Here is a 67,839-nt window from a genome sequence, read left to right as displayed (position 1 = left end):
GGTTTATATCAAATTATTTAAGATTTGATCTCTGATTCTATTGTTAATCAGGTAAGAATTTGATCCTTATTCATGTAAATTAATAGAAAAATTTTTAGATGCAACCTGGGTCATCCGAAGAGAAATAATTTCCCTCCCCTTCAACTGGTATCAGAGTAGGTCTGAAATACATGCATGCATAACTGAATTTTTTGAGATTAATTATATAAGATGTAATTGAAATTTTTTGTAAAACATTAAATCTGATTTAAATATGTTTATACAAAATTTTTGATCTGATTTTGATTAGACTAGATGAGCCTAATCAATAGTTGATTGAGATTGTTATAAGTTTGTTATAACAGAATTCTATTATTACTAAATTTTTGATGGAATAACAACATGAATTAAAATCTATTTTAAATTTATTTTAATAAAATTTTAATATTGTTATTTTTCTTATGAAGTGGAGTTTATTTTAGATCTGAATTGGATCTATTTCGATGGATATTTAGATATGAATCCTATTAAAATTTAGTACTACGAGAAAATAGATTTTACCAAAAATTTATTCTTTATGCATTTATATTTGTATTTAATTAATTTTCTATATGATATCAAATCTAAAATTGATATTTTATAATTAGTATAAGATGTGTTCAGATCTGATATGATGTACATGATGCATCAAATCTAATTAGATTAGATGAAGAATATAATTGATAAGATCAAGAATATATTCATGACATAAAATTATTTTGTCAATAATTGCATATTGATGTAATTATATATGAAATTAGATTTCAGATCTTAGTAGTCTAGTACTCAGATTGATGAGATCATCAGACCATCCGGTCATAGGAGATTGAAGAGATTAATCTCTCTTTTACCTATTTGATAGGTTCTCTTATGACGTGTAGAAGTGTCATTGTGATTCGATTTCGTGAAGAAGAAAAGCGAAGAGATTTTCATGAATTATTTTGATCATAAATATGTTTAGATTAGATCTAAAATAATTTATGATTCATTATAATAAGATAAAATTTAAATATAAAATTATTTTAAATTTGAATTGCATGTTACATAAGATATAATTGGTATTGATCTAAAAGTTGTCATGATGCATGAGATGTATGTATGAAGTTTAGATCATACCTATATATGTTTAATTGTTAAACATATTATAAAAATTTATTTTCATGGATTGAAACATATGGTATGCTTCATCTAAAATCCTTGTAGAATAGTTCTACAGACTGAAATACATGTTTCACACACTTAATTTTTAATTAAGCTTTGAATAATCTAAATTTGAGAATTGAAGATCATTAAGACACCATATAAATTGACGGACAAAGGGTTAGCTTGAATCAGGTCTTTCTAATGGGTTAGATCTAGGGTTAGAAACATATATGGACTAAGTAGAGAAATTGATTAAATCTAATCAAGTGTTGAATTAGATTAGGTCAGTATTTCTCTAAATCAATCTCAATAGTTAAAGTTTGATCAAGTCCATGTGTTTGACCCTAATAAATGGATCATGATCATGGTTTCATGGTTGAGCCTGAATCTTCTTGTGGATTAAATCAAAACTAATTAATCAGTTGGTGTCTAAGATAAGTTTGACAGATTTGATCAAGTGATTTTTAATTGGGAGCTATTCACCTAAATATGTCTACGATGAGTTAAGGGTACATTCCTTCCACTGATCTCACTTACTTGGCCAACATGATAGATTATATTTTGATTAGATCACTAGTCGATTTGTGCAGCCCTATACCATTAAGGTGAATCAGTATGACTGATTTAGGTGTCTTTAGACTAGCTTGTGTCTAATTCTTTATATGACTTGATGAAGTCAGTGGGAAGATTTGCAGCTTGCAGGTCGACTTCTTCTCTTATTCTCAGATCAATGAAATCAAATTCTCTAAATTATTAAATTCATAAAGTGATAAAGTTATGAGATAACTTGATCATTGCCTCCCATTATGGTGCGTGATAATAAGTCCAATATTCCAAATAGACATTGGAGGTGCCACACGCCTGGTGTCTATTACGTATTGGAATTGTCATTCATCATATGATCATCATGATGTACCTTCAGATCAATGCTCAGGTTAGTCGAGCTATATTCGGGCTTGGATATCCATTTGTTGGATATACTTGGTGTGTCATGTTCATGGTTGACCTAACCAAGATTTTTAGTGGAGGTACCACACGCCTGCTGAAGGGATGTCTAGGGCAAAACTTATTGCTAAAAATTGTTTGAAGAAATAATTGATTATGAATCTACTCATGGATGCACTAGAATTGGCCGAGCCATACTCGGATCCGAATACAGTCCGTGTAAATTTTAGTACCCACTAAGGAATTAGCGTAATTCTTCGAGTTGGAGGTAGAGGATACCAATTCATACAAATAATGAGAGGACCTTTAGACTAAAGTTCATATCTTCAGGATTAAAAATAATTCATATACTAATAGGCTAATATTTTTTTTTTAGTTATGGCCAACACACTATCCCTCCGTTCGTTGTTGGATAGCGACAAGCTCACCGGATCTAACTTCGATAGCTGGTATCCAAAGTTGAAGATCGTCTTGGAGTATAAGAAGATTTTATATGTCCTTATAGATGAGGCACCTAAAAAATCTGCAGTCAATACTCCTCGTGCTGCAAGAGATACTTATATGAAGTGGCTCAATAATCGCACGACTGTGCGTTGCATGATTAGGGCAGCTATGAACGATGAACTTAAGCGTAAGTTCGAAGATGTGCAGTCAAAGGAGATCATTCAAATATTGAATAAGTCCTTCGGCACTCCTGAGGATGCGGAGAGACACAAAATCTCCTGCATAGTATTCAATGCCCGTATGCGAGAGGAAACTTCAGTCATCAATCATGTATTATATATGATTGAACAAATTGAACATCTTAGCAAACTTGACTTTCTATTGCATGAACAGTTAGACAAGAATGCTATCTTCAATTCGCTACCAAAATTCTACCTATCCTTTCTTAGTCATTATAGAATGAGGAAGTCTGCGGTGAACTACCATAGTTTGCTAGAATTACTACAAACTTTTGAGAAGGATCACCAACTCCAGAAGGAGCCAGTGAATTTAGTGGGAGGTTCATCTGCAGAGCGTCGATCTTCTAAGAGAGAAAAGAAGAAAAAAATTCAGAAATCTCATACCGCCGACCTTAAGTAGAGCAAACCGTCAAAAATTGATAAGAGCCAGGTAGAGTGCTTCTTCTACAAGAAGCTGGATCATTGGAAAAGAAATTGTCCTGCTTATATAGCCACCCTTGACCCAAACAGGCCTAAAAATAAGAGAAAAAAGCAAGCAGTTATTTCTCAAGGTACTTATATGATAACATCTTGTAACTTCTCTGTTTGTGATACTACTATCTGGGTATTGGATACTGGAAGTCTTATTAATATATGTAATTCGTTGCAGGGACTATGGGTAAGTAGGAAGTTTCAAAAGGACGAGTGGTTCCTTAACGTTGGAGATGAAAGTCTTGTTCCAGTTCTGATTTTGAAAACTTTGTAGCTAGTCTTCGAGTGCAGTAGTATCATGTTAGATGATTGTCATTATTGTCCCTCCTTTATGATGAATGTCATCTCTGTAGGCCTTTTGACCAAACTTGATTACAAGTTTATAATAAAAGATGATTTTGTGATATCATTATGAATGATACTATAATTATGTGTAGATAATTAAAATATGGCATATACATAATATCACGGCCTGTTAGTGTAATGTACATAGCTAGCAAACGTCTTAAATTAGATAATGTTAGTGAATCCTATCTTTGACATTGTAAGCTTGGTCATGTGAACAAGAGTAGGATTGACAGATTGATCAAAAAATGTATCTTTAAGATAGATGATTGTGAATCATTGCCTATCTGCGAATCCTATCTACTTGATAAGATGACTAAGTTATCTTTTAAAGAAAAAGGTGAAAGAGCCAGTGATGTCCTAGGTCCAATACATACTGATGTATGCGGACCTATGAATATAAGTGCTAGAGGATGATACTTCTCCTTCATTACATCTACAGACGATCTATCGAGGTATGGGTATATCTATCTTATGAAGCATAAGTCAGAATCATTTGAAATATTCAAACGATTCCATGCTGAAGTAGAGAAATAAATTGAAAAGGGTATAAGACTCTTCGATCAGACCGACGATGTGAATATCTCACCAGTGAGTTCTTGACATATCTGGAAGAGAATATGATTTTCTCTCAGTAGACCCCTCCTAAAATACCACAATAATGAGGTATCAGAGAGGAGGAATCGAACCTTGATAGATATGATCCGATCCATGATGGACTTTGCGAGTCTATCAATCTCCTTTTGAGGATATGCTCTAGAAACTATCTGCTATATTTTGAATAAGGTGCCGAGCAAGTTTGTCGATAAAACTCCACATGAGATATGAACTGGACGTAAACCGGTGCTCTCACACCTTAGGGTCTAGGGGTGTCCAGCTTATGTTAAGCGTTTAAAGATAGATAAGCTTGAACCGAAGTTCGAAAGATACTTGTTCGTAGGGTACCCAAAAGAAACTGAAGGATACTATTTCTACTTCACTACAGAATAAAAGGTGTTTGTCAGTAGCCGGACAATCTTTTTGAAAAAGAAGTTCCTTAGTGAAGGAGCTAATGCTTGTAAAATTAAATTTGATAAAGTTCATGAGGTGGAAAGACTGACACAGATAGAATTAGATTTGATTGGTGAATCAAATTTGAAGCTAGTAGAGGTGCCATTGAGGAGATTCGATAGAGTACCATGTCAGTCAGATAGATACTATGATTTTCTGATCCGGAACGGTGATCCCATCGAACTTGATAAGAACGATGAGGATCCGATCATCTATATGGAGGCCATGAAAAGGCCCGACTCCCAAAAATGGCTTGAGGTCATGAAATTCGAGATAAAGTCCATGGAGATCAATAGTGTATGGACACTAGTTGATCCATCCGAAGAGATAAAATCCATAGAGTGTAAATGAATTTCAAGAGGAAAAGAAGAGCAGACAGAAAGATAGAGACCTATAAAGCCCGTCTAGTTGTCAAGGATTACCATCAGCGTTATGGTATTGACTATAACGAGACGTTCTCTCCTGTGGCAATACTCAAGTCCATCCAAATTATACTTGCTATCGCTGCACACATAGATTATGAGATCTGGCAGATGGATGTCAAAACCACTTTTCTTAATGGGAAGCTGAAAAAAGAGGTGTATATGATATAACCTGAAGGGTTCACATCCACAGATAAGTCGAAAGTGTGCAAGCTGAAAAGGTCTATTTATGGACTTAAGCAGGCGTCTAGGAGTTAAAACATATGTTTTAATAAGATGATCAAAATATATGGCTTCGTTAGAAATGGAGAAGAGGCTTGCATTTATAAGTGGGCTTCTGATTCTGTAGTCATCTTTCTTGTGCTGTATGTGGATGACATACTGTTACTAGAAAATGATATTCTGATTTTGTAGAGTGTGAAGCTATGGTTATCATCATAATTCTCCATGAAGGACTTGGGAGAAGCATTCTACATCTTTGGGATGAAGATCTATAAGGATAGATCTAGAAGGTTGCTTGGATTGTCCCAATCTTCGTACGTCGATATCTTGTTGAAGCGGTTCAACATGGATAAATCTAAAAAAAGCTATCTTCCGATAAGCCATGAAATTACTCTTTTCAAGAAAGATTATCCGACAACTCCTGAGGAGAGAGAGCGTATGAGTAGAATACCATATGCTTCGACAATGAAATCTATCATATATGCTATGACATGTACGAGACCAGATGTGGTCTATTTACAAAGAGTAGTGAGTAGGTACCAGTTAGATCCAGATGAGAAGCATTGGAAGATTGCGAAAGCAATTCTTAAGTATTTGAGAAATACTAAAAATTAATGACTTATCTATGGAGACATTGATCTGAAACTTATGGGATATATTGATTTCAATTTTCAATCAGATTGTGATAACAGCAGAAGCGTGTTGGGCTATGTATTTATCTTGAATGGAGGAGCTATTTGCTGGAAGAGTTCTAAGCAACATACTGTGGCCGATTCTGTATGCAAAGTAGAATATATTGCTGCATCGGATGCTGCAACATATTCTACGCCGCTATCACCTGATGCAAGAAATTGTGAACCGAGATGATGTCGAGCTTCAGAAGATCGACGGAAAGGAGAACTTAGCCGACCTCTTCACTAAAGCTCTCGGGATCAAAGAGTTCGATGACTTCAAATGGAAGATGGGTATAAGATACTGTCCCAATTGGCTTTAGTCCAAATGAAAGTTATTGAGAATTGTATCCTAAAATCAATCATATGATGATTGAGTTTTTCTTTATATATGAATTATTGATTAATGAATAAAAATTATTCTGACATTTTTCATTACAAAGTGACATCTTCTTTGAACTTTTGTACTGTGATGAAGTCCTTAGAACTATGCTAGGTACAATAAAGAGAAGATTTATCATATAGTTCTTAAACATATTTATGACCAAATGAGATGTCATTATAGGACGATGACATTTATGGATTGGTTGTCCTTTTAACCAAGAAGTATGGTGATGCTGGTATGGTATACAGGTGAGATGTAGAGATACATCATCATGGAACAAGTAGCTCACCTGCTGAGCATTTTGCTGTCAAGAGCTGCTCGTGAAACACATGAGTATAAGTATCCTTTAGACTTGAGATCATCATGGTGACTTGCAAGTAACTCACTGTGCTTTGGTGTCGAACTATCTGAATTTCTAATATAGTGACGGAAGGCTATTGGGTATAATCAAGTACCTACAAAGTCTGTGTGTGGATCAAGATGGGATTGATCTCTCCGAATTATTGAAGTTGATGTATCGTTATATTTTAATTTAGCAAAGCCTTGATCAGGATAATCCATGAGATAGATTTGAAAGGTTGAAATACAATATGGATGAAGCAATCTCGGTTGACAGTTAATCTGAGACCATCCTAGAATATTCAGGGTCAAAAAGATGAATTATGCAGTAATCATATATATAGGTTCTGAAATATTTTTTTACAATAATTCAACCTATCTGGATATCAAAAATCATTGCTAGATCGTATCTCGATTATTGCAGAAATTGATTCCTGTACTATCGGCTTAGTATTTGAACCTCTGGAGTTACGTACACAAGTCAGACAAAGTAGGAAGGAATTGGCCTATGTTTATATATCTAATTTGAAAGTACTTAACTTAATTGAACATATAAGCTAACTTGATTGAGAATTAAATTATGGGTCAAATAAAATTGAAGAGTTGACTATGTCTAGCTAGTACTACATATGAGGTTCAGATTCGATCCCGAAGATGAACAGTTTCTGATCTATAATCTATGGAGCATATAAAAGATTAAATTTAAATGTTAATTAATTTTAAATTAGATCTAAATTAATTGGACTTAAATGGGTCTAAAATTTAAATTAGACTTGGTACAAGAGTCTTAAAGAGTTTAAGATTGACAGTCTTTCAAAATTATTTTGAACCAGCTTCGAATTGGATTCGAATCAGATCTGTTTTGGATGAGATATAAGAATTCCTACTTGCACTGAAATTCTCCTCTCATGTGGGTCGACCAACACCTAGAATGGTGCTGGTTTGGGGCATCTCATGTGGGTGAGGGAGTAGGTGCAAATTGGTTGTCATAAGTGATGGTAATTCTATCTCATGTAGGAATCCTTCTCTCATGAATATTGGACTGATTTAAATCAGATTTGAGTTATGACTCCTATACTTATTGGGTTATGAAAATCATCTATAAATAAAAAAGATATCTACCTATGGATATATAGCAAACAAATCAGATTGAGAGAAGAGAGAAAGAGAGAGAGAGAGGCGTGAGAAGAAAGAAACCCTTCTTCTTCTCCTTAGCCTCTCCCCTTTGGTGCCGCCCCTTCTCCTTTGGGCGTGGATCCTCTTTGGGCATCTCACCTGCTGGTGTGATATCTCCTCTCTCGTTTGATAGGGTTGTGAATATCGGAGTTCATCCTGCTTTTCTGCGGCGTCTGGCGTACATGCGAAGTAGAGGGTCTGCACATCCAGGCCTCTGTGAAGATTTATATCAGATTATTTGAGATTTAATCTTTGATTCTGCTGCTAGTCAGGTAAAAATTTGATCCTTATTCATGTAGATTAATAAAAAAAATTTTAGATACAACTTGGGTCATCCAAAGAGAAACAGTTTCTCTTTCCTTCAACAGACTAGAGAAGGGCTTCCTGCTCTTCCATTTTAAGGAGGCTGGGGAAAGAGATCTAATCCTCCATCGATTATGGATTGTCGCCAAGCAGGCATTGGCGGTGGAGCCATAGAAGTTGGGATTTTTCTCGATGGAGGGAGCTATCCGATTAATCCTGCTTTAAGCCTGACTGTTACGGCTCCCGATAGAGTTCTGGAGAGAGGCCACGATCTAGAAAGTGCTCTGCCTAGTCAAGGAGTTATTCTCGATGGATGAGTACATGGTAGAGCAGAGTTGGTTGGGTTTCATCCGAGCATGCGTGAAGATTGATCTCTCCAAACCATTAAGGTCGGGGGTCGCTAATCAAGGGTTTGAATGGCCCCTTCTAGTAGAGGTTCATCTTTGAGAACCTTGATGGCCTCTGCCTTCGGTGTGGTCGCTTCTATTGGATGGATGAGGCACGCCCGATCGAAAAGGGAGATGGAGACTCAGTGACTGGCTGGGGCTTAGATAATGGCATCCAGGCTGAAGGGGAGGACATGAGAGTGGCTACAGAGGGGTTGCACTTGGAACCATGGCTAGTGGCCATCTGGCAGTGGCAGCCTAAGCCAGAAGAATTTGGTGGGGTTAAGGAAGAAGGGGGCCGAGTCAACTTAGCCCTCTGAGTTGGAGCTGAAGGCGAGTCGGCTCGAATCGGGGATAACTTATTTGGGCTTAAATTGGGCTGACTCAATGGTTGGATCTGACGGCTATATCAAACTAGCCAAGATCGCAGGGCGGTGATCTCCCATCAAACCTAGGCCCGAATCAACAATAGGATCTAATGTTGGGGATGTGAGATTGGCATGGATTGCATCGCAGGCTTGAGCCTAGGTGCAGACCGGCTTGCCAATTGGTTCAGGCTGCTGGCTGAGCCTAGGCGCAAGCTGGTGCTGCGCCAGGATGCATGCCCTTTGGAGGGCGGGTTGGAAGCTTCACTGGGGCTGAGCTCAGCCAACCCAACTGCACCCGAACCCCTGACTTTGACATGGGCAGGCACATGTGAGGCCCAATGGAAGTGATTTGGGGCTTGAGGGGCCCAAAAAAGGGTTCGCGAGGAAGAACAGGGCCAAAGGCAAAGCACTGGCCTATCTAAAGGATTGTGTGGAGTCAGCAACTAGCACTAAAAGCCTTGGGGTCTTCATTTTCGTAGCCAGGACCCTAGGTGAGGGGATAAGGCATCGATGCAGTCGAGGGAGGGGGCAGGTGATCTGGGAGGCCTAGCTGAGGAGGAAAGTTCTGAGTAGAGGATGGAGTATAGAATGGAGAGTGACCCTGTGGCTTTCAAGAGAGAGGACCCAATGCACATGAATGCATCGATGGAGAGCCTGGATATAGCCCATGAAGATGCTGTTACTTGTTTGAGACAAGCCATCCAAAAGGAGGAGAGTCCGTCGGTGATGGACTTAACGACAGCTAGAACTGAGGTAGGGTTCTAGGGTAAGGGGGCATTTGTGTGGGTCCCATTCCCCATAAGCCATCTCAATGAGGCTACTAATTTGAAATAACTGAGGGAAAAGGAAGCCCGCATTTCGATCAACTTTTGGCAGATTGGTCCAACAACATGGCCTTGACGTTTATATCTTGCTCGAGATCCGACTCTCGGGAGCGAGTCTTGCCCGAGCCAGATGACAGATTCTGATGGCATGGAGCACCTATGTAGTGGAGTCTAGTGGCCTATCGGGGGTGGAGATCCTGGTGATGTAGCATCACTGCTCAGTTAGGATGGATGCCTTTTATAGATGCGAGCAGCAGGTGGCTTTAATCATCTCTGAGCAAATTGGAAGATCGTGGCTTCTGTCTAGAGTGTATGCAAGCATTAAGTATAGAGAGTGGAAGGTACTTTGATTTGAGATCTCCAAGATGGTATCGTAGTGCTTGTCGTCACTCGTCATCAGGGATTTCAATTGTATCATGGGGTCCTATAAGAAGAGAAGGGGCAGGCAGCATGTGGACAACATTGACTCTAAAAAATTTAGAGAGTTCATTAACAATGTGGCTCTGATTGATCTTTGTTACTCTGGTCTCAGATTCATTTGGTGCAACAACCAGTAGGCTAAGGTTTGAAAGAAGATTGATCAGATGCTTGCTATCGCTAAGTGGCTCTAGCAGTTTCCAATGCATCAGATTCAGCACCTTCTGAGGATTGCATCAGATCACTATTCGATTCTCATCATAGCTGACAGTCCGTGCATGCCCAGGGCTCTGTTTTGATTTAAGAAGTTCTGAACCTTCTATCCGAAGATCGTGAGATCTAATTTAGGAGTGGAGGATGCCGGTCCATAGGGTACGAGGTATCGAGTGACCCGAAGGTTGGAGTTTGCCAGATGCAGACTCCTTCAGTGGAATCATCTTGAGAATGGTGATATCTTCAGATGGATCAAGAGTTTAGAGACAGACATTGCGGAACTATAGTTGAGGGAGGATCAGGGGGGACCTCTAAGAGCCTGACTTGAGGGAGCTTCACCATAAGCACTCGATGCACCATTCCTTGCTGAGACACCAGGAGACACTGTGAAGGCAAAAATCAAGGAATCAATGGATCAGGGAGGACGATCGAAATATATATTCCTTCACCAATCTACTATGATCCGAAGGTCTGCCAATCGCATCAGGCAGCTAAGGAAGAGCGATAGCAGAGTAGTGGATAACAATGAGGAGATCAGAGGATAGATCTTCCAGTTCTTCAGATCTCATTGGATGGCACCTTTGGGTGGAGACATCCTCTTACAAGGGGCCTAGTCCATGATCGATGTCTCTGATCAGGAGATTAAGGTCCTGACTCATCCGGTGTCTGCTGAGAAGGTGCATGGAACCCTCTAGCTTCTCAAGAAAGATAAAGCCCTAGTGTCGGATGGTTTTCTCCCACTCTTCTTCTAGCGGTATTGGCCTACTGTCAGAGAGAGGGTGGTAGAGATGGTGCAGATGGTTTTTGAGTCCAAGAACCCTTCAGAGGAGTAGAAGATGTTAATCATCCTCATCCTGAAGTGACCTGATGCATCTAACCCAGGATACTTCAGACCGATCAGTCTCTATACTACTCTCTACAAGATGTGTGCCAGAGTCTTGGTTAGATGGTTGAAGCTGATTATGCCTCATCCAATCAATCCAGAGTCGGATGCTTTTGTCAGTGGCCGTTGTGTCATCGATAATTTCTTGCTTGCTCAAGAGTTAATGCATGAACTACAGTTAGCACCTGCTAGTCAAAGCCTTAAGGCAGTCCAGCTGGATATAGAGCGAAGGTATGATCGAATGAGCTAACATTTTCTATGGTGGATACTAAAAGAGTTCAACTTCCAGGAGAGGTGGATTGATTGGATCATAGGCTATGTGGAGATCCCAAGCTTTACCATTCTGATTAATGATGCCCCGATGGAGTTCTTTCACAATGGTTGGGATTCACCAAGATTGCCCTCTCTCTCCATACTTGTTCATTTTGTATGCTAATGCCCTATCTTGGGCATTGAAGGCAGCGATTCAGGGGTCAGAGCTGAAGCCCTACTGATCTGCTAGGGCTCGGCCACTTTTGCACTTTTCTTTGCAAATGACTGCCTTCTTATTGACCAAACCTCGATCTGAAATGCAAGATGCTTTGCATCCATTATTGAGACCTACTATCGGACCTCTGGCTAGCTTGTGAATCTGTAGAAATTCATGGTCATCTGTAGCCCTAAGATGAAGATCCAGATGAAGTAAGCAATTCAGGATAGGCTGGGGATCCAAGAGCAAACTTGGATCCTGGCCTATCTGGGTGTTTTTATCAGGGGGAGGCGACTTCAAAGGGCCAACTATAGGCACATAGAGCAGCAGGTTTAGGATCGTCTAAAGGGATGGCAAGCCAACATCCTCTCAATAATAGGTAGGATGACTCTTGTAAGATCAATACCTAGCTCCATTCTGATGTATTTTTTGGCGAATACGATTGTGACGAGCTCCTATCTCGAAAGATTGGAGCAGCAGTTCTGAAACTTCCTATGGGGCTCTGGACATGATGGTCATGAGATTGACCTTCTATCTTAGGAGGTGGTCTACCAATCTGTAAGAGACGACATCCTTGAAATTCAATCTCTGTTGGCCAAAAGGGAGATTGTGATCGTCAGTCATGCTGTTAGATTCCTTATCTAGCCTAATTACTTATGGAGTAGAATGATGAGGGCTGAGTATGGGTCGTAGAGTTAAGGTTCCCAGATTTGGGCTCTCCATAGTTGCTTTTTCATCTGGAAGGAGATTTGGTCTAGGTCAGATGGTTGATTGAAGATGAAATTTTGGTTAATGTGAGCCAAGATACCTAAATTGCCAGCCTGTCTTTTTCTATAGGCAAACCTATGTCAACAGCGAGGTGGATGATCATTTACATGTATGCGACTTGTTCATTGCTAATGGCAAGGGCTGAAGGGCTCAAGATATCATCCAATTCTTTGGTGGTCAGCTCGCTGATCAGATCCTTGTTATATTGATTTCTATCCATCGCAGTCAGGATTTGAGGGTATGGGGCCGCTCTTGTTATCCTAAAACTCCCATGAGGGATCTATCCGAGATGTACAGGTGGGTGACGGATAAAAGGATCAAGAATGCTTAGATTTGGAGAGTAGTCGTCCATCCTAGGATGAGGCTCTTTCTCTGAAAAATTGCTTGGGATAGGATTTCGATGCGCACGCTTCTCAAGAATAGGGGCATGAAGCTTCTAACTTCTTGCTCGATCTATAGGCTAGAGGATAAGTCAACGGAGCACACCATTCTACAATGTCCAAGGGCAAAACTGGTTTGGAGGAGAGCGGGTGGCCAGCCTTGGGAGGTGAGCAATGGCTTTTGGTGGAGTTCTTCCTGGATGCGATCCGTCAGAGTATGGCTAAGAGGATGGCCAGTACTTGGGAAGAGGTTAGCTTATGTCATCTATTAGATCTAACTTTCCAAAAATAGTTTGGTCTTCGAAAGCGAGATGGTGCCTGGAGGGTTATGTTCATATCCTGGGAGTCCCTTCTCTCAGAGTTTGTCAAGATGAATTTTGATGATAGTGTGAGGGATGGTTGGGGCGGTGCGGCTCTTGTCATCTGGGACCCAGATGCCAGATAACTAATGGTGGGGGGCTCTTATCTTTTTGAGCCTTCTATCTTGGAAGCTAAGTTTCATATCGCTTGGGCAGATATTATCTTTGCCAAACATGAGCTGCGGATGAAGAAAATTTTTATAGAAAGATTCTGCCACCGGTATCAGATGGATCAAGGACAACACAAAGTAGCTGAAGGCCCATCCTCTTTTCCGTAACATGTGAACTACTTTTCATCTTTCAGTCACGGTACATATCTGATATATTTTTGAGAGACAAAAAGTGCAGCAAATTGGGTCGCATCTTATGTCATGGAGCACTTTAGAGATTAAACTTGGAGACAGAATGAAACATGCCCACTGACTTGTGGGATCTTTTGTATTCTAACCTTATGGGCTGTGTCACATCAGAGTGGTGTGACCGTCCACTTATACCAGAAAAAGTGGGGGGAGGACCCACTCACCTAGCCAACTTAGTAAGGCCTCTTTGCTTGCTGGCCAAGTTGGTACTACCTTTTTTCTTAATTAGAGAGACTTAGGTCCGATCTTACTCTAGGTTGAACAAGCCTCCACCCAATCTAGAATATGGTGTCATCCGCATGCAACTGCATAATTCAATGGTTGAAAATTGATTTTTCTTCGCCTTTGAAAAAGAAGGAGAACCTGTATTTTTGGATGGTTTACTTTTTTTTAAAAAAATTGCATTTTTCCTTCCCCTTTTTTTAATAAATTTCACCTTGACTAAGGTCTTGATTTGTACGAGTTTCAGGCACTGCCCATTATGATATGTAGAAAACTTTGACCTATAATATCTTGGCTGACTTAAACTTCTCAAATCCAAGAGACCAGCTGATATTTTCAACACATTTATACTTCCTTGAATTATTTTTTTAACTCATTAATTTCAAAAATCAATGTTTAATATAATTACTAATTTTGTTATTTATCATATCAGTTGATTTTTTAACATCTACATCCTAAAATATTTGTCGAGTTTTTAGAAAATCTCAGCATATTCCAAGTTTCCTCATCAACTGAGATAAGCAAATAATGATTCATGTACATCCTGACTGCTTACTGAAATGAGAGATTTTAGCTCCTAACAACCTTAAACACATGAGGATGGCAGCTGGCTCGGCTCGTAAGGTCACCAGGTCTTAACACCAGTGACTCCATTCAAATCTTACCCTCATTTGACTTTGGTCAGGCTTCCTCTTGTCCTGTTTATTTTTCTGGAAGAAAGAAACCCACATATTCCCAAACAGCCACATACATACACGCGAGCCGCATGAGCTAAGAAATAAAAAGATATGATTATTAATAGAAAACTATCATCATAGTTGACACGCATGCTTGCAATTCTACCTTTTGACCCCTCCTTATTCATCAACGAGCTCTACATTGCTGAAAAGCACATTTTAGAAGCTATGCTGGCATTCAAAAGCTGCCCTAATTTGTCATCCTCAACACTGCTGAGGACTGAAATGCTACCTTGCAACGCAACAAAGAATTGTCAGAAGAATACACATGGTGAGCCTGAATACAAAATAACCAAACCAAAGTGTAGCTTTCTCAGTAAAACTAGGGCTTGCCTTGATGGCAAGTTCTGGGTTTGATTCCTCAAATGCGCATCCCCCAAAATGTAGAACTGGGCAATTACATCATGGCCAGGCCTCCCTCCATCTCTCAGAAAAGAAGAGTGGCTTTTCCACCAAAGCACCAACAACTACCTCCACTTTGATTGATGATTCAGAAATCTGATAACAGCTTGTATGTCCAAAAAATATCCACTGCTAGATGGCTTATTTCCAAGGAAAAAACATGGGTAAAGCTAGAGCTCTATGAAGAGTTTCTACTACTAAGAATTGAGTAAAATGTACAAACGTAAAAGGTAAAGACTGCTCTTGGTAAGGAAAATATATAACATACACTCAAAATACAATTGCGGAAGACTGAATTAGTCATAAAGTATATAAATTGGGTGCCATTCTAAACATCCAATCTACAATCATAACTCTATCAACATTAGATGTCTTTACACCTGTCAAGATTTTCTTGGTACAGACAATTTGGTAAAAGGTGGTCCACTGCAGGAGGGGTTTGAGATTGGTCAGATGTATGCAGCATCATGCCAGCATGTGGAGAGGCTGTTTGTGTTTCAAATTCATAAGACTTGGGCCAAAACGAAGCAACTTTACCATTACATCAAGGCTCAACCTCTACAAACTATCTGGTTGAGATCAAGAAAGGACTGCAGACAAGTCACAATTCATCAGTATTTGCTGCCACACGTAACCTGCAACTTCCCCTGCTGAGGAAAACTACCTAGTGAAGAACTCTGAAATACCTATGGATTGATTTTCCAATCTTCCAAATGAAAAGGTCCACACATCTTCTCTTAATGCTTCAACCACCTTGGTTTATTAGCTTTAATCACCTTCTGATATATAGAAAATGCTTCCAGCTGGTATGCTTCAGCTGCAGAATTGTTGCCAATGGACTTCAACAAAAATTTGCTCCCCCTGTATCTATTTACTGCCAGTTCAGTTGCTTCAGAGTCTTCAGTTTTGTGATGATATGCATTCTTCGAAAAATGACTGATGACAAACTGTTGCGGTTCCTGAATTTTCTAATTCTAGTCCACTACTATTCTCATTAATTGCTATCACTTTCAAAACTAGCGGAGGATGTGGATGATTCTCTTCCATCCTCCAACCTAGCACTCTCAAATTCTTCAAGTAGCAGCTTTTGGACTCTTTCTCTCAGTCCAGATGCCTCTTCAGGTTTAAACCACTTGCGATCAAACTGTCAAAACAAAATGCCAAACTGTGTATAAAAGGCAAGGGGAATGAGTTGGCACCTGAATTTAAAGCACTATTAAATATTCTTAATTGCCTAACCCTGTCAAGGTCTTCCTTCCTCAGCCTTTTGGGAGCCTCTCTTATAAACCGCTCCATGAAGTATAACACAAAGAGGCCACAGTCATACTCATTTTTCTGCTGGGGCACCTGTTAACGTAAGCAGGTAATATTCATTAAGTAATCTAGAACTATGGTATCTGGAATTCAGTTCTGGCAACTCAAAATGCAGAGAAAATTGTAACATGAAGAACCACCCCAACCCCTCCACCACTCCTCCCCCACCCCCGAAGAAAAGGGAAGAACGCGCGCGCGCGCGCGCGCACACACACACACGCAAGGGAAAAGGAAAACAATACAACTAGAAGTCCATCAAATTGGAAAGAAAGATCTGCCACGACTGACAAGGTTGCAGAACTACATGGGAGATTACATATACATGTAGACTAGGGACCAAAGAGAGGAGCATGCATGAACACAATAAACAACCAGGTGGCAGACAAACCAAGTATTGTTTGACCTTTAGGGTGATATGGTTTGGCCACTTCAGATTTGCCCAAATATTTGGTTTCACAATTGTTTGACCTTTAGGGCGATGTAGTTTGGCCACTTCAGGTTTGTTTTTCTCCCTTTTTTTCCCTCCAATTATGAGTTACACACATCAACTCTTAATTAATTAAAAAAAATAAGGAGACCATATCTTAGAGGGCATTGCAGGTTTTGCTTCATGTCTAATAGTTTATTAACATAAACAAAATATAAAAAGAGTTAGTTGAACTGTTCTTGCACATTCTTGTAATAGGAAAACATGCCCTTGTATGGTGCATATCATATCATACTAACACACGGTATGGTTGGTGTGCTGGCACAAAAAAGGTGACATCAACAACCATGTGTCAATACATTATAGTACTGAAGGGTGTATTCAGTATGGTACGATACAATTAGTATGGACAAGTACAACTCAGTACCTGAATCTAAGGACAATAGGACACGCCAAGCCACTCTTCACAAGCATTAATTCTGACACTTGTCATTCTAGAAATGATCATGTAAATATCCATTGGACTATCACAAAAACATGCATCAGACAAACATCTAGAAGGAACCATTTCATGTAGCACATTTATGCACATCTTTGAAAGAATCACACCATTCCTAAAAATCGACATGTAACATATATTTCAATCAACACAGTTATACATGATTTCTAAAGATGGACCTTACATTACACAGGATATACTTTGTAACAAAGATTCAGGCCCCAGTCCCAGTAAAACATCCTGCGGGACACCGGGATAAGGTACCATCCATATATGAAGATAGAACTATTCTGCCATCATCCTAGCATCCCGATCAGGACGTCTTGGGACATCCTTTGTCCCAAATGTCGAGACGGAATGGGATGGCGGCACATCCTGTTCCATGGAGAAACAAAGACGGCCCCATCATATGAGATTTAAAACCTTGCTTTGTAGGCAATGGTACAAGCTTGCATTATGTACATGGTTTTCTTGCATAACAGCAAAGGAATTTGTTGTGATAAAGTTTAAAACCTTAAAATGGCTTGCTGAAAAGAGATTTACCTTTACTCTTTCCTTCTGGATCCTACAAGGAAGATGTCTCCATATCCAGTCTGAAAAAGCAAGATCTGATGGTGGAGCATTTTGATTTACGTAGTTCCATTCTTCTTTTAGGTAGCTAAGATGCATGATACAAATTCAGATCTTAGAAAGATATCTTTATTGATGACCATTTCAAAATAGTGAAACTGTATTTTTTTTTTGAATTTTTAACACATGGTGCAAACTTAACAAATTCAAGAATCTGCTTTTCCTTAGTAACATGCCATGAACAATTCAACATGGAATTAAGAAAGCAGTAATAATTTGATAATGCAACAAGCATGAAACTTCTCTTTAAACATATTATATGTTCAAAAATTAAAATATTTTCTCAGAAGCATTCCTCACTACATTCCTCTTTCTCTCACTCTCCAGGTCCCTCATTATCCAGTTCTGATAGTCCTTAAAGAAATGTTTTCCTATGAAATAATAGATGTTATTCCTCTAGCACATGTGCCATGCACTAGATGTCATATGTAACACCATGCGCAGGTCCATACATGTGAAATAGAACAAAAGGCAGTAGCTGTAACATGTTCACATTCAATGCTGCAGCATTTGACACATCAACAAAAAGAACTGTCACATGTTTTATCATCTTTGACATGGGATTCAGTCCTATGCTTTTTCAAGAAAGTAGATTTGTTCTTGCTAGCAGCCTAGAGATACAGTATACGAGAAATTTAAACTTCCTAACAACTACACAATGACAAATAAAACTATTCTTAAGTGACAATTGATCATTAAAAAATTGATAAATTTCGTTTTTCCCAAGAAAATGTGCATAAATGTAAATCAAGTATTAGTAATTACAAACTTTGCAAATTACTTACCTACCAATAGTATCAAATATTTGACTACTGGGATGAAGCCCCAGTGAATCGAAGTGAAGGATGATGGGACCTGATTCATCTTCCTTTGAAGGAATACAAATAATCACCAAGCTCCAGTGCAGACTGGCTCCATGTCATCATAGCATATGCCAAGCAATTTCACAAGGAATCAGAGTCATTACATCTTACTCTAAAAAAATAGCTTTATATATCTCTATTGCCATGAGAGTTTTGTAAGCACATACACAGTAGATGAAGAAAAAGATGACAGCTTAATATTGGGAAGACCCAACTGACAATAAAACTAAATGATTTAGAGGTGCCGCATCAAGTAATATCAATCAATATAAAGATTCAGAGTGTTTGTTGCTGAAGGCAAGGTCAAACATCAAGGAAAAAAACCGCATATGTAGAAGTGAGAGGAGACCAGCATTTTCTAATACTTAAAGACAGTGCAATTATTCTAACCTTCTATATCATAAATGAGGACAGCCTAATCCTCTTTTCACTGCAATTGCACTCTACATAAGCCTAGACCAAAAGTGAGTCTATGTTTCCAAAGACCTAATTGGTTAATGAGGTCACAGCCATTTACTGAATGTATCTTCTTTGTCATATCAATCATCTATGTCTCCCATCCAATAAAGACATATTGTATGTTTGAATGAATGATAAACTATGGGATGTTATAGGCTCCTTCTCAATGATTATTTTTAAAAAAAATGCGTACATTTTTTGTTATTTCTGTAAGTAGTACTAGATTGAGTATCATATTTTGTTGGCCAGCCAGTCCTATCTCAGCTGGTCAGCACCCCTCTCCACCAACAAGAGGTCTAGGGTTCAAACCCTACTAGTGGTGTCCAATTATAATTCTCATTTCTCATTAAAAAATATAGTATTTTGTTGTTTGGAAACTTTAGAATCTATCTCTACTACCATAATACAAACTTTAACTCCCACTCTCTTGTATTAGGTGTCCTATCTTCACCAACACTATAAATTCTCCCATTTTTATAATCATGCCCCTGTTCAGCTCTTCCTCATCAGCCAAATGAGGAAAGATATATATCAAGTCACACGTTACCATCACTGTTAGCTGGATACGTGACACGTGTCAAGTGTCCAACTGTCTAGAAGAGTCAGATATTAGATCTTTCAGAAGAATCAGAGACAAACATCCATGAAACATAGATGTGCCTATAAATATGTATACAAGCATATAATAATCTGTCCGACTGATTGTTTTGTAATTTGGGAAAATTCAACTTTGCAAAATGGTTCGTCAGACTCAAAAATTACTACCAAGTGCCAAAAGTTGACATATAACAGTGATGGCATCACAGTTTTCATCTTCTAATTGTCAAGGAGTGTTGGGAAATACTCAGGTGACAAGTGTTTGGAGGCCAAAAACACTGATTTTCAAATATTGGGGTGACACATTTTGACCCTTTGCAGTGTCAGTATCTGGGATAAGTTCTAGTTTCTCCAGGCATAGAAAATTCTATGACATATGCCTGTCAGACTACCATTGTGATAGACAAGACTCTAATACAGTGGGTTCACCATTGGACAAGTACACTTAACCACTATATGCCTGTTGTCATTGTGCATGTGTGGGTTGCATGCCTTGAGACTAAACCTCAGGAAGGCACAACTAAATTACTGGAGAGCTAGCCATGGTCTTGGAGGCATCCACTAAGGACCAACTTTCCAGCTTCACTTCTCTCTGTTTCTTTTTGTCTTTCATAGAAGTAACTTATTTCACTTTCAGTGACATTGTGATATGGTTTCTTTAAGGGGAAGCAGCACGGAAGCTTCAAAACATACTTCTAAGTGACAAGGATTGCGCATGCAATTTGTGATATGTGTGATTTACTGCCTTCCAAATTTTAAGCTATTGTATACCTTTCATTGAGACAAGTGTCAAATGCAAGCTCTAATCACAATTTCCAAGGCACCATCATGGGCAGCAAGGTCTGAAACTAGGGACCACACCAATCAAGTAGCAGTTTGATAAGGTACCAATCTGAACCACACCAATACTCGATATGCAAATGGGTACTAGTTTGGTATCAGTTTGATATTCTTATCTTCTTTTTTTTTTTTTCAATATTTTGATTCTCAATATTATATTAAGGTTCAAGGATCCTTAAATTATAATTTTAAGGGTGCTTTAGTGTTTATTTCATATTGGCCCCAAGAGACCATATGATAGCTTAATGGATGCAACTATGATAATGAAACATAGATTTGTAACTCAATGTGCAAATGTATGTCATTGTATGCCCGAAGTTTATTTCATATTTGTTGAGCTACGCAATGCTCAGACAGTGGTGAATTGTTTTCCTTAAGGGCATAGCATAGGTTATGCAAAAGGTTATAATGGTGGACAAGATTTTTATTTAATTACATAGTGTGGTTGCCCATCTTCAACAATCCTTCTTCTAGATGAACTAAAGAGAGCCTCTTTTATGGGAATCTAATGTTAGATCTATATGTCCTAGGCTCCTAGCTTCTGTCATACTCTACAAATTTGAAAACTATGTATGATCAGGGCCATCTCCATTTCAATGGCTCTTAATCAGGGCAAGGGTTTTAAACTTTTATTATGAGCCTAATCTTGTGGTAGTATACAAGTTTTTCCGTACAAAACCCACCTTTCCTGATGTAACACAGGGTGCAGCCAATAGGAATAATGACCAGCTAGACCATGACAAGTTCGTAGGAGCCAGCAGATTCGCAGGCAAAAACTTCAATGAGCAAACTTTTCTATAAATTTTCCATTGGAGACAATACCAAATTCTAGCTAGGTTTCCATATTTGTAGTTGAATAATTCTAGCATATTTTTATTTTTGGGTCCTAGTTCTAGTATAATTTTGTACAGGTTTAATGCTTGAATTAGGAGTCATACCTTACATATACTTCTAATATATTGTATGAAGGGTGGCTTTTGATGACATATTAAAGAATTCTCCAAGAAAACCTTCTTCATTGAACCATGGATTCTTCAATCAATCCAATTTGCCTTCAATTTGTTGATCTTCAAAATTAAGTCCCGAGTTCAAATCGCTCTTCGCTCCTCACATTGCTTCACTTCACTCCACAATCTTTTGAAGAAAAGCAAGGAAAATGGTATCTCATGGCCTCCTTTCCTTTTGGTCATGAGATGGCCCAAACTGCTAAAATAGAAGGGAACCGAGTTCTGCTCGATTTAAGAGCGGTTCAAGCTGATTCACACTAATTCCGAACTGAGAGGACAAACTGACCAAGTTTTGCACCAATTTGAGTCAGTACACTGCAAACCAGGTGATTCAGATAAATTTGGTAGACCATGATGAGCATAGCTACATTACCTCCTGGGGTGGGCCCCCTAATTCCATAAACTTCTTTACATTCTTTCTTTTTCACCACATGGGCCTGACATACTCTTTAGTTTGACTCCAAGAACCATGGATTCAATGAAATGTTCCCTGACCTTAGACCGGACCTTTTAACAAGCACACTTAAGATCCCACTGTCAAAGTGATCTCCTTCCATAACAGACCAACTACTAAATAGGTGCCCATATCAGTAGGGACTCCAATAGGAATCTTTTTATTTTTATCTTTTTATTATTTTCACTTTCCAGTCAATACTTTTACAAATTCAGGAAACAAAGACCACCACTATCTGGTTATTTTATTTTTCCAAAAGAAGAAATAGTAGAAATTTTCTTTTAATGGTTGGAGTGCTAATTTAATAAAACATAAATTTTGTTTTCTAGGAGCTGATTTCCAAACAATGGTAGGTCTAGGAGGAAACATTCATTTCAAGATGATACTTTCACATGTCTAATTTTGGGTCCTTAGATCTTTTTGATTTCAAAATTCCATCAAAAATCTTCCCCGCAGGTCCTTAGACCTTTTCGATTTCAGAATTCCATCCATCTCTTCCCCACAAGTTTGGATGCTCCTCAATTTATCTTCTAACTCTTCCTTTGTTCCCCCTTTCTTGGTAGATGTACATGCTCATTATTCTCCTACTTCATTCATCCACTTCTGCTTCGTAAACTTTAGATAAGAGCAAGTTATGCTCAGATGGCTAAGATGCTGAATTGAAAGAATAGATAAGAATATTTATATTTAACAGATAAATATTGAAAAGGTCACCAATAAACTTCCCATAGCATCTTCTTGTGACTTTCATATTTGAAATTATAAAAATTATTTCTAAGAAAAAAAATAAAATGAAAGATTAGATCATTCTACAACAATATAATGTTTCTTTATATCTATAAAATAATTGCCCCCCTCTCGGTCACTACTGATAAAAGCCTCATTATACACGGACAACATGATGTCAAACATTTAATATTTTATGAATCAGCAACTTACTCTCCATGAACTGGCAAAAAGATGTACGCCTTTCGAAATATATCTACACCTTTCCACCATCGCCTCAACTTCAAGAAACATGAAATATGATCACCCTAGAAATCAAGATAAATCCGAATCAAATATGTATTTAGGTAGAAAATTAGCTTATCTTTTGTAATTGATGTACGAAACTAAGCACAAAAAAGACATTTATGATATTTTTCACAAAATACTGTCACAGACAATAAATGAAATTGGGGGTAGACGAGTACAAATTTAGAATAGGACTGAACAGTCGCAAATCATCAGATAACTATCAAAAGAAACCAGAAGAGCTGTTTATAAGTAATGTAAGCATGAAATAGGAAGTTTATAAACTAGCATAAAGACGATTACAATCACTAAAAAGCATGGTTTGAAAGACCAGCCATACTGGTATTATCTCAGAATGTATTATACCAGCCAACTACCGGTACATCAAGGCTCTGTAATTGCTGGTTTTGGCGAACTGGGCATGAACTGCCTGGATCGCAAAGGCAGATTGATCTGAACAGTCAGTAGCAAGTGAGACTTCCTTTAAAGTGTTTCTATTCTGTGTTGCACCATTTGAAGGTGGGAATGCAATGCAAAGCATTAGGAAGGTTTCACAATGAAGATTTGCACTTTTGGAGATCATGTCACAGGAAAATTGTTCATTACAGGCTAGAAAATTGTTCCTATGTCGATGATGCCTTTAGTACTTTATTTTTTTTTTTTAAAAAAAAAATCATCCCAAAATTCCCACTCAAAACTGAGGGAGGTTTGGATTTTGATTAGGGACTGCATTTTAGGTTAATTGCGTAGTTTATGAATGCCAAACTCATGCACTAGAGCACCAACCCAAGATCAAAATCAAAGATTTTCGCAGTTGTGTTGAATATTCTACTTATATAAGATATAGTATACTGGTTATTAGTAATAATAGTGCATAAAATGTACATAGTTGTAGTGGGATTATCAACTGCTACACTGGCACGTCACAACACATATAATGCCCATTATTTGGTATTTGTATTCTTTCCCTAGTAAAATATCATTTATTTTTTCAAATCAAATTTCTTTGCCATTTTTTCTCCAAAAATTTAATACCACTTGAAAAATAATGAAGTAAACAGTTATCTGAACAATAATACTGTTATTCTTTATTTTTCCATTATTTTCATTATATAATGATAACAAAACAATCATTAGAAATAGTAATTATTTTTGAATTAAATAATTTCAAATAGCATAAGATGAGACAAAGAATGACTTGCATATAATAACAAGAAAACACCATTACTGAAACCTTGGCTTCACCTTTTAGCCTGAAACAATGTTTCAGTGATGGCATTGTTCTATTATAGCGGAGCCCATTGAACTTGTTATTGACTTATTACAGCTGGCATTTACTCCATCTGGTGCGATCTGGAGTTATTTAATGTTAAAATAATACATACCATAAGAGCCATTATAACAGCATTATAACAGAAAACACTGAATGATAAGAAAAACAATGGTATTTCTGTCTGAATCATTACTTAATTTTTAAAAAAAAATGTTTAGACGGTGCAATATTTCATGCAAAGAAATTCTATATATTATTTTACTAAATGGTAGAAAAACCAATCAATTGATGTTATTTGTAACAATTATAACAATAAATAACGGGTTATGACAACCATTATCTTTAAACACAAGTTATATATTATATAATAGTACATCAGACAATGAACTCTATGAAGAGCCTCATGTAGAGAAATACGCTTAAGAAATCTAATGATCAGACACTACTACATACTAATATTGCAAAATCATATAAGTCAAACACAAAAATTAAGGCAACCCACAGTATATGAGCTTTGAAGAACAACAGCATGTATAAAACCTATATTTGTTTTTAATAAGGTACAACATACCTCTCTGTCATGAATTTGCTATCATTCTGATAGAAGTGGTAGCATAATAGTTGCACAATGTAAGTTTCTCTGACATGAACTTGAAACTATAAAATGTACATTTAGAAGAACAAGTGAACAACCATCACAGATATCTACAATGACAAATGATGCTTGACTTTCATGGCTCAGTTAAAAAGCTATGTTTTGATCAGGATATGTTAACAGAATGATCAAAAAAGAAACCAAAAATCAGTTTCTTTTCATGTCACCATATGTGCCAAGTGTTGGCATTGGATAGCAGAATATAAGAAACACGCCACCCCCTAGCAAGTGCATGTACGATGTCCAATATTGTAACTCTTGGCTATCGGATCAATATGAGTTAGATCTACAATATTGCTAATTTTGTATTAAACTCATGCGGTAGGAAATACTGCATTGACATTAAAATTACTTTTGCCAAGATGAACTGAACTGAATCATCATCATTTCCATGTGCTCTAGACAAGCATACCTTGCTAGACACAGCTTCCTCAAGTTTTTTGTAAAAGTATGTGTTAAAAATATAGTAGTCGCTGCTTGGCCTACCTAGATGAGACAGGGATCTTTGAAGGTACCTGCCAAACCATTGATAGTTTAGAAAACAACCAACAGAACAGACATGACCATTACAAGCTTAAAAGATATAAAACAAAAAGGGACAATTCTGGAGAATCAAAATTTACAGCATTGACCCTGACTTGCTAAGCCAGCAATAATATAAAAACTACCTAAAAGTGCACCCCACTAATATACTAGATGTGCCTGACATTCTAGAATTCTTCTGCAGAAGTTAACTATGATTCTAAGAATAATATAGCTCATCTATCAATCTGTAAGAAAAATGCAGATGCATGTCAACATTAATTATATGATAATTAATATAGAAATTAGGTGTAAAGCTTTGTAACAATGAAAAAATTGGTCATGGCCCTCAACTAAGACAGCAGGTGATATAGCAGTACTTCCAGGAAATACAAAGATGTTTCTGAACTTATTCCTGTAGCTGATTTCACTCCTTGAACCTATTTTTGTTCTGCTGTTTAACAAATTCCTAATTTGAAGTACTCTATGGCTAAATTTCCCCCCCTACCACAGCCCAATTGTGGTATATATCCAAGAATGCCAGAAATTTATATTCTGAGCAGTGAGCAAGCAAGCAAGTAGTTTATGAATCTAAGGATAACAACTGTTCCAAGTTCCAACTGGTTGAGTTTGCAGTCTCTGGATATAAGAGACCTGGGTTCCTACCCACTTTCTCCAGATTTTCAGCCAGGCTTCCCTCCCTCCTAGTCGCACAAAAAAAAAAAAAAAAGGGAAAGAAAGAAAGAATCTTAGGAGTAGAAATTAAAGCATGTGAGAAACATATAAATATAAAAATTACTATTCATCACAACCTAGAAGAGAAAAGAAATCAATCATAGCATATCAAGCAATCTTTTTGCAAGTTATAAAAATTTGATGATCCAATAACTAGGAGAATAAGAAGTCTGAATCTTTCACAACTGTAGAAGGTTAATAAACCTCCAAACAAGTCAGAAAAAGTTCTAGTAACTCTAGATCCATGTTTCCACTATAATGGAAGCACAAGAATGTGCAACCTACATCACAGCTGAGCATTAAATGCCTACATAACAATATCAATCATTTTTCACTGCAAATATAAACACATTTGGCAACTGTTCCCAGAGTGACCATTGTAGTATTTCATAACATATTGTTTCTCAAATGAATCTCCTTAATTTAACAACTTGACCATCTTCATTTCTTCTCAATTATGAGCGTCAGCTTTACCCAGTTAAAATCCCACACTCAACTCTCTCCTACACCAAGAAGTTGCTACATGGCCCTGACATTCTAATGCAACCAGTGTCAGCTTCTAGACATTCACATCTTTACTGGTTTTGTATTGATAAACATAAAAAAGAAATCTTCTAATCAAAATCCATAACCAGGAAATCTTCTGCATCACCTGTGCAGTTCATATATCTAGTAGTTGGTCAATAAACAACATCACCACATTTATTCACTTGGTATATTATTTTCAATATTAGCATCACTTTAAGCAAGAACCACCAACTCAGACCCCTACATGTACATTGCTTGATCCTGAATGCAGTCATGACACAAAGATTGTGAATGTGCCAAATGACTGAATCCCTTGTCTAAACTAAATCTTGTTTTAACATGCATCATTTAAGTATTAATCCCCTCTGTACCATTCTATAATGTTATATTCCGCTGCATGCTTCCCAATACAGAACCCATCAAGCAAACAGGTTTATATACAGAACCATCTGGTCAAATTCAGTAATAGGCATTGCTAGGGTAGATTTTGGCTAGCTCCACACAAACCCATTAATACCCCTACAATTTTTCAACCACTTGGAAGGATAAAACCAAACCTCATATGTGATGCAATGTGAATGTTCATTCTCATACCACAAAATAATAACCAAAATAAAAAATAAAAAACTTAGATGCGATTTTGTGCAAATGATTCTAATGGACAATAGAAACACAGAAATAACATCAAGATAACAACAAATTAAATTAACGCAAAAGCGATAAGTAAAATAAAATGAATCACTTACTGAATGTAAAAGTTCATTATAGGTGATGACAAATATGATTCAGGATTTAGGCATTTTATGTCCGAATAAGTAAGCTCAACACATTCGGGGTCCTCCCTGTAAGAAAGTTAAGTACAAGATATTAAACTGGAAGCTGCAGATGGTGCCATTAGATGGTACAAAATCTGCATCATCCTGTAATCGTAAATAACCTCACCTAGAAGGATAATAAATCTTCATCTCCTTCCTGGAACATAGGTAGAACCTAAATAATAAATTTTGGACCCAAAACAAAAGAAAATGAACCACACTTTGACAAACAATGATGCCCATATAGAAAAGATCTTACCATTCATTAGGTGTATCTCCCTGTGTCGATTGAACAGGTTCTATGTTTTCATCATCCAAAAGAACCACATCTTCAACCTGCCATGAAACTTAGAAACCATGTCAGTCAAAAGACATAAAGTCCTGTCCAAGACTTGCTAAGCTTAGATAATTCAAGACAAAGCTTATTCTTAAAATAACTAACCAAAAAAATACCAAACTACCAACCTACTAACACTTATTCCTGGCTCAACGTTCATTTAATAAAAGCATTACTCAAAGATCAAAAATCAAGAAACTGCAACTCATTGAAAAGTATATGTACAGATAGGCTACAAGGTCTATTGATCATAACCCGAGCGGTTTGGGGCATACCAAACTGGACCACCAGAAGGCCAAGAATGGGGATAATTCAGCTACTCAATTTGGTCCCAAGTCAAAGCCGCCCGGACCTGGCTGAACCATTTAGTTCAATTTCAAGTCATTTCAGTCAATTTGGAGCAAAACCAGGTTCTTGTTCTTTTATGCCTCTCCCCTCCCCTCTCTCCCCATCCTCCTTGCTTCTTGAGACTCCTCTCCTCTCTTGTGATTACCTCTGCTAGGGTTAATCCATCACCACCACCACTGTCATGATGACAACCAATGCCTCTCTTCCTCTTCTCTTTCTCTTGCCAGGCAACCACCTATTTCTTGCCACCACCCTACTGCCAACGAAGGTGACGAAGACGGATATCAAGGGCCAAAGATTGCATATTGGAGGTCGGAGGTATGCCTACCCTCCCTTCTTCCTTCACTCCCCCCCCCCCCAATCCCTCTCCCTCTCCTTGGTTCCGATACACCTCAAGCCTATATTTTACCATACCGTACCAAACCAATAGCCATCCAGTACAATCCCCAGCATTGGTTCCATGAACCTTGATAGACTGTAAAAAGAATTTTATGTTTGACACATTATATAAAATAAAGGTACAAATTCCAAAAGGTTGTTGCTAGTTCATTGGCTACAAATTCTAATTCTGCCCGTCCCAAGCCAAAATAAATCATACTCAAAATATGATTTCTTTTAAAAAGTGACAATAGACATGAAAATGGAAAAAACAAAAACTTCTAAAGAAAATAGATGTTTCACCTGTTTCACTTCTAAGGTCTACAGTATGGCTATAGAATTTTCTCCCTCACCTCAAATGAAATTAGGTATCTATTTGGCAGTTTTAGTTAAACATCAAACCATATTATTATTCATGTTCGCATTTTTGCAATTTCTCTTCGACAAGTTTGGCTCAATTTTTGACTACGTAGCTCATGATACTAAAGTAACTTTGATTGTATAATTAGTTTAGGAACCATTTGGTGCATGTATTAAAACCTCAAAATAAATAATTTATTTTACACATTTAGTTTAATTTTAACTTTAGGTGTTTCTCTTAAAACCTGAAAATATGAGACTGATAATTCATTCTTCATGCAATTTAGATAACCTATACTGTTCAAATAAGTTTTGAAGCAACAGTTTGAAACATCCAATAATATGCTAAGTAGCGACAATTTCATTATCCATAGAACAAATCATGTTACTCTAGTGATATCAAGAAAAAGATTTAGTCGTGAACTATTCAAAAGTCCAAACAAAGATTTAAAACCTATAGGATGGAATTGTTTCAATTGGCCCATGGAACGGGACGTGCCGCCATCCCACCCCATCCTGACACTTGAGACAAGAGAATGTCCCAAGACATGCCAATCAGGATGCCAGGACAATGGCAGGACAATTCTGCCCCAACACTTGGAATACTCCATCACCATATCCTGTGGGACATCCCACCAAGATTTGAGATCGTGAGTCAAATTATAGTGCCAGTTTCATATTTTTATCATGTGTACAACATGCTTCAATTTGGAGAAAAAACTAAATCCTATCTAGGTACCTGTTTGGGAAATCTAGCAGGATTGGGCTGGATCTCCCATTGGATTTATGGAGTGGGCAATCTATTTGAGTAAGCCCATATCAATCCAACGCCGCCTCAATCCAAATCCTATGGGAAGAAAAAATAGATCCATGGAGGGTTTTTTTTTTCTTTTTGTAGGCCAAAAGGCCCACAAATGAGATCTAGGCTAAGATTAGGACAAGTCTTTGGAAGAATATGAGCTGGGCAAGCCAATAAGCCCGATTCTTGTAGGAAATCCAGTCAAATTCTGCTGGATTTTCCAAACAGGCTCTAAAAGAGAAGGTTACATATTTTAACAATATCATTGTTCCTTTTAAAATTTAAAAATATTAACTAATTGAACAGCAAATCCTTTTAAAGACGGTATGTGACATAAATATGACATCCATAAGGGTATGTGAGGCAAGATGGTCAAGTACATTTGCTTGCAGGTGTAATGCTTTAAGTAACCTATCATTAAGTTCAAGAAATAACTCAACTCTATGAGTCAGTCCAGCCCAAGTGCGGATAACTGCCTATCCCCAAAAAAGAGTAATTGCCCTGCCCGTAAAAATGATTTTCTTAAGCCCCAGAAAAGACCGCTAACACGCTCGATTCTAACCGCGGAATCATGGCTTTTGCATCTGCAGGTGGCTGTGCTCCAGGTCGATAAAGAATTCACGGCCAGAAAGAGGGTGATGCGCTCAGCTCTTGTTTAATTTGTTTGGCCGTCAATTAACTGAGTCATGGATTTATCTTATTCTATGTGCTTTTGGCTTCCGAGCAAGGGTTGTTGTCCTAAAGAGCAGACAACCGTCACTGATGCAGACGCACCCCAGAAGTAGACGAAAAACAAATCCGACACTCTTTAAGGTTTTGATTAGGCATGGTGACCATTGCTTTTTCACCTTTTCTCACCATAACTCCTTGTATTTTCCTCAGTCTTTTTTTTTTTTTTTAATTCCAGCTCTAAACTTTAAAGAAAAACGAACTTGATTGAGCTATATCAGCAGGGGATTTCTCTGATTCACTTTCAACCACCCAAACTACGGAGCAGAAACTTAAATAATAGAAAACCAACTTCACTAAAAAAAGTTTAATTCACAAGTCCTACTTCAAGTAGCAAATGTCTAATAATATGCCAGTGACTTCACTAGTTACTGCCTTCAAGAAGTTCCTCAGAGATGCTTCCATGGTGACAACTATAGGGAAAAAATAGCCAGTTCAAATATGATTGTATTTTTCCCTTGCAGTTCTAAATTGTTAGACTAACTCAATTCTACCCATGACTTTTTTCTTCCCTAAGTTTCTTCCTTCCCCTCGAACCTTACTCCATTGTGGGGGGCGAGGGTGGGTTAGGGCTGCATCTGGGTGAAACACAGGTCAGACCTATGCAAGAGAATTAAACCAAGACCAAAGTCATTGAAAAATGAGAATTCAAGCACCAAAACAAACACAATAAAGGTAATGAATCCACAATCACATGCAAACGAAACCCAATTAGGTTCAATTTGGGCTTCAGTCTACAATTTGATTTCAGAAAAATAAGGAATTAAGGATTGGAAACAGCAAGCTGAAAGGGGTAAAGAACCATGCATCAACTTTGAGGCAACAAAAGCTACTGCTGCCTATGGAGATGATGAGACTAGTCTATGGTATGAGAAGTAGGCTGCAATCACCAGATCCATTTGTTTACATCAACTCTTCATATCGCACTATGGGGTGCTCACATATCCTCCACAGGACCATCGCTCAACCAATAACATTATCTTATCCAACACTTGGTATCCAGACATAGCAGTAATAATCACCGATATCTTGGTGGTGGGGAGGGAAGCACTCCTTGAGGGCATAGGACACGGAGTTACATCGTCAAATGATGAAGAAGGTCAACTACAACAGCCAACAATCAGGTGATAGAGAAATATGGAGGGGGAAGAGAAAGAAAATTGGTGGTGAAGTGGATAAGCAAGTTAGATAGGAGAGAGGTGGACAGAGATTCTCTTAAGCAAATGAGATTGCTATAAGTTTCTAGGGCATGCTGAGCCAGTCTTCCCCGAAAAAAGAAAAAACATGGCATCAGCTTCTTTATACCCCATATTCCAAAGCGATGGGAATTCCATAAATTCATTTCCTAATAGATGCATTTCTTTTGCCTCCATAAAACATGTCTAGACAGACGAAATATGGTTATAAGGCAAACATCTACCTGTAAGATATGCTTTCAAGTTGTCTCTATCATACCTAGCAGAATGACCAACCTAAAATCAAATAAGTATTATATGCAGGACCAAACATACCAAAAGTAAAACAGGTTCAGTTGTCAGGATATGAACCCATTCACTTACATATAATTGGGCAAGCTATTGAGCAACATTTACAGGAAACCTAGATTGTTTGTAGGGATAAATGAACTAGCACACAAAACATGTATTTGCAACTTAATGAAGTGGAAGTCATTTCCACAGGATCTAGTTAAGAGTATCCGCATCAAAAAAAGCACATGGTATCAAATTCTTAAAAAAACACATGGTATCAAATTCTCTAACTTAAACAATGTGTCCCAACAATACTGATACTTGAAATGAAATGATGGACAAATATAATAGCAGTAATACCATGTCATTGAAAAACTATGGGGCACTAGACAAACATTACATAATATGGTAAATAAATTAAGACACCACTAAATAGAAGATTCAAAGGAAAGAAAAAAAAAAAGGAGAGCAGGCATCACAAGATGTGTCGGGCAAAAAGCAGCAAGAGAATGCAAAAGAAACGATAAGTAGTATTCCATAATAAGGGAAAGCATATGCACCTTCTTAAACTCCAAATCCAATGAATCCTGAAATTCAGAAATTTTCTTCCTGAAGGATAGTAGTAAACATGTCAGAAAACCATCATTTTATATTATGAAAGAGCATATAGAGTAGTGTACATGCCAGAATACCTTCTTTCCAGATCATGAAAGACCATAAGGATATGGCTAAACCATATTTGATCGCACACGCAATAAAAAGCATAAAAAAGAAATCATGAGGCCAAGTAGATTTCACATAGCATATGGTCCCAAAAAAACCAACACTCTTCCATGATTAACAACTGAAACAAACATGTTTCACTGAATTAATTAGATGGAAAAGTAACATGTGTATTCTACAAATGTTAATTTTTTTTTCTGACAAAAATCCATATAGCTGCCATGAGAATATGCAAAGCACTAGCCTAAGCATAAAGAGATTCAAATTTCATGAATGAAGAAGACAAAGTGTCTTTCCATATTAAACTAAGATTCACATATATTTTGTTAATAAATGTGCAAAAAAGAAAGCTTTATGTCAATCAACTGTTATTCAAGCACAACCAAATTATCCAAAGAAAGGCACCCACAGAAACTGTATGCTTTCCAGCCTATTGGATTGTTGGATGGCTCAGATAGAGTGGTCCAAATGTCTTGCAGACCAAGAGCAATTCTAAATAAAAATTATAAAACAATGAGTTCAATATAGTCATTTTCTATACAAGAAAGATACATATTAGCTAGATTTTAACAGGGTAAGAGTATGACAGCTATAGACAAGTGCAAATATTCAAGGGACGGCCTGAGCTCAATAGCACAAATTGTAGAACAAAGTTGACCAGATTTTCTGCTTAATATGTGGATAGAAGAGCTTTCCCAGAAAATGCTACCTGAATGCTCCAGCCAAGGTTCAAAGTACCAAGTATACCAGCCCCATACCGACGGGTATATACCGTACCAGCCTTGAGCCAGTAGAACAGACCTCGATGTCTTTGGATTGGGTCTTGTCTGTCAGGTGCTGGATTGAGGCAAATCAAGGTTTCAAATGCCAACCATACCACAGCATGTACTACCCATTAATGCAGTACATTCCCACTCCATATCAGCAAAGCATGATTTGATATGAGGGCATACTATGGCACGTACCACATCAATAAATGACCAGTACACACCAATATCACAGTATTCCAAACCTAGGAAAACACTCAGTGCCAAGCGGTATGGCTATAAACCACTTGTTTTGGGTTTCACCATGTGAAGGTGGGACCAAAGTTCACAAAATTGGAATCGGGAACCGTGCCAGTACATCATTGGTTCGGTACAGTACGATATGCACCTCATATTAAGACATGCTTCCGATACTTTTTCTCACTCCCAGCCGTGGTATAGCTTGAAACTAAGCTGTACAGATTGGTATCAGGCAACAAAGGACAGTTCTGCTTGGTTTAGACCTACGGGCCAGTTTGGCTCATATACCAAACCGAACCTTAATACCATACCAGTATTATTCATTACAGTCAATATGACAATCTTGGATGGGCAAGAGAGCAAGAGTGGTGAAGAGCTATCCGATTCCTGAATTTGCACAATCAAAATCTTCATGAACAACTCAAAAGAAATAAAGAACGATGATTGCTAGATAAACATTAACACAAGAATCAACAAATCATCCTTATGAAATTCCTTGTACTAAAGCACCTAAAACTTGATCTTTCTACATGATGATTAAACTGTGAAAAATAAACAAAATGGAATAAATGATTTGAGAGGTCAAAAATGGACTTGCTGCTCGTGTACCAGCCAACCGCAGCTGCAATCACGGTTGTGCTATCTGGTATAATGTTGATGACTTGATGCTGTATGCAACAGCAAATATCATATCTAAATCCTTGGTTACAACTAAGTTTTCAATTATTAATGTATTCCATTTTTTGGGTATGACTAGTCAATTATACTGGTCTTATGAAAAGGAAATTACTGTCTCCTTAATTCACAATATTCATTATTGTGAACAATAATTTCTTTTGCAGGACAGTTATTTTATAATTTTCAAGCATTCAAAATTGCAATATACTGATCAGCCAGAGTCATCCACATTTCAAGTTGCTATTCAATGATAAGCCACTTTTACCTGTAGTCTGCTTCATACTTCAACTTTCAGGGAGTTCTTCCAGAGATTTATATTATAAGGGGCTTTGGAGAGAGCAAAAGAAGCAAAATAGAATCACTGCATTATGGTTTAGTCTGCAGAATGTCATGTCTTATTACCAAATGTGGATCTTCAAGTGTAAACTAACTTAGTATCCTAACTAAGATACCGAGATTTAAAGGATTATAAATAGTTTGCTAGGCGGAAGGACAAACATCATCTTCTGGATGTAAAATTACTTTATTACAACTCGCGTGTCCTAACCTTCAAACCCATTTTCAGTATTCTTACAAAATTCAACAATTGTTCTTGAAATGATTCACTCAATAAGAGTGAAATTCTTTAGGGAGACCGAGATTAGAACTTTGAAGTGCAGTAAACAGCACCTTTTGATTAAATAATTAGGAAATCAAGAAAAATTAGACCATCTCAGGGGTTGGAATGCTAACATCCTGAAACCATACCATTCCAGGATAGAACCGATACGGGGCTTTGTACTGGTACTTTTATTCTTGAATTCTTGAGTGGATGTGATTATGTGTACTTCCTCTGAAGCTCATGTCCATTTTAACAAACCTTATCAAGTCAAATATTTTCCAACTATTTCAACCTTGTCGGAGAAAAAGGCATTCAGATACTCAGCAAGTCAGAGAGTTTTTAGTCTATCACCATTCAGATTCCTTCACTATATAACCAAGCCCATATTGAACCTCTGTTTAACATTCACCTGCTACAACAGAGACTCTTCAGAATCCAGCACTTTGAATATGTTTCAGCAGTTGCTTCTATGTTCATCTCTGCTGATCCAAAGAATTTTCCACTTAATCTTCTTCACCAATCACCATTATCTTCAGTATTCATAAACAAATTTTTGTTCTCTTCACTAGCCTCAAAATTTTTCTTAATTAACAATTTAATTATCTTTATAAATATCTTCAATATTTAAAAAAAAGTAACATTATTTTACTTTCTGCATTGCTGATGGTCAGCATTTCCTGGTATTAAATCAAACTAGAATTGTCTCAAACCTAAGGGCCTATTTGGATGATTTCGCCCAAAAGGTCTTTTTTTTCCTTACAGGATTCAGGTTGGCGCACTCCAAAGGCTCTTGGGTATTTGGGAACGTAAGCCCAACCCTGGCTGTTTTTTCCTAGTTGCACTAGCCCAACCTATGAATCCCATGGGATTTTGGGCCTAATCATCCAAACAGGCCGTCAAAAGTGTCAATTTACTAAATAGTTAGAACTTAAAAGTCTTATCTAAACAAATTATTGAAAAATGAGCTTGGATGTCTTTGTTCACAACAAATTGGTCAATGTCTTTCTTCTTGCTGATCAACGATGATCACAATATCAAACAACCCCATCATATATTTGACCCCACCGAGATATGTTTGCAAGATAGATAATTTTCTCTTTAACATTGCTGCATCTCTTTTGGAGAGACAGTTGAGTTTCCCATCTTTTGTTCTGCTTTTAAGTCTCTAAACTTGTAAAGTCTCATTTCCGTAGTGGACCACTTCGTTACCATACCACCAAGCCAATTTTTATTAACATTATTGCAGCTGATGCTACTGAATCTACTGCTTTATTTTTTGTACCAATGAGAAGAAGTTTTTTCCCCTACTTATTGCATCAAAAACTAAATAACAGGTTTCTGATAAAAAACGAGCAGTTCTAGTAAGATTTGTACATGATGATTATTCTACAAAAACTTTTGGTTAGATCAAGATGAGTCAGCTCATTCTCCTCCATCTACTCACTGTATGTTTATACCTCAACTAAGAAAGAGCCCAGCATAGTTTCTCTCCAACCAAGAAACGCTGGGATAGTAAACAAAAAACAAAAAAAGCTTCCAATCTCAACAGGAATCCAGTAGAATATCTACGTACTGTCTCCAAGTTAAGTGACATTCTCAGAAATCAAAATGGAATTCATAGAGGAAATTATTGTGATCAAAATAACATTTGATGACGTGATGATGCTGCTCCTCAATAACCAAATTTCAACTTCACAGACACTGCACTTATTCAATGACCAACCTACAAACTATAAGATATAAACACCGCCGGCAAAGAGACTTTTGCCTTATTTCCTGTAAGACATACAATACATGTGCCAGACTTGCAGGCTAGATCCAGGAAGCAGCAAGACCTCCCTTTCCAACCTCTGAAGAAATCAATTTGACAAGAAACTAAAAAACAGCTTTCCTTTTTCTCAATCCTATCATTTCTCACTAATTTCCATTATCACCACCTGATGGAAGAAAGAACATGATAACTATTGTCATGCATGTACAAATAACCACTCTTACCCACTAATTTATCCTTAGAGGGCACCAGGATGAAATTACTCAGAAGACAAACCTAATACCTGGTCAGATGGGCCAAACAATCAAAGATCCTATCTCCCAACCCCTTATTGAATCAAAACTAGAAAGGAGGAAATTTGCAACCCAAAAGCAATATGATCTGCATGATTTAAAATGGTCATAACAATCCAGAAACCTGAAAGAAATAAATTACAGATGGTTACTAAATAACATGGTGAAACATCAACACTTTATCATTGAGGATGCCTGCAAAATTTTCTAAAATCAAGAAATCTTAGTTCTAAAAGATCGCAAAGTTTGTTTGAAATGTTAATGCATAACAATTACCACTTGGGGCTTGCATCATCTAAAAAAAATGCTAAACAAGCACAAGATCAAAATAATAAAAAATTTAATAGGCACAATTTAATACAGTCTAAGAAATCAAAAGGCATTAGTTTAGTTTAATGTACTATCAGAAACCGAAGAAACTGGAAACATCTTGTAAAGCTCATTCACCTACAAATACCTCTTAGAGAAATGCCTGGGTAAGGTTCGGCCTTCATGCAAAGATAAGTTGGAGATTCTGTCCTTCTGATCACCATTGGGAAATCTCTGTTTAACTTCACTGTAAAAGCACTGGGAAGGGATGTCTTTAAAAGACCTTTTAGCCCGCTGTGAAGACATTCTTGGTGGCTGAAACCTCTCGTGCATTTGCTGTCCGCTTTCCTTTAAACTTCTGTGCTTCTCTTGGCTAATGAAACTCAATTCCTTGCTAAATGCAGCATCCGCCTGATTATAAGAGGAAAATAAGTACCTCTACCAGAAATAACAAAAGGTAGATTTACACTTGAGCTAGGGGACTATCATCTTACCTTGCCTTCAAGCTTTTTAGTAGATTGAAAAGCAAATGACAATTGTGACTGGGGTTTACATGGTGCAGTGTCCAGGCTGAACCCACTAAACATATCTGCAACCCTAAAACAGCATCAGTAACTTGAAATACAAAATCTGTGATTACTTGGAAAAATACCTCCTCGTATATATCAGGTTATCCATGTTCCGATCTTACCTTTTTTCTGTTAAGTGACAATTTTTTAAACGATACTGTCAGTTATCAATTACCACATTATAACAACTGATATATGACCTTTTCAGTCTTCATTTCATTTAAATAATATTTTACAATTCAAATTTCCATTTCAATTAAGAAAACAGTAAAAAAGTAATAATCAAATAACAATACTATTTTATCATTATTGTCCACTATTCCCTGGTTTAGCAGCTTATAACAAATGTTTTAACAGCTGTTACCTAATTCTGACGTGTTCTAGTTTAAGGTCAAAAGGGGTAAGTAATGGCTTTGCGATGAAAGCTAGTCAATAAAGGTCTCAAGGGGACATTCTAAGGAGATAAAAGGTGTCCGCAAAATCTTACTTGCACATGTACTAATAGGTTTTCTATCAAGTTCTTTTCCTGAAATGAGAACTAGAACAAATATATGCATATTATGTGTTTTTCCTATAAATTATCAATTTTCATGAACTGCCATTCTTCGAATGTTTTAAACACAATGATTTGCAGCATACCATTTTAGTCACCGAGCCACAGGTTGACAACAATTACAATTGGGCAATGCAGATAAAATAAAAAATTAAAGAGATTCCAGATCTTACAGCCCTTCTCACTATTTCCATTGTCACTCCATGGCCTGCTTTCCTGTTCTCCACTACCTAAATAATGGCGTTGAAACCCCCCCCCCCACCAATACTTGCCCTTTCACTTCATTGCTCTAATGATGAATTCATCCTCCCTCTCTCCTCCTCACCACTATGCCCTTCTGTTCTGCCACTCTAATGGCATGGCAATGCACGTCAGGTATTACCATGAGCAGCTTTTTGCATCTCAACTGATAGACTAGTAACCTTATGTTTCTTTTTCATCATCTTTAGATCAAAGAGGGCTACTATACTGATTCACCCACTTTTTTCTAATCAAAAACACTTCCTAATGAAGCAAGGAAAAAATAATTGTTTTTATCCTTTTGTTATATTGACTTAATAATATAAACAGGTTGTTCATTTGCAAAACAGACATTCCACTTGTATTCCAAGCTAATTACAGCTTTTGATTCTGTTTCAAGTCATCAGATATAATGATATTCATAGCTCTTTAGAACCTACAAGACCTATCAGACTAAAACTCAGAAGAAAACAGGTTATTGGGTGTGGGATTGTGTCAAGCCAGTACCTGCACCCAGCACAGATTAGCACATCATCTATTAATTTTGTAATTTTTTTATTAAATAGGCTATTGGATCCATTATTTTTGTTTTGGCATGACACAGCATGTGTGCCAACCTAGCACAGCACATATCATATCAGCCAATTATATTCTTTAATAGGAACATAAAACGCATTCCATTCTTGGAAACAAGAAGCGGTTTGTTTAACTAATAGGCATCCCATTGTCTTTCAAAACCAATGCTGTTCGCCATTATTTAACTTAAAATTGCATTCAAGAAATAAGTTTTTTTAACAATAATATTCATAATAAATAAAATTTTTAATTTCTAAATGTGCAAAAAAGAATAAACAACTTATAGAAGTAATTGGTCTTACTAAAACGACAAAGTTGGAAAACAATTTCAACTTTCTACAGGTACAGTAACCAGGGCTCAACATCTAATACTGACCCTTTCTGGCTAGCATACATAAGTAGTGCAGAAACAATACGGCATACTCATATTGAGTTGATTCCTATTCCTATATGTATATTCATTATAGTCAAGCATATATACTAAATTGTTCAAGTATTAGCCTAAATTCAGCCAAACACTCTGCTTTCTGCATGTATAATAAATGTTTTCTCACTAGTTTATATTAGTGCAAAATATGTTTTATTCATAATCTAGGTTCTCTAGCCAAAATAAAGCTTCTAAGTTACAAAAAGATCCAATTTACGAAAAAGCTAAGAACTAGATGAACTAACCCCAACAAACATAAAATGAAAAGTAGTTTCTTGCAGCAACAATAACAATAAAACTCACCAGATGTTTCTTTGATATTACATTGTCTTGCCTTCTTGCATGCTCCATTATCCTACAAACATCTTTTATCATTAGATGAACAAAACAGATAAACATTACAATAAGCATCTACTGGAAACTTTGGTAGTTCATTCCCCAGTTCACTCTGCAAAGATAGTAAACCCAAGCAAAATTTGTGTCATTTTCCTATTGGTGATAAGGGATTCTTGCTCCAATCCCCAATTTAAGCCTTTTTCTCTTGAAAGATAAATGCTGAAATTCTTTATATGTAATAAATATCAATTAATTTGCTACCAAAGCTCAACAAATATTCTCAGAATCCTTCTAACTTATAACCTCAAGATGCACAATACGCATGCCGCCACTGGGAAAACAAGTTATCATGTAATGCAATTGCTAACTATAATTCCTTCCAAGTCAGCACCTCAACTGAATAATTCCCTCTGACTCTTCTAATCAAGATACATCATCTCGGTACCATGGTCCATACCGATGCCACACTGTTACTGTGATGGTATGCCCAGTACGGAGCCGGTTCAGCATACCAAGTGTCAGTGCACCACCCATACTGTGCAGGGTACCAAACCGGTATGCTACAATCTGTATCACCAGGTTCAGTATGGTACGGTGTACCTTTGTTCTAATCCTACTTGTAACATGCTTCAAGCTTCTAGTTTATCAGGACATAGTCCCTGATGATAACAACATCAAAAAAATATTTATGATAACAACACCAAAGAAGAGGAGAAACCAGGGCTGTTCATAAGACGTGATTCGTCTTTCTTCTCGCCTCTCTATCTTCCTCACCCCAGAAAGTTCAAATAAAGAATTATCTGACGATCATATCTGTCTCCACGTTCGTTCATAAATTCCATTTCCCTCACTCCAGTGAGGCATTACGTTTCTCATGATATAAATTAGTCCAAGTCGCTAATCTTTTATTCAAGAATTTTCTTGAAACTACAAACATCCCTAACGAACAATACCCATCTTGCTCTATTCTTTTCAACGCTATCTATCTATCTAGCAATCAAAAGGTACCTTCTTGATCTTCTTTTTTTTTTTTTTTTTTTTTTTGAAAAACAAGATACCTTCTCGATCTTTGCAAGCGTCCTTTGGTCGCGCTCGTCGTGCAACTTCTGGAGCATGGACCGCAGTTTCTCCCGTCGATCCGGCTGCCTGCCCATCGTCGGCGAGGCAAGATTCTTCACCGCCCGCTTGATCTGGTCCTCCAGTACGTGATCGGAGATCTCTGCCAACCTCTGCGTGTCACCCTGAGCCGCTTCTGCACCTACGCCGCCGTCCGTGGTGGCGGCGACCACCTCCACCTCCGGCGGCGGGGGCTCGTCCCGGCCGGGGAGCAGCTCGCCCCAGTCCAGTTTTAGGGGCTTCTTCGCCATCGCCCCGCCCTCCAAACCGCCAAAGCGGAATTCCAGGAAAAGGAGATTGGAATGGGCTTTATTGTTATACGGAAGTGAGAGGGTTTTTGGTGGCTTATGTTCGGGGGTCGGGAGGGCGCGCAAGAAGGGTGAAGGAATCGAAGAGAGTCAAGTGTGGCGCAGGAAAACTTTTCGTTCAAGCCTAGAATGTCGGAAGCCATTCTTGAATAATATAATAATAATATGTACCAAAAAACTAATATAATAATAATAAATTCAAATAAAAAGGAAACAAAAAAATCTTGGCCGAGATCTCAGCTGGGCCGATATATGGCGATTTTTCCACCGCCTAATATAGCACTGGGATGCTTCACGTGTCGTAATTAATTTTTAAGTAACACTCAACCCCTACGTTACGAAAATTTAATTGATAATAATAATAATATTTTATATTAAAAATTAATTTTATTGATTAATTTTATAATAAAATCAAAAAAATTTTTAAGAGCCGCTTTTCAAAGGCTGCCTTCCAAATCAGAAGATTGTTGTGTTTGATATTATTTTTTTATTATATTATTTATATTATTATTTTTTATTAAAAATTAAAAATAATAAAATTTAATTTATAGTATTGTTGAAGATTATTTTATAATAATAATATTTTATATTAAAAATTAATTTTATTGATTAATTTTATAATAAAATTAAAAATTTTTCTAAGAGCCTTTTTTTCAAAAGCAGCCTTCCAAGTCATAAGGTTATTGTATTTGATATTATTTTTTTATTATATTATTTATATTATTATTTTTTATTAAAAATTAAAAATAATAAAATTTAATCTATAGTATTATTGAAGATTATCCTATAATCTTACGTATCAATACGGAATGCCACTCCTAATATCTATATATTATTTACTAATTATTATATAGATAAAAAAAATTATCATATTATTTATATTTATATTTTTTATTTTAAAAAAATATAAAAAATAAAAAAATAAAATTTGATACGTGACATTGTGGAACATTATCCTATAATCTTACGTGTCAACACGGAATACCACCTCTGACATCTATATAATACATGTATATTATTTTACTATTATTATATAAATATTTTAAAATATTAAATATTTAAATAAATACTTAAAATATATTTAATCTTGATTTTATTACTATAGTATGCAATATTCAAAGATTTCAAAATACCATCGAGAGCGCTCTTGGGTAAAATCATTCCTTGCTACTTCCGATGCTAATCGGAGAACCCTCAAAATTGGAAGGCTCCTTCTAATCTACCAAAATAAATAAATAAATTATAGTCTTCCCAACTTCGACCTTAAATAAAATAAATTTGGAATCTTCGAACGTTTTCTAAGCTACTTCTTTGGTTTCATCAGTTTGTAATTAAAAAGTATTGCAAACATAGAGAAATTTTTTGTACACTATCTGTGGTGTAGAAAATCTGACATAGAGCAAATTACTCCATCTGATTGGGTCACGTAGCGATCGCTTTTTAACGTATATCTAATGCTCGTAGTTTTTACTTTTTGTTTAAAATTTTAAATAATGAAAATATTCCTTTCTTTTTAAAAAATTATAACATTATGTATTGATACTATGACATCCTGTATTAATACTATGACATTTTGATTTGAAATTATGACTTCCAGCACAGAATATCATAATTTTTTCATGGGATGTCATAAAGAAGGAAGGATATTTTTGTTATTAAAAAGTTTATAAAATTTTATGTAATGAAAATATCCCTATCAAAATTATGACATCATATGAAAAAATTACGACATCTTGTGCAAGAAGTCATAATTTCAATGTAGAATATCATAATATCCACACAGGATGTCATAATATCTACGTAGGATGTCATAAGTTCTTAAAATGAGGAGGGATATTTTTATCATTCAAAATTTTAAATAAAAAGATGTACTGTAGGCATCAAATACATGTTAAAAAGTGATTATCATATACTCTAATGTGATTGGACGGTCCACTCTATGTCATTTTTATTACACCGCATGTAAAGAATTTCTATGCAAACCTATTGTATTGTATAATTGCATCTGGTGATGTCCAATTAGGCCGGAACTCATGGCAAGCTGGCCTTAGGCCCGGCCCATTATTAGACTATTGCTCTTGCCCTGCGCTACTTCACCATGGACACAGTTAAACTCACGGAATCTCATTAAATGTCATGGATTTTGAATGTTAAACCCTTTGCCAACGAAGTTAAGCACCTACCAAAGTTTTAAATCTCATAAAATAGAGTTATCTCGATTTTTTATGGAATAGGATGTGCTATTGTCCCATGCAATCCCGATATTTAGAACAAAGGATGTCCCAAAATATCTCGATCAGGATGTTGAGAAGCTAGTAGAATGGTTTTGTTCAAACACGTAAGATGGTACATCATCTCAATGTCCCGCAAGACATCCTGTTGGAACTTAAATCTCTGGTACCAACCACCAATCAATTTGACCTTGTAAGGGAATGAGAGGTGAATCATCAACATCTAGGCTGTTACATTAAAAATAAGATTTTTAGGTGCTTCATAAAATATAGTGAATTTTACGAGATTATGCACCATTACAACGTTACAACATGTAATCAGCCCCCTAGTTGAACCTAATACAGAGGTTCAACAAGAAGAGTTGGTTGGTGCAGGCAACGAGAGATTTCTCGAGGAACCAACTAAGGTTGGTTCTTAGAAAATTTGTTTTCCTTAGAATTTTTTTTTTATTTTTTTGTTTGATAAAAAAATTAATAGATTGAGAAATTTATATCCTGTTTTTCTGAAAATTTTTCCTTGTCCTTCCCTTTTTTTTTTTTTTTTGTCGTCCATGGATTTCGTTGTAACCAACCATACCCTTAATAAAAAATGGGAATTCGTGCAATGCTGCAGCAGAAAGTCTTTTGCCAAAAAAAAAACAACCGGAAAGGAAAGAGAAAATCGAGAATGTTTATTTACTTATTACTCTCTAAAAAATTTAGCTACTTATATTATGAAAATACATTACTGTTACTTTAATACATTCGTTCTTTGGGCTTGGTACAGATGGACTTATTACTTTTTATTTTGAAATTATGTGTTGTCGGACCTCCTTCTACCTTGTCTGTGTGATCATTGATGTGGTGAAAAAACAAAAATCCATCATTCTTTCGCGCAAAAGATGCAACATGAGCCATTTTTATCGGATTGCAATAGTCGCTACGAGATCTATACGGATACATGAAGAAGAGCAATCGGAGTGTTTTGAGATCCATGCGTGACATGACCCAACGGTTGATATCGCCATTGAAGAAAAACTCAATCATTTTCCCGCGCCAAACGTACAACCCAAACCCTTCTTGGGAAGTTGTTTTTGGTTCGAGACCGCGCTCCCTGATTCCTGTGTCAACGTCAGCTTTTTTGTTCTTTTGATGTAAACACAGTGCTTGTCTCTTTCTTCAGGGATTTACCGCAAAATATCAGTAGGAAAGCGAGTCCTTTATCTAAATAATTTTAAAAAAAATTATTTATAAAAATAATATAATTTTTAATTTATTTATCAAATTAATATAAATTTTATAAAATGTGATTTAAAATGATATTTTATAGTATTCACGTCACCATCTCTTTTTCACTTTTTTTTTCACGTAGATGATAAAAAAAAGTTTTAAATTATCGTTTGAAATGGTATTTTTGAAAACGCCATTTGAAATGATTTTTTTGAAAACGCCATTTGAAATGACGTTATTTCAAATAGTGAGTTTAATTATTAATTTTTTTAAAAAAATAAAAATTATAATTTAAAATTTTTAAAAAAATAAAAATTATAATTTTGATTCAAATAAAAATTATCATTTCAAATTAGTATCCCCATTTCAAATTATCTTTTTAAAAAAATATTTAAAAAAATGATGTAAAAAAAATAAAAAATATAATAAAAAAATAAAAAAAATAAAAAAAATAAAAATTATAAATCTAAACTTAAAAAAAATAAAAATTTTAATTTTAATTCAAATAAAAATCATCATTTCAAATTACAATCCTCTTTTCAAATTAATTTTTTTAAAAAAATATTCCAAAAAAATACATTATAAATTAAAAAAATTTAAAAAATGATGTTTTTTACACCATTTAAAAAATTTAAAAAATTTAATTTTAAATGAGAAAAGTAATTTAAAATGATGTTTTTTATTTGAATTAAAATTAAAATTTTTATTTTTTAAAAATTAAATTTAAAATTTTTATTTTTTTATTTTTTATTTTTTAAATTTTTTAAGATATTTTTTGGGATATTTTTTTAAAAAAATTAATTTGAAATATGAAAAGTAATTTGAAATGATGTTTTTTATTTGAATTAAAATTAGAATTTTTATTTTTTTAAATTTAAAATTATAATTTTTATTTTTTTCTCAATTTTTTATGTTATTTTATATTATTTTAAATTTTTAAGATATTTTTTTGGAATATTTTTTAAAAAAAATTAATTTAAATTGGTGAAAGTAATTTGAAATGATGTTTTTTATTTGAATTAAAATTAAAATTTTTAATTTTTTTAAATTTAAAATTATATTTTTTCTATTTTTTCTCATTTTTTATGATATTTTTTATTTTTTTAATTTTTTAAGATATTTTTTTAGGATATTTTTTTTAAAAAATTAATTTAAAATGAAGAAAGTAATTTGAAATGATGTTTTCTATTTGAATTAAAATTAAAATTTTTATTTTTTTTTTAATTTAAAATTATAATTTTTATTTTTTTTCTTATTTTTTTCTCATTTTTTTATTCTTTTATGGTATTTTTTATTTTTTAAGGTATTTTTTTGAGATATTTTTAAAAAAAAAATAATTCGAAAAGGAGATTGTAATTTGAAATGATGATTTTTATTTAAATTAAAATTAAAATTTTTATTTTTTTAAATATAAAATTATAATTTTTATTTTTTCAATTTTTTTTCTTATTTCTTTTTTTTATAGTATTTTTAATTTTTTTATATCAATTTTTATTTTTTAAAATATTTTTTTAAAAAATAATTTCAAATGAGGATACTAATTTGAAATGATGATTTTTATTTGAATCAGAATTATAATTTTTATTTTTAAAAAAAATTAAAATTAAAATTAAAATTTTTATTTATTTATTTTATTTTTTTTGAAGAATTAATAATTAAACTTGTCATTTGAAATGACGTTTTCAACAACGTAATTTCAAATGACATTTTCAGAAATATCATTTGAAATGATATTTTTGATTTTTTTTTTCGTCGTCCACTTGAAAAAGGGATGGTGATATGGATATTATAAAATATCATTTTGAATGACGTTTTATAGGATTTACATTAGTTTGATAAATAAATTAAAAATTATATTATTTTTATAAATAAATTTTTTTTAAAAATTACTTAGGTAAAAGACTCGCAGGAAAGCTGACAGAATCCAAGGGCCCTCACGCGTTACCCGTACGTTAAACCGCCCTGCCAAATCAAGATCAGAATTCTCTCCTTAGCTAACTGGGTCTGTTTCTGTTACCGCTCAGAAGGTGGAGAACCAGAACTGTTTCAATTCACAACCGGGAATGTTTCAAACATCTACCCTGTGTTTGGTTATGTCATTCTGTGAAGAGCGTCATTGTTGTTTTGTTCGGCATGCACAACTCATCCTCTTTTTAAGTTTTATGCATATGTACAAAGTTCACATACACGTTCCAGCCGTGAACGGTGTCTAAACTCGGAGTATACTGCTGCAGGCCATTATAAAGATGTAAACTAATAAAAACAACCACTGAAACAAAATTATTTAGGGCTGTCTACGTGTGCATTTTCTGGCAGAACAAGCAAACACAAATCTAATGTCATCTTTCAGCTATAATGTAAACCATGTGAACAATAATAAGAAATAGAATAGGCTGATCTATGGCATAATTCATATTTCCTCGTACTGTCATACAGCTTAACTCACATGGCTAAAAAGCTACAACAACATATTATAAATTCTGGTTCAACGTGCTTAGATTCTGGTAGTTTCAATGGATCTCATAAACAGATAATACAAGCAAATGTGCATGACGGTATTGCTTACATACTGGATTCAATAAATTGCTAAGATTTGAATTAACCGCTGAGCAGTTATGTTTTTAGAATACTCAAAAGAATTTGAGTCCCCGGTGCTTGTCCACCATAAAAATGCTTCAAAGCCTGCATAGATCCTGAGAGAACCAATCTGCAAAATGGACTCTAAGTAAAGTCTAACCTACAATCTTGTAACTTGGGTTTACAAGGTTATCGAGGCCTGAGACAACTTGGATGGATTCAATGACATCTCCCACCTTGAGATCTGCTAAATAATCCTCATTCTCGGTAACATATCCAAACACAGCATACCGCCCATCCAATATATTAGCATTACTCGGTGTCAGTTCACTTTCTTTTAACAGCCAAAAGACCTGGCTGGAAGCAGAATTGTCGTCAAATTCCTGTTTCAAGTTCAGCAATGCAGAAATGGTGTCAGGACTGACAAATACAAAGCCTTCTTATTGCAAAGGGGATCTTTGCATGACTTACATCTCTAGCCATCGCCATGGTTCCAAATGCATTAAATGGAAGTCGGGTTTGAGCTTTATATAGACCAAGTTCCTAAAAATCACAATGAAATAATGAAGAATCAGGATATGCACTGCTGAGTTAAATACAGATGAGAATCACCACATATCACTGATCATGCTAAAAGAGCAACTTTAGAAATCCATTATGAGTTTACCAGACATAAAGAGTTTTTTAATGCATATGATGGGTCTTAGGATAAAGATGATATGAATTCTACATTTAACCTCTATATAGATATTCAGACTTTTCAAACCTACCATACAATACAAGCCAGGCACCAATAACCAGCAAGTTATGAAGTACAGCAGTTCTGAGAATTGGTTGATGTTATTAATGTGAAAAGGCAGAAAAAACATTTTAACAGTAATCCAACAGAAGGATGCCAAAAGTATTCCAGATTCAAATGCTATGCAAGATGTGCTCAGCCTGGTAGCATAAGGTGATTGGCAGAGCAAAATAAATTGAGCTCCCAGAGGTGGTCATCACGTACTATGACTCAGCATGTGTGATGTCAACATGAGTGATTCCAGAGGAAGTACACTTGATGGTTGACCACAATTGCATTCATCAAAGAGAGAGATGGAGTGAGATCTTTTTCATCAATTGATGAAATGGATGCCTGTTATTATCACTGTACTTGGACCGCAGATCCCATCAACTAACATTTGGTACTTCTAGCTTTCCTGCCATGAAATTCTATTTAGCTTTGTGTGCAAGTACATCTACCCACATTTGGCACCAGCTTTCCTGTAGCATTTTTGATTGCGTGTGTTTGGTACTAGCTTTCCTGACATCAAGATTTCTTTAATTGCATGTGCATGATCATGCATACATGTGGGTACACGCTACATGTGTGTACACGCTCGCAAGTGTGAATATGCGTGCATGTACACAAGTGTATGCACATGCATGCGTGCATGCCCGTGTATGTTGTGCTCATCCTTCAAGCATGAGAGGATTGGTAAAAATGACTGGAGCTCCTAGGGGTGGTCATCATGGACTAGTAGTATTCAAGCATGAGAGGATTGGTAAGAATGTGGGATGCCAATATGAGCACTTGAACAGGAAGGAATACTTGATGGCTAACCAAAACCCTAACGAAATGAATGCCTACTATTACTGTTGAAATGAATGCCTACTATTACTGTTTGTACTTTGGCATGCGCAATCCATGTTGCAGATCTGAGCAAGCCAAGAGCTTGATGATCTGCTGTAACCCCATCAACTAATGGCTGGTACCAGAATTCCAGCCACAAACATTTCTTTTAATTGTATATGAGTGTATGTTCTCATTATTGGTTGAAATGCTCTTCCTTATTCTCTCGATGGATGTGTGTATGCTCACATTATTGGCTGAAATGCTCTTCATGGTTCTCGTGAAAGATGTGTGTGTATGCTTTCTAGTTTTTATGCTCTCATTATTGGTTGAAATGTCTTCATGGTTCTCTTGATGGATGTGTGTCCATGCTCTTGTAGAAATTCTCTTCTTAATTCTCTTGACAAATGGCTGGGAGCTCATTAGCAAGGTTTTAAATCCCAGTCTTGGACCTGATATTGGTTAAGGACCAGGTTAGGGCAGTACCGTTCCTACACTTGGAATGGATTGGTCATTGGCATCCCATTGACTCACCACGACACCTTTTTCTGCTTTTATTTGTTCTTTACTGTTGTTTACTGTTTCTAATGATTGTTTAGTTTTTAGGATGGGTTTATCATAATTTGGGACTAGATGAGGTTTTTGAGCTCATGATTGGATTTATGGTGTGGAAATCAATACTGGCACCAGTTTGGCATTAGGTTTATGTTGCCCATGATCTAACTCTCCCCTTCTTCCTCTCTTTCTGGCTTTACTAGTTATGTCGTGTCTTGTATTTAGAGGATGTAGTGACATAGGACCTCTCCTTGAGGATTGAATCCAAACCCTCAAAAACATCCCCTAGTTATAAATTATGATATAAATATCAAAAGTCTTTAAACAACCATTAACAACAATAAACACAAGGAACAAAATTAGAAAATTTATATATAAAAAAAAGCATCCTAGTGAATTACCAAGAAGCAAGGCCATCCTAAGTGTTGGGAGTTGGGACAATGCGTAACAGTCATCCCTTTAACCATGCTAGTTTGTCCTAGACAATACCAAGTACAACAACCCCTTTTTTCATCCCAAGACTCAATATCTCACAATTCTGATCTGGAGCAACCACAACAGAGACTTCAGTCTTTGTCATCAACCAATCTTTGGGATTATATTTCCGACCAAGGGGCTCTCTTTAGTTTAATCAGTGATATGATCCTCTTGTTACTATCCATAGTGCATGGAATTAGAGCCTCTTACCAGATGCATTCTACAAGACAGTGTGTGTATTTGTTAGTCACGGGCCTTGAGACCTCAAGCAAAAATGTCCAGTCAAGGTTGGGAACCTCACATTCTATGCAGTAAAGTTCAGCTTATTTTTTTTTAATTTATCCAGGCAATTGAAAGATGCCATCATTAATAAAATGCTAACACTTAAGGCTTCAAAGTGTCAAAAAATAATCTAACCAGGTTATTTAAGATGAAGAATCAGAATTCCTTCATAAAGCAAGTAAAGCAACTTACTTCCAAGGTTGCACCATAGATAGGCATTTTGTCACCAGTAACCATGATTTCTAGGGGTATTGTTCGGATTTTTTCTGTACTTGGATCAATAAAACCTTCTGCAGGTCCCACAGGATCTCCAGTTTGAACAACAAAGCCATCAGCTGCAGCAGAACCATATCAAATTTTGATTACTGCAGACTTGAGAAAGAGATAAGACAAGTACCCAGCCATCATGAAATAAAAATACAGAACAGGAACATTAAAATGATAAATGTCATATCGCACATAGCCACTGATTTTACATAGTTGGATATTATCATTGATGAATCAGACACACGGGTTCATTTTCAGTAATGAGACAAGGATCTACCTCTTTGGATTTCCATTCCATCATAGAAGTGCCTTTCCACTAGATCTAAAAAGTTGCCAGCCGTCACGGGAGCATTGTACCCATCAAGAACTATGCGAAATACACAGTCCTGTATGTTAGGATTGTCCTTAACTTTAACCTTCATATCGACAGTTGCCCTCCCCTTTAAAAGAGGCATACTGCGGTATTCCTCTGGCACTTCATATGGGAAACCATCCACCATATCCTCTTCAACACTGCAGAAATCCAATGTCGCAGGAAGATCTCAGCTGCAGTCAATGACAAGGGTATATATGAGAACTGTGCCTTTTAAGAAGGCTTATGCCAGTGTTCTCGTGTCAGGTATTTTTCACCCAGATAACCAAGAAAATTTAAACATCACATGATGTCTTATAATTAAGTACAATACAGTTCAGTGCTTTTAGCGACTGTCAAACAAATAATGGTAATAAGAATAGCACATGAATTTTCAGTGCAAAAAAAATAAAAAACACCTATTATATTTATAAGGAAAAGTGCAATGCAGGAAAGAAAACAACCATACAGTTAACAGACTTAAGAGGACTGAGAAGGCAAAAAGAAATGCCTAGACCATCCAACCTTCAAAAGCCACAACATCATATGGAAATGTGAACAACGTGAACCTTAAGTTCATGCATATATTGAAAGCATGGCATTATTCATTGTATAATGTGCATTATCTCCATGCTTACCGTTTTAAATAATAAACAAAGATAACATCAGGTCCTGCAGTTGTTGTAAAAAACATTAAAGCACAATCATGAGTTGTTAACTTAGTAGATGGGATTTTCTTCCTCAGGTGCCACACCCACTTCATAATCTCATTCTCACACCTGCTTCCTGGGCTCTTCCTTTAAATTTGTTTGAAGCTCAGCTTCCCACTCTGGCATCCAAAAACTATGCAGCACCCACTCACAAGTCAAGTAACTAAGCTAGGAAGTAATTTAAGCAAAAGTGACAGTCCTTTCTAATTCCTCATGTTATGCTTATTTAGAATTGGCACCCTGGCTTTAATTTAGGCAACTCAAAACTGCGAATATTATAGTTCATTTGTGGCCTATAGGCCCAACTCAATAGATGATACTAGTATCTTAAATTATCTGATATTCCAGGAGAAACTTACGTGTAAGCTATTTGAGAATAACATACGATTGTTAGTACCATATACTTCACTACTATCTTTTGTTTAAAGTCTGTATGTTTCTTTTAAGTGATGCTAGAGCCAAAGCTTGCTCTTCTAATTCAACAGAGCATAGGTTCAAAGTTAGGAATCTTGCTCTATCGGTGTTGAATAGGTAACAAAATGCAGTAAACATGAAATTGAAAAATATAAGAAAACTGTAAAACATCAACATGCAAGATCAGGAGATAAGGTTAGTTTTGCTGATATGCATATGAAATAATTGCCATGTAATTCAACATGAGCATTTTACATAATGGAAATATCTTACTCTCCAACATATTGTAGAAGCTCCTTTTGTTTTGGTGCAACTGCATCTCTATCCTGTTCCTCTACAATACGTTGGAGCTCTTCCATTCCAGTGGCCAACTTGTCAACCAACATTTGTCCATGTTCTTTTTTTGCTTCAGCCACACTCGACAGAATCAAAGTTCTCCCCTGACTGAGAGCACGAGATGCCTGCCTCACATTCTACAGTTCAAAGCAGGAAAATATATTATTTATTTAATTTTCTTTATTATGTAATTGCATAATGTATTGACCAAAACAATCCAGTTTAACAGGGCATCACCTGGCTAAAGTATGCATAACTGTTTTTTAAGTCTGAAAATAATAAATAATAGGTGGGAGATAATATAGCTAGCATCATGAGGTTATTTATTTGAGTTGTAAGTTGTAACCATCCAAGAGATAAGCCATTAGAGCAAGAATATCATCATCTAATAAATAAAGCGGCAAGACATTATCTAGCTCATCAACATTATGAGAGGTAGAAGTCAAACAACCAAGCTATTCATGATAAGCCTGTGTTTGGCATAAAACTCAGCTCAGTACCACACTGCCTCATCAGTAAACAAGAAAAGTTTGATATTGACCAGCTTACTCGCATTGAGCTTGATGAAATAAGTATAGCACATAGAATATGTATGTTATTTCAGTTATTATTTGTAAGTTTACAAAGAAGATTTTTATATTTGTCTGTCCTAACTCTTTTTATGTGCAGAAAATGTAATAAGTCATCAGATTAAGATCTAACAACTGAAATTTATCCAAATTATATTGGTTTCAAGGAGGGAGAGGGGTGTTGTTGGCCGCATGCTTCTACCAATCCCTTAAAATAAGTCCGAGTTACAATGGAAATTGGTTGAGCTGTGCTTAAGCTCAGCCTGTTTATGATGCAAGTGGATCTTGAGCATGATTTGATTTGCCTAGAGTCTCACTCACTTACAGCCATAGGGTTGAGGTCAAGGATGCCTCATCATGCCATGCAAGGTAGCATGTCCTTAAACCACATTATACACCAGAATTCAACTAGTATAGATAGTGGTATTAGAAATTAGCATAAATGTGTTCCTTTTCCAGGTACACAATTAATTTAATAAGTGATAGAAAGTCATCATCTTAGGTTACAGAATATTGCCAACCTCTCCAATCTCATTGTACTCGTTTGGAATTCCTCCAGCTCTTGTCTAAATATTAATGTTGCTAGGTATTTTTCCAGTTAGAAAATTAATATGCCAGCATGCTATCATTGCAATGGCATAACAGGGCATGTCTTACCTTGCTTCTGCCATTTAAAGAGCGCTTTTCATGAAGCACCTCCATAGAAGTATTTTAAAGAGAACCGCTCCTCTTGTTTGGTGTTTGCTAACACAAAGATGGAAGTAGTTTTCAGTCTATTTGGTTTGAACTGGGTTGTATGTAACTAACATAGACTTAAGTCCAACTTCATTGAGATTTTTGGTTTTGATCAAGGACTTAGAGATGGCCAACATAATCAAGTTTGGGGTTTGGGTACATGTTGAGTTGGTTAAACTTGAGTTTGTCTAATCCATTTGCATCTCCAATATTCCTGCCCTTATGTGTGGCAAATCCAATTATATTTATAAAAACATAATGTGCTCTGTACAAGCATGAAATGAAAACTAGTTTCTCTAGCATCTCACAGAAGAAGCTATTTGACCTCTGCATGTGTGAGAAGCACTTTTTATTGAGCATTATGAAAATCAGCTTCTTTCAAACTAATTGCTTTTTATTTTTAAGTTAAATGGTGAAGTGCTGTTTGTAAAACAAAGCCAAGATTAGCACAATGTACTGATTTAAGAACATCGTTTTTATATGGCATGATGTAACACGTATAATTCAGTAATTACAAAACAAAAATCACCTGAGTGATTGCAGAAATTATAAGGAATAGCAAATAGGATCTCAGAATGAGACTTTTGGTAGTTATGCTTACTCTCTCAACTAAATCCAATGCTCTAACCCCGGAGACCTTGAGACTGTCTGTGATATCCTCAAGAGGCTTTTGAACCTCCCGAATGGCTTTGTTATCGATAGGCAATGCATATCTCAACAAGGCACCAGGATCCTTAATAGGTGGTCCGGAGATTAGCACTGACAGATCAGGCAGCACAGGGCCTAAGGGGGATGCACGTGCAGGCCTGTCCAATGTAGGAACACCAGTGACCAATCCAATTGCCAATGCTATGGAAATTGCACATTCCTTTAGGTGAAATGAATTCTTCTTCTGCCCAAGAATTCGAAAGATATACAAAGTGCTCTCAGCATTTAGCAAAAGAAACACAAAAAAGTGACTGCCCCAGAGAATGGTATTGAATTGGGCAGAATTAATCTATTATCTCAAGTAAGAAAGAACGAAATTCAACCTCTATCTCATGAAAGAATCCATGTAAAGCACAAAGAAGGCAAGATGATTTAATGGTACTAAAATATAAAGGGAAGTGGTTCCAAAATCAGAGCATACTCAAGGAACGATTCTGATAAGAATTTTAATATGGAGATGGAAAAGTTAAATTTTGTAATATAGAATAAAACTGTACGATCTAACCAACAAACTCTGGAAGAAAAGAATGAAAAACAATTGATTATTCATCTGACCCACGAAGAACTTTTCTATCTCAAACACTTCCATCTTCTTAAAAGGAAATATGACCATATTGATATATAAGTTCATAGTAACCATATCGGGCAGACAGGAGATCTATCTTATCAAACCAAAAAAAAGGCAGGGGAATGATATACAAGTCTCAGCATTCTTACCAAAGAGGGAACTATTTTACTAGAGAAAACAAGTTAACTTTATGACGAAAAGGAAATCAAAATTGTACACCTAATTCAACCATCTACAGGGCAAAAAGAGAGGATTCTTATCGAACCCATCGAAAATTTTGTCCCTCTTTTTAGAACATTCGATTCCTTGGTCAAGAAAAGCACCATGCATTGCTGCAGAGGCCATACCGAACACAGAGGAAAATCTAATACATTAGAGGCAAGGAAGTCATGAGAAGTGGTCTGTTACTTAAAGGAACTGTTCCATCATGAAACAAGTAAAAGGTGATTTTCACCGATTACATCATACGATCATACAAAACTAATCCCATTTCCTTCTGTTAGGAAACAAAGAACTTTAATTATCCAACATATGAAAAATCTGTCTTTATTGTAATATTACACTGCCTACTTGAAGAAGGTATCTCTTTGTGGCTCAAGAATCTTTACGCTGAGGAAATTGTGATGGAACAGAAATTGAGAGAGAGAGAGATAGAGAGAAAGAGAGGAGATATTTGCTCTCAAATCCTCAGCATTCTTACAAGAAGGAACTCTTTTAAAAGAATTTCGACAATGACATAAGAAAGAAGTGCATTTTGGTCTTCTCCAGAGAATGATTCATAATAGCAGCTCATCCCACTACATCTGGTAACAGAAAAACGAATATTAATCGAATTACTCATCCAATCCATTTAGATTATGACAACTTCCCGACAGGATCTATCTCTACATTGCACATATTTCCATTTTCAAACCCTACTTGCATATAAATAAGTGGAAAATGATCTAAAAACGCCTACACTGGAAGAGAACTGGACCGACCGGTACCTCTCCCCATCCGGAATCGAGTTTGGGAAACTGCGATGAAGAAGAAGAGCACCGGAACCCTAGGCGGCGGAACCAGAGGGGTCTCCTGTGGCTATCGAAGCAGCTCCGCTTGGCCGAGACGGAGGATCTCGGGGCGGCGGGGTAGAAGCGGCATTGGGACTGGGAGGAGAGGAGGGCCGCCATGGGAGCTAGGGTTTCGAGAGGAGACGGATTGGGGAAGCAAGGGTTTTGCAGTTAACGCAGAGGAGAGAGGATAAAATAGTGCTGAAAAGGGATAGTGGAAATCGGAGAGCCGCTGGACGTCCCCGCGGTTTGGATAAGGGTGTTCGGAAGGACGAAAGGCTTTGCCCGTTCCAGGAGGTCCGTTAAGCTTTTCACTGTATTCGGAATTTTGGATGGGATCCCTTAGATTTTTCTAGATAATATAGTTCTAGATAAAAGAAAATATTGTTTCATATAGTCATAAGAAACTATTACTTTTTTGTGTTTTATCTTGCAGCCTATACCGTACTTGGGCTAAAACCTTCATTATCTTTCTTTACTTTATCCGTGGGCCTTCTGTGCCTTTCTGGAATCCTAACAGTTTGTGTCTCAGTTTAGTATCATGTTGCATCCATTACCCAAAATAAATAAATAAATAAATAATATTAAAAGTATAGATGTTATCATGTTTTGCTGAATATTACATTGCACCAGTTCTAAGTTTTAACAGAAATACAGATGATCATTTTAGTTTCACATGGTTTGGACCTACCCTATTTTGGGCCCTCTTTTCGCTTTTTGTCAAGGATAGCCGGAGGGCTGTAAAGGATAAAGAGCACGGATTCTTTGGTCGCTTTCACAGATCATCCAGCAAGAGAAATTCTTTGCGCACTATGAATGTTGTAGAAAATCTAAGATGAAGTGCACTACTTTATGTAATTAGTTTACATAGCCATCACTTTTCAATATGCATTTAATGTCCGTAGTTTCATTTTTTCGTTTAAAAATTTTGTATGACCAAAATGTCACTGTTATGTGAAAAAAATTATGATATTTTATGGCATATTATGACTTTCTATACGCAGGATATCATAATATAGTATAGAAAATTATGACATCTGTGATATATTACGACATTCTGCGTCAAATTATGATTTTCTGTATACAGAATGTTATAATATGGTCCTAGATATCATAATATGGGGTTAGAATGTCATGATATAGAAGGGACATTTTTTTTCCAATCATTTTTCAATGCGTATTTAATGTCCGCAGTTGCGCTTTTTTGTTTGAAAATTTTGAATGACGAAAATACCTCTGCTCTTTAAAAAAAAATTAGGACATCATGTAACATATTATGACATCCTGCATCAAAATTATTACTTCGTGTATGTAGGATGTCATAATATGCACATAAGATGTCATAATTTTTTCTAAAGAATAAGAGTATTTTTGTCATTTAAAATTTTTAAATGAAAAAACAGAACCATAGATATTAAATGTACATCGAGAAGCGTTGGCTACATGATCCAATCACATAAAGTGGCGTGCTCCGCATCGAAATTTTTACATCACCTATGATGCACAAAGAAGTTTTCCGTCCAGCAAAGTTGGTTCCTTTGAACCGCAAGACCAAGGTAGATACAAAGTGCAACCTGCTATCTCTCATGTTCCTTCTCTTTACTACTTATTTCATTCTAGAAAAAAAAAAAGGAGAAAAAAAAAAAAAAGAAAGAACAAAGACAGTGAACAAATTCTATGGTTAGTTGCTTGGTGGGAGTGTTGGAGAAAGGAATGATGTATCCAGCAGAGTGAAGCAGCATTCTATTCTTTTCAGCAACATCCTTCCGCAATGGTGGCGACTGGAGTGCCACAATCCCATTTATCATTTTTGATTTGCATAAGCGAGCCTATAGCATTGGCGATGTCTCCAAGAGAGGGGGGTGCGAGGTGGATTCCGAGAGTCATGGCCATGCATACTGCCGATTGGCCGCTTGTTTCTCTGGGCTTTGTTCATCATGCACTTATTTTGACGTATAAAAATACTCCCTGAGATTTAAATGTATTATAAAAAATTTAATTTTTAATGATAAAATTTTAACGATAAAATTTATTTCATCACAAATAATTAAATTTTTATAATAAAATTTAAATTTCATCCCCAAAAATCAAGTATTTACGACGAAAAAAATTACGTTGCAAAAAGTTATATCTTTTGCAACAAAATTTTTATTTTTGTTGCTAGAAGTTGATTTTTAGCGACGAATCTTTTTTTCGTTGCAAAAAATAATTTTTTTTGCGATGAAATATTTTTTTCGTAGTAAAAAAATATTTTTTTGCGATAAAAAAAAAATTATCGTAAAAAAATTTTATTTTTTACGACGAAATTGATATTTCGTTGCAAAAAATAAAGGTTTTTGCGATCAATTTTATTTATATTTAGCGACGAAACTATTGCGTCACTAAATTTTATTTTGTTGAAAAAATTTGAATATTTTGCGACGAAATTTTAAATTTCGTTGCTAGAAATTAATCTTTAGCGACGAAATTTTTTTTCATCGTAAAAAAATATTTTTTTTGGTGACGGAAAAATTTTTTGTTGCTAAATTTTTTTTTTTTGCGACGAAAATAATTACGTCGCAAAAAATTTGATTTTATGCGATGAAATATTTATTTCGTTGCGAAAAACTTGATTTTACAACCATTTTTTATATTTACGACGAAATTAAATTTTCGTTGCAAAAAATTAATCATTTGCGACGAAAAAATTTTTGTTGTAAAAAATATACTTTTTCGTCGCTACATATTTTTTAATTAAAAAAAATACATTGAAATAGGGCCCTAATTGAAAATAACCCTCTTGATCTCCCCACGCCGCCGCGGTCGTTAAAATTCTTCTCCCTCCTCGATCTCCGGCGACAATCCTCCCTCCTCGGTCGCCGGTCATCCTTTCCGGTAAGTTCTCTCCCTCCCCGCCACCATCCTCTCTCTCTCTCCCTCCCGGCCACCATCCTCTCTCTCTCTCCCTCCCCACCGCCGTCGAGCCCTCCCTCCCCGCCACCGTCACCGCTCGAGCCCTCTCCTCCGCGCACCGTCTCCCTCTCGGTCTCCATTGTGTCACCGCCGGTCGAGTCCTCCCTTCCCTCCACAGTCGTCGGTCGAGGCCTCCCTCCCCCACTGTTTCCCTCCTCGCCTGTCCTCTCCCTCCTCGCCTCCACCGTTTCCCTCTCCCTCCACTTCCTCTCCAACTCCGACCTCCTCCTCCTCCCCTCCCAAACCCTGTCCCTCGAATCCTCCCTCTTCTCTGCCTCCTTCCCTCCGGTTCCCTCCAATCCCTCGAAACCCTAACCCTAGCTAGAGCCCTCTCCTTCATCTTCTTCCTCCTCTTCTGCCCCTCTTCCACCTCGCCCATGCTGCCCCCTTCCGTGGCGTCGCCCGCCGCTTCGGCCTCCCATCCCCCACCGCCGCCTGTCGCTTCGGCCTCCCGTCCCCCGCCGCCGCGACGTCTGCAAGGCTGTCGCCGCCGCTGGTCGACCCCTCCCTCCCCTGTCTCCCTCCCTCATTTTCTTTCTCAGTCTCTTACCTGAGAAAGAGTTGAAGGTCGATCCCTTACCTGGCTTGTCTGGTTTCGTAGGGCTGCCGTCGGGCCGTCACTGTCACCATCACTGTTCACGAAAGAGTTGAAGATGAGAACTATTTTTTTAATTTATATATTTTTTAAATTTTTTTTAATAAATTTTAGCCATTAGAAGTAATTATTTATTATTTTAGTAATTAGATATAATGTTAGATATAATTATTTGTTTGATATAATTAATTTTAATCATGATTTAAAAATATTTTAAAAATAAAAATATTTATAATAATAATATATTAATTGTAGCATAACAAATTTATAAGCTTTAGAATTTTCGTTCGAGGATAGCGTGCATCAACCAATATTTTTTTTTATGAAAAAAATATTGATGCTTTACACACTATTCTCGAATTATTCTCGTGGACAGTTTAGACACGTGAATGAATTTAATATTGCAACACACGTGCTTCTATATCGCAGAGTTTTATCAGTATTTTCGATCATGTTCTCTGGATACATAGCACAATTTTAATGCTTGTGTATCTGGAGAACTGCGTCGAAATGCTGTTGAAATTTTTTTGGTATAGAAGACATGTATTGCAATATTAAATTCTTACGTTCCTGAATGGAATAGGACCATCACCCTATAGGTAGGAGATATAAGGCGTTAGTCAACTATTATTACATAAAATTGATTGTATAGTTTGCATCATAAATATGTAGATATGGATCGTGGTTGGATGTCATTGCGTGATAAGTTCTGTCCCGAGTATATTACGGGTGTGACGATTTTTATGAATGTGGCGTCCAATCATACTAGAGAAGATGGAAAAGCTCGTTGTCCATGTCGTCGATGTAGGAATTTATTTTGGTGTACCTTATCGGACATTCAGAATCATTTATACGAACACGGTATAGATGTGACTTACAAGAGATGAACTTGTCATGGTGAAGATTTGCCGACTAGCTCGAGCATGTTGTCCAGGAGTTCCATAAATCCGTCGTCAGTCGGTGGATCATGCAGTCGTGAAAGACAAACACTCGGTGAAGAAGATAGAGAAATTTTAGAGGATCTTCATCTGGAATTATTTGAAGTAAATGTAGAAGCGAGAGCAGAACATCAGCATTCCATTTCGAGACAAGAAGCTGAAGAGGACAGTAATATATCTATAAATGATAGATTCGAGCATCTATTAAGAGATGCACAAAGTGATGTTTATCCTGGTTGTAAGAAGTACTCTCTGTTGTCCGTCGTAATAAAGTTATTACACATGAAGACACTTGGTAAGTGGTCAAACAACTCATTTAATTGGTTGCTCAAATTTTTGAAGGACTTACTGCCAGAGGGAGAGTTACTTCCGTCAAGTCATTATGAAGCCAAAAAATTATTGAAAGGACTCGGTTTGGGAGTCGATGACTTGGGCCTACGCTGTGAAAAGATACATGCATGTCCGAATGATTGTGTTCTGTTTCGGAAGGATAAAAAAGATCTACAAGCATGTCCAATTTGTCATTCAAGCAGATGGAAAGAAAGTCATGGTAAGGATAAGAAGAAAAAGAAAATACCATGCAAGATTTTGCGGTACTTTCCGATTACACCATGATTGCATCGATTGTTCATGTCGAGGCATACTGCTTGTGACATGCGATGGCATAAGGAGGAAAACAATATCGACGATGATGTCATGAGACATCCATCAGATAGAGATGCGTGGAAACATTTTGATCGTGAACATCCATGGTTTGCAGCTGATTCACGAAATGTCAGGCTAGGGTTGGCAACAGATGGATTTAATCCATATGGTAATCTTAGTACTACTTATAGTATGTGGCATGTTATGGTATTTCCTTATAATTTACCGCCATGGAAGTGCATGAAATCACCTTTTAATCTATTGGCCTTGTTGATCCCGGGTCCCCGTGCCCCTGGAAGAGACAAACATATTTTTAGAGCCGTTGATCGAAGAGTTACAATATTTGTGGGAAGAAGGATGCGAAACATATGATCATGTTGCAGGAGGCATCTTTCGCATGCATGCAGCACTGCTTTGGACAGTTAACGATTTTCCTGCATATGGCGATATTTCTGGATGGTGTACAAAAGGGTATAAAGCATGCCCAACTTGTAATGATGATATTACATCGGACCGTATTCGTAGAAAGATTTGTTTTACCGGCCATCGACGTTTCTTGCCAGATGATCATAGATGGAGGAGAAGTCTTAAGTTTAATGGCAAGCATGAACGACGTGCGCAGCCAAGATTCTGGTCTACGGACAATATTTTAAATCAGTTACCCAACCCACAGGATGTCATATTTGGTAAAGGTCTGGCCAACCAAGTAGGGGTGCGAACAAGTATCGAAAATTGGAGAAAAAGGAGCAAGTTATTTGATCTTCCATATTGGAAAATGCTTCTTCTTCGACATAATTTTGACGTCATGCATATTGAAAAGAATATATTTGATAATATATTTTATACCATTCTCAATATCGAAGGAAGAACGAAGGATACCGTGAAGGCTCGTCTTGACTTAGAGGATATACAGATTAGAAAGGAATTACATTTGATTCGACGAGGGGATAGGCTGGTGAAGCCATTGGCATGTTATACACTGAATCGAAGAGAGAGAAATCAATTTCTTTCATATTTGAGATCAGTGAGATTTTTTGATGGATACGCCTCAAACTTGAAACGGTGCATCAAGTCGAAAGATGGAAAGATCGTCGGGATGAAAAGTCATGATTGTCATGTACTTCTACAACATGTGCTCCCAGTTGGTTTGCGCGGATTGTTGTCGGATAATATGCGTGATGCGTTACTTGATCTGGGAACTTATTTTCGGAACTTATGTGCGAAGACATTGAGACGAAGTCAGATCGACATATTGGAGAAGAAGATTATCATTACTCTCTGTAAGCTCGAGATGATATTCCCTCCTGCCTTCTTTGATATCATGGTGCATCTTTCTGTTCATCTTCCACATGAGGCTAGATTGGGTGGGCCAGTACATACAAGATGGATGTACCCAATTGAAAGGTAATTGTATGATATTGTAATATTTATTATTCATTATTGTATTCTTATTATATGTGATATCAATTGATAATTTATTGAATAAGGAGATGCGTGAATACAAGAGTGCCACCACTAACAAAGCACGGCCTGAAGGTTCAATAGCAGAGGCACATGTTATGAATGAATGTCTGACATTCTGCTCTATGTACCTTCGGAGAGTGGAGACCAAATTTACAAGGCCACAATGGAATATCGATGTTGACGAGATTCTGACCGATGGATTGTCCGTGTTCTCCAATGTTGTCCGACCATATGGTAAAAAAGATTTTCAAATGTTGACACCACAAGAAACGGATGACATGCATTGGTATGTGCTAAACAATTGCAAGGAGGTAGAAGCGTACATGATGTGAGTATATATATTTAATTTTTATTTATTGATATATCAATGAATGTACGTGGACTCTAAATTGAAATATACATGGTATTACTGTATCACTTCAGAGAACACGAAAGTGAGCTCAGAAGAAGTAATCCTACATTAGCAGCGGCACGACATAGGAATCAATTCGCATCATGGTTTGACGAACGGGTAAGTTATGTTAATGTTCATCCATGATTAAAAGTTTGTTTATATAGTATTTATTTTGTCAAATTTAACCTGCTTATTGTTCTTTTAATTGTAGATAGCTCAGCTACGTATAGACAATCCTAATTGTATCAGTAATGACTTAGCTGCACTTGCACGAAAATCTAACAGACGTGTATTAGTATATTCAGCATGCATAGTCAATGGTGTGCGATTCTTAATGAAAAATCGCGATCGCGATCAAACCACACAGAATTGTGGAATAAGCGTGGAGGGCGAGCACAAGGGTGAAATAATAGATTTTTTTGGTGTTCTGCATGAGGTTATAGAGTTGAGACATAGTGGTCTTCGACGGATTGTGTTATTCAAGTGTCGATGGTGTGACTTAGGATGACACAGGCCAATTGTTATAGATCCTCAACTCGTCAGTGTCCATACTGGTCATGTATGGTACGAAAGTAATCCTTATATTTTTGCAAAGCAAGCAAGACTAGTGTGGTATATTGATGATAACAGAATGAAAGAGCTTTGGCGAGTTGCAATAAGGGCTCAGCATAGGCATTTGTTTGATCCCGCACTTTTCACATGCCCGAACGATGAAGATCTAGAGAATGAAGTCCGTGTAATTATTGAAAACGAAGCATATCAAATGCAAGCACCAGATAACATATTAGTGCCAGATGATACGATTGACATAGGACAATTACAAAGAGACGACTATGAACCTGAGGATGTTTCTATTGTTGGATCGTCGATAAGGGCATGGGTACGAGTACGATCCAATAATGACTTCATTAACGATGATGATGATAGCACTTCAGGGTCGAAGTCTTCTATGACTCCCATCGAAGATGACTATATGGACACGAGTTCAGAATCTGAGAATAATAATTAATATGAATAAGTAATTCAATTTATTTTTTTTGTTATATCATGTAATACTTGAGTTTTTTTGATTACGTGCTGATTTAAATTATTTTAATCATTGCAGCATCATGACTGGTCCTGGACGTAGACGTTCACGGGGTAGGCAGCAGGCTCCGCTTGATGATACACATTCTCACTTTAGTATTTTGCATGATAAGTCAGAGGATTTAGATGAGACTCAGTTGTCCGAGTCTACAGAGCAGACTAGTGCTCAGTCAGAGCTTGCCCAGCCGGAGGTCATGGCACCGCAGCATCATCCCCTTACAGGTACATCTCTACCAATTTATAAACCATATATATTTTTTTGTTATATGTATTTAGTGATACATGATATATGTTCATTTCATCAATTTTTACATGTAGGAACACAGCATCGACGTGCAGTGCGTGGTTCTAGTAGGGGTCTTATTTTGAAAAAATATGTGCATACACACAATGAAAAGCCGAAGGTACAGATATTTTGAGATCATCCGATTGGCACAGAGGCTAGTATCGTCGCAAATGAGATCAGTTTGTATATGTTGAATCATTTTTCGTGGGCTGCTGAAAGTTTCAAGCATGTAGCTCCTCGATACCGTGATGCTCTAGTCTCTCACATCAAGGTAAGAATTAAATTTGGATGTCTTGCATATCATTACATGATCCATATTATTTTTGGTTATATAAATAAATTTTTTATTATATGAATAATTTCATCTATTTGCTTTGGTATGATGACTGTGTAGGATAATATTGACTTCGAGGATTGCACCGACGAAAAAGTGACGGCATGTATTCTCAAAATGGCTGCAAATAGATACAGAGATCGGCGATGTAGGCTTCATAAATACTGCAATGAGCTGCAGGCGAAGGGGATTGATCCTGTGACCCAGCCATACAGAAATTGGGCTGGGTCTAGTGATGATTGGCGGTGGTTATATGAGCATTTTGGAAGTGAGGCATTTCAGGTATGTCTAGTGTTTCAAGTTATTTTAATTTTATTATGTCCTTTATTGGTTATAATTGTATGTATTTTGTAGCGACGATCGGAGGCGAATAAGGTGAATAGAAGTAAGATTGATTCTATTCATACGCAAGGAAGTGCCTCTTTTGCACAAGGAATGAAGATGATGGTACGTAACTATATTTACAATCATACTTTGTAACTTCTTATTAAATATTTATATTATTTTGATATTTTTTTTTTTGAACAGGGACTATCCGGAGTCGACGCCTATGCTAAATTCTATCAAAATAAGAGTGGCGAGTTCGTGACCGAGGAGGCGAGGCAGCGTCATGTAAGTATCATTACTCTACATTTTGAATACTTTTTAAGAGTTTGAAAAAAATTTATGATTTTATTTGGTTTATTGTGAAAAAAAAAATGTTAGAATTAAGAGAGCAGGCGACGAGGGAGGTTGGATCTGACGGTGATACTGGATCGCAGCAGGTTTGTTTGATGACAGATGATACGATTTTGGATACCGTCCTCGGGCAGCAGCTAGGATCTGGTCATAGCATGCGGTCCAAAAAATCACGCAGTTCGTCATCCGGCCGGTCTGATGATGCATCGGTGCCAGAGGCAATTAGGACATCCATGAGCATGATGTAAGATCAGATTAGTTACTGGATGAATCGTAGTCAGACGCTCGAGAGGATAGTAACTACGGTGGCGGGACGGTTCGGTATTGATGCTTCTGAGTTAGCACCTCTACAGTCACATAATGCCGCCTCTGCACCACTATCGCGACACATATCGGGTCAGGGATCGACGCCTGGAGAAGGGAACGAGGCCAACCAGTCAGATCATACCTAGTTTGTAGTTATTTTAAATTTAAAATGGTGTATGGACTTATATTTTTGTATATGACAAAGATGGTTATGAAACTTTTTGATACTTGGAATTGGTATTTTGAATTAAAAAAATTTTATTGTGTTAATATATTGTTTATTTAAAATATGTTTGATCAGAGAATTTGTATTTGAGCAGATTTTTTTTGAAAAAAAAATAAAAATTTAATTTTTTATCCAAAATTTATTTTAGCGATGAAATATTAATTTCGTCGCAAAAAAATTTGTGAACCCAAAAAAAGTAAAATTTTTATTATACATCGCGATGAAATTTTTATTTCGTTGCTATTTTTGCGACGAAAAAATAGTTTCGTCGCTAAAAATTTTAATTTTTTTACGGCGAAATTTTTATTTCGTTGCAATTATAGCGACGAATTTTTTTATTTCGTCGCCCTTATAGCGACGAAATTTTTCTTTCGTCGCCGTTATAGCAACGAAATTTTTATTTCGTCGCAATTATAGCAACGAATATTTGTTTTGTCGTAATTATTGCGACGAAATTTTTACGATAAATTTTGTTTGCGACGAATCCCGTCGCTAAGTTTTATGACGAATTTCGTTTTCGTCGCAAAAAATTATGACGAAAGGAAAGTTTCGTCACAAAAAATAAGAGAATATTTTTTTTAATCACTATATTTAGCGACGAAATTATTTTTCGTTGCAATTGTAGCGACAAAAATTTAAGCTCTTGCGACAAAATATTTTCGTCGCTAATACAGCACATACTTCATCGTCTAGGTTTATTATTTTTTGCGATGAAATAAAATCGTTTCGTCGCTAAGGTCTTTTGCTACGAGGCTTTCTCTATAAATTTTTAGCGACGATATATTTTATCGCAAATATTTTTAGCGACGAAAATATGATTTTTAGCGATGAAAAAATTTCGTCGCAAAAAATTAAATTTTTTTGTAGTGGACTGGGCTCTATATTAAGAAATATATATAAAAAAAAAAAATAAGTACATACTTATAACGTCAGAATGAAATTAGCATAATGCACCGCTCATCTGTCAAATTGAGATTAAGTCGCGATGTGTCAAAATGAGATTGATGTGATGCACTGCAGACTTGGTGTATGTGATGCAGGGTATCATTTCTCGTACACTCCAGCTAAACAATCTCTACAATAAAAACGCTACAATAACAACAGCATCTTATGTTTAGAGTTTGGTGCATTCTGTAGCACCGCAATCAACAGTCAATGGCAGATATAGGAACCATGTCCTCGAACTTGTAATGCTGAAATGTTGAGAATCCTCCCTAACTATAATCTTGCGTTCGGATTTATAACCAATAACAAATGGAAGAGGAATATTATGATACCTTACAACTTTTTTTACCAGTGTTTTAAGAATACCATAGACATATTAAAACTATTATCATCAAAATGGACGAAGTTCTCTGCCAACAGCCAATCTGACCATTATATAACATGAATAAAGCGCATTGGCCCTTACAATATTAGCTCTTATCGGTGATTTAGTTACACCATTCATCTATTTATTATCATCAAAGGAGCTAAAAAAACAATTTAGCATCACCTTTAACGCAGTAAGAAATGTGTTACGTGGACTAAGCTTGGAGATCTCTGGTTCAATGGAACTACCTAAAATTCGGATCTTTTTATTACTCTTATCAATGATATTTGGACAAAAGCATAGGCATAGAACCTCGTAATTCAGTACAAACAGATGGAAATGTTTGATGGAAAGCTCCAACCCAGTCATACAATAAAGCGATGGTGTAAAATCTGGAGAATATTTAGTGTAACCACGCCTTTTAAAGGAAATGGACCATATGAACTGCTCCATTAA

At 36.4% G+C, this 67,839-nt stretch overlaps 2 protein-coding genes across 6 annotated transcripts; both read right to left on the bottom strand.

Moving 5' to 3' along the window:
* Nucleotides 1–15,186: 15,186 nt before the first annotated feature.
* LOC105047917 (ubiquitin-like-specific protease 1D) lies at nt 15,187–41,639 on the bottom strand. Of its 4 annotated transcripts, none has more exons than XM_073252620.1 (14): nt 41,154–41,639; nt 40,063–40,114; nt 37,889–37,983; nt 37,543–37,805; nt 32,573–32,621; nt 27,852–27,928; nt 27,720–27,767; nt 27,524–27,619; nt 25,345–25,507; nt 22,990–23,084; nt 18,616–18,738; nt 17,744–17,858; nt 16,200–16,307; nt 15,187–16,104 (listed from the first exon to the last, which is right to left on the bottom strand). In XM_073252620.1, the coding sequence occupies exons 1-14, from the start codon at nt 41,460–41,462 to the stop codon at nt 15,955–15,957; spliced, it is 1,743 nt and encodes a 580-aa protein (XP_073108721.1). In that variant the 5' UTR covers nt 41,463–41,639; the 3' UTR covers nt 15,187–15,954. The 4 variants fall into 4 exon arrangements, with proteins under 4 accessions (XP_073108721.1, XP_019701625.1, XP_073108722.1 ...); XM_019846066.3 differs by having other exon boundaries at nt 25,405–25,507; XM_073252621.1 differs by having other exon boundaries at nt 27,720–27,749.
* Nucleotides 41,640–47,338: 5,699 nt separating this feature from the next.
* LOC105047935 (peptidyl-prolyl cis-trans isomerase CYP38, chloroplastic) lies at nt 47,339–56,477 on the bottom strand. 2 transcript variants are annotated; one of them, XM_019849297.3, is made up of 7 exons: nt 56,099–56,477; nt 54,444–54,734; nt 52,476–52,675; nt 51,004–51,239; nt 50,652–50,794; nt 48,008–48,079; nt 47,339–47,919 (listed from the first exon to the last, which is right to left on the bottom strand). In XM_019849297.3, exons 1-7 carry the CDS (start codon nt 56,285–56,287, stop codon nt 47,692–47,694), a joined length of 1,359 nt encoding a protein of 452 aa, XP_019704856.1. In that variant the 5' UTR covers nt 56,288–56,477; the 3' UTR covers nt 47,339–47,691. The 2 variants fall into 2 exon arrangements, with proteins under 2 accessions (XP_019704856.1, XP_010925390.1); XM_010927088.4 differs by having other exon boundaries at nt 56,105–56,476.
* Between the last annotated feature and the right edge of the window lie 11,362 nt (nt 56,478–67,839).

This window comes from Elaeis guineensis, chromosome 2 (assembly GCF_000442705.2).
Source record: "Elaeis guineensis isolate ETL-2024a chromosome 2, EG11, whole genome shotgun sequence".
In the NCBI taxonomy this organism is placed as follows: Eukaryota; Viridiplantae; Streptophyta; class Magnoliopsida; order Arecales; family Arecaceae; genus Elaeis; species Elaeis guineensis.
The sequence above is the reverse complement of the archived record's forward strand: the minus strand, read 5'-3'. Positions and strand labels throughout refer to the sequence as shown.

Coding starts and splice junctions, on each gene's coding strand:
- LOC105047917 (XM_073252620.1), bottom strand. CDS start 41,462: ATGGCGAAGAAGCCCCTAAAACTGGACTGGGGCGAGCTGCTCCCCGGC. Junction 32,622..37,542: donor CCCAGGCATTTCTCTAAGAG/GTATTTGTAGGT, acceptor ACTATCCTTCAG/GAAGAAAATTTCTGAATTTC. Junction 27,929..32,572: donor TGGATTTGGAGTTTAAGAAG/GTGCATATGCTT, acceptor GTTTCATGGCAG/GTTGAAGATGTGGTTCTTTT.
- LOC105047935 (XM_019849297.3), bottom strand. CDS start 56,287: ATGGCGGCCCTCCTCTCCTCCCAGTCCCAATGCCGCTTCTACCCCGCC. Junction 51,240..52,475: donor CTTCTACAATATGTTGGAGA/GTAAGATATTTC, acceptor GGATTTCTGCAG/TGTTGAAGAGGATATGGTGG. Junction 50,795..51,003: donor TGGAATGGAAATCCAAAGAG/GTAGATCCTTGT, acceptor GTTCTGCTGCAG/CTGATGGCTTTGTTGTTCAA.